The sequence below is a fragment of the Trachurus japonicus genome, chromosome 4, assembly GCF_045865225.1.
Source record: "Trachurus japonicus isolate A0001 chromosome 4, Traja_1.0".
NCBI classification, from domain to species: Eukaryota; Metazoa; Chordata; class Actinopteri; order Carangiformes; family Carangidae; genus Trachurus; species Trachurus japonicus.
The window spans coordinates 30873384-30933673 of record NC_140910.1 but is presented as its reverse complement, the minus strand read 5'-3'; the positions used below and the strand labels follow the sequence as shown (position 1 = coordinate 30933673).

Here is a 60290-nt window from a genome sequence, read left to right as displayed (position 1 = left end):
TCACAGACGTCAGACCTTTTTGTCCCTTACAGCAGTCCGTACAGTACCTGTAGTTTAAAGATGAATTTCTTAAAGACTTTGTAATCGAGCATCTAATAACTAATAAAACTGTAACAGCCACAAGGTCAAACACCAACAACGTGAACCCAGACAGACAGACAGACAGACAGACGAGCAGCGCATTATTCAGACGACGGTCCTGGAGAGTTTTGTCTCGTTCACACTGGGGTAGAAACTGAACGTTGACTGGCTGACTGACTGACTGACTGACTGACTGACTGACTGACTGACTGTGGATCAGTGTTCAGGTCTCAGCCTCCTGTGTGAACCGGGCCACAGACGTGTGTTGGTGTCATGTGACATAGGCGGAGCGAACAGAGAAGTGACTTCATAAATGTTTTCATCCAATAAAAGTGACGTGTTTCATTAAAGGGGTTGTGTCGTCTTCGTGACTCGCACACATGTTCATCTGAAGCTGAATGTACAGCTCTGGAAAAAAAACATTAGGAGACCTGGTTTTACTATTTATAGGCATGTGTTTGAGTAAAATGAACAGTTCTGTTTTATTCTATAAACTACTGACAACATTTTTCCCAAATTTGAAATAGAAATATTATCATTTGGAGCATTTATTTTCAGAAACTGCCAAAATTAGAAAAAAGATGCAGTGTTTTCAGACAATGCAAAAGAAAACATGTTCATATATTGTGCTGTTTTTCTTTGTGCGCTGCTGCAACAAATTAATTTCCCCCTTGGAATATTAAAGTTTAATCAATCAATTCATTTTTAAACAACACAACACTAATTTCTTTCTTTTTTTGTTAATTTAGGAAGAGTTCAGAAATTAACATTGGTGGAATAACCCCAATTTATAATTTCAGCAGTGGTTTTTATAATATTTTCTATAATGTCTATTAAAGGGACAAGGAGGAGTTTCTATTCGGTTATAAAAAAGACTCACGTTAATGTGGATGACTCTTCGCTACCCACACTTGTTAATGGGCCCATTTTCGATAAATATATCGTTCTGTCTTCGTGGCGAGTCATGAGAATAACGCCGCCAAATCACCGTTTATGGTCGGAACTACGACGGTATGTGAACCTCTTTGAACCTCTGACTTTAATTATTGATGAATGAAAACATGAGTCTGTCTTGCGCCCGGTCAAAGAAATGTACGGTGCGCGCGGAGGCTCATAAATGTAGTGTGAAAAAGCTTTGCTTTTCCAAAACTCCTCGTTGTCCCTTTAAATATGATTTGGTTCAGGTGATCACCTAATTAGCGCTGGAATCGGCTGCCAAACATGAAGAGAGAAGCTGATTTATTATTTGGGTCTGGTCTCTTAATGTTTTTTCCAGAGCTGTGATATAATAAATATGATATAAATTCACTATAGAGTCAACACAGCTCAGCCATATTGTGTATGTACGTTTTTTGCTTTATTTTGAAAAAATTCTCCTCTTTATCCGATGGCAAACAGACTTTTACTTTGGAACTACATTTTTCTACAAGTGCCACTGCCATGTGACTCAAACAGCTGATGTGTGAAGTGATGCAGCAGCACTGTTAACCTGTAACAGTGGCTGACTCCGCCCCCGGCAGCTGATTGGTGCAGACTGAGGTCCGTGAAGACGACGTCTGTTTTGTCTCTTGTAGTCATGTTTTCCTACGGTGCTTTGCAGTGTGTGTTACTACTTCATGTTTAAACTGGAGACATTTCAAATCCTGTAAAGGGACGAGCTTCGTGCTGCGTTCAGGGACCAAGTCAAAGGGATAGATCAACATTTAGGCAAATTGACCCATTGCCATAATCCCTATAGTTTTAGGAGTAGGTTTGTTACCTTTAATTGTCGGTGCAAGCTATTTTAACTACGGAGGCTAATGGGATTTCTTGGTTTCCTCATCAAACTCATCAAATACACAATCCAACAACTCCACAACGCTCTGCTGGACAAGTTGTGACCTGCACATTCACCACGCTATGAGATAATAACAGAACGTTACCAGACAGAGTTGTTTTAGAGGGAAATGCAGAGACTGCTTGCTGAAAAACTGTCCCCGAAGGCAACGCGCATCAGCGGTTTTCCATGAATTTACCTCGAAAACAACTCAAAAATGGGCCAATTTGCCAAAACGTTAAACTATCCCTTTAAGATGGAACAAGAAACAGTGAATTTCAAAATAAGAGCACACAAAGAACTTAACTTTGTGAAATTTCCGACACTTTAAATCAGTTTTTTACTTTAGATTTGTTGTTGAGACACACACACACACACACATAGAGTCCAGGTCCAGGCGTCTTCAGCAGGTTAGTCCTGATCCAGCTGGTCCATCCTGAACCGCGGCGTCTCACAGAGAAGAAGAAGAAGAAGAAGAGTCTGTGAGCGGAGGCGAGTCAGTCCAGAGTCAGAGTCAGAGTGGCTGACCTTTGACCTTGGCCAGGTCTCGGTCCAGCTCCTCCCCCGCCGCCCTCAGCTCCTCCCTCTGCCGCAGCAGCAGCCCTCGCGCCTCCTGCAGCCGCTCGTTCAGCTCCAGGTACCGGCGGCACTGCTGGAACTTCAGGTCCACGTCCGAGTCCGAGGACCGGGACGAGTCTGAGCAGAGACATGACACACACACACACACACACACACGGTCAACAGCTGGACTACAGTCAAAGTCAAAGTCAAAGATATCTTTATTATCCCCTGGTGGCAATTTGTTTTGCAGCAAGCAGCAAGAAACAGAAACAAATAACAAAAAAACAGCCCAACAGACCAAGATAACAACAATAACAACAAAAAAGACAACAACGGATAAAAGTGCAAGCAGGTGCAACAATCACTTCATAAAGTCATTCAGGGGTCCAGTGGCAACAGGAACAAATGAATTTTTCAGCCTGTTGGGACAACATATCTTCTGCCAGAGGGGAGCAGAGTGAACTCCTTGAAGAGTGGGTAGCACGGACTTTCTTCAAGGTCCTGATATTATACACTTCAGATTTAGGTAATTTATTAGGGTGAATTCCAATTCTCCCCTTGGCCCTAACCCTTCGTTTTGCGCGTTCACGTGAAGTGGTAGGGGTGTCCCAATTCTGGTTCAGACGAGGGTTAGGGTGAAGTGGTAGGGCTATCTCGCCCTCGAAACGGAGATTTTTCAGGGGCACACTATGGACCGAGGGCTATGGCAAGTTTCCCAGAATGCATCTTGCGGCAACCGGCAGCTGTTTGATTTCTCGCTGTAGCGCTGTTATTGTGTCATTTTGTTAAGTTTTAATATTTTTTCATGCAAGAAAGTAGCTGTTTAGATCCCCAATGTGCGGTCGGTTTATCCAAACGACGGCTGTTCAGACGTTTGCTCCGATGTTTTTCGGAGAAGTGAAGCTCCACGTTGGAGCCTCCACCTGTGGAGCAGATCAACGGCTCGTCACGGAGACACCACCCCGTCCGGAGAGCTTGTCAGCCGGCCAACCTCCCGACCTCATCCCGGTAGAAAAGACGATCGCTAATTAACTTACCCGCAGGGTTTTAAAGGTTTACCGCCGCGTAGTTACATTCTTTTTAGGAGATAAATGCTGGTCTCATTGATGAAATGTAACAATTGTGGCAGTCGCATTAATTTGTTTGAATTAAAAGTGAAGCTTCATGTGTTTTGGACACAGGAGCAGCACTGGCTGGGGGCTCTGCCGACATACAGAAATCACCACATTTACATGAATAAATAAATGTTTTACAATGAACCGATCAGTCTTCATTAAATTTTATTTAATTTTATTAATTTAACATGGTTTTGAATACAGGATTTGTGGCAAAAGCTCGTCACGTCTGCTTATGTGAAAGCCAGCAGAGACTACTGATGACGTATGTGATTGTTGAAGTGGTGTCCCACGTCGTAGGGGTTGACTTTCAACCCTACCCCTTGTAGCTCCGTTTCAGGGGCAAGGGTTAAGGGCTAGGGGTAGGGGTAGGGGTAGGGGTAGGGATGAAAAATAGAATTGGAATTGGGCATTAGACTCACGCCTGCAACCTTGCTGCATATTTTAGTGAGCCCTTGCAGTCGATTTTTATTCTTGATGCTGATTGAGCCATACCAGCAGATTAAAGAGAATGTAAGCACAGACTCAATAAAAAAAGAATAAAACATTTTCATAAAAGTGTTGTCCAGATTAAAAATTACTAAGTTTGCGATAAAAATACATAGCTGATGTACTTTCTTGCACACTGCGTCCACTTGAGGCTCAACAGTAAGCTTGTTGTCAACCAGAATGCCCAGGTATTTGTACTGGTTGACGACTTCCACTACCTGGTTATTTAAAACCACAGGTGAGGGGACTACAGGATTCTTCCCAAAAATCTATAGTCATCTCTTTGGTCTTAGCCACATTGATAGTTAAAAACGAGGACTCGCACCACTCTAAAAAGTCAGCCACCACAGGGCCATGATCAGGGCTGACATGTTTCACCAGTGACAGGGTAACAGAATCATCAGCAAACTTAATTATGCGATGCCCTGCATGACGACTCTGACAAGCATTTGTATGGAGAACAAATAAAAGTGGTGATAAAAACGCAGCCCTGTGGTGATTCAGTGGATGATAAAAGAGCATTTGATAAAACACCATTTACCTTCACACGCTGTGGCCTATTTGTTAAAAAGTCCATCAGCCAACATAAGAGACCATGGTCAATGTTATGTTGAGTTGTCAATCTAAGCTAGGGCAGATCTCTGTGTGTGTGTGTGTGTGTGGACTCACCTTGTCCGCTCTGCTCCAGGAGGCTGAAGACCGGGTCATTGGGAGCGGCTCGGTCGATGTCCTCCAGGATCTGGTCCACGGTGGGGGGGTCCGGCCGGCTCGGCAGCACCACCCTCTTCTTACTCTTGGAGCCGAGGTTCATGGTGCAGCATCAGACCCACGAGCAGCACTCTGAAACCAACAGCAACGTAGTTAACTGTTATTAATTCCTTAGAGGCAGTTGCAAGCAGTAGATGTGTCACTAACAAAATAAAAGAAGTTTCATTTAAGTTTATGCATTTAATTTACCCTATTAATAAGGAAATCTCCTATGTGAACTGTACTTTCTGTGAGCAGGACGTGTTATGTGAACTTGTTCTGGGTAGAAGTTGGACATTTAACTGGTATAAAGCTTAAACTTAGGGGAAAAAAGGTATAATTCCCCATTATTTGGAACAGTATATTTCAACAATTTCCCCTTCACAGAACAAAAAAGCGATCAAAATTCTGAGTGTATGCTGTACTTTTAAGGTATTTACGTGATCTGATAATTTATTCTCGCACCTCTTTATATTATTACTATTTATTTACTTTTATTGCTGCTAATATTTTTATTTTTCTCTCTCTCCTTTTTTTTTCTTCACCTCTCATCTCTTTGTTAATGTTTTGTTCTCTCGTGGTGTTGTGTTGATGTTTACACCAGCAACAACGTATTGTATGGTATTTGCATTTGTATGTGCCACTGGTCACCTTCAATAAAGTTTTTTGAGAAAACAAAAATGTATCAATCAATTCATTAAATGGAGATTAAACCACAGCGATGTGATTATACATGATTTACAGAGATGTTGTACTTGTACCCAACTCCTGTGTGCTAACGGTGCTAACTAACTAGCTACATGCAGCATCAGTTTGTTTGTTAGTTTTTTTTACCGTGGCTCCGTCGTCGTTTGTTCCGGACCCTTCCGCCGGTTCCGAGCTGCGGTTCGGCTGCTGTTCGGCTCCTTCCGCCGGACTGACCGACACGGAACCAGCTACTTCACCCGAAAAACACGGAGCCCCGTTGTTGTGGCCCTACTGGTTCCTAATTTAACTGGTTACGGTGCTGAACAGCTGCAGATGTTTTGCGCTCCCTCAGCAGATTCGTCACAAATTCACAAACATACACAACATATTACCAGCGAGTTTCAAGCCACAATTCACATCTACCGCGGCGAATATGCTGCTGTGAGTGAGCACTAACAGTTACGTACCAGCCACATGGAAAAAAAATAATAAAGTGGAGAAAAAATAATCTTCACATATTTGCGTGGAGCGGGACTCGATCTCGCTTCAGCAAAACCAATTACACCACTAACCACCTGTCTACCTCTGTGAGCCACTCAAGCTCACAGGTGTCAGCCGCTTCACTGGATATCAGTCAATTACGTCACTACAGGTAACGTTTTGACTCGAGCTGATCTGAAACAACTTGTTACCATCGGTTTGCCTTTGAAATACACGGACAATGCCTCAGTGTTTATTGTTCTCTTTCCTCCAGTCTAATCGACATATTCAGCGCTACACTTCTCTCCGCCCAACACTACACACTATGACAAAGCCTGTCGTGTTGAGAAAGTGATGAACTAGCTCGGAAATACTGTCAAAATACGCTGAACAATATGTAAACAAAAGCGAAACACTTGAGCCACTGCATGTGTACATGGTTGAAAAGTACGACTTGCATTTAATCACATTACTGTATTGCGAATGTTTTGTGTACTTACATTTCTTTACACTTCTCTACAGATCTTATAAAACGCACAACGTATTTATTGGCGTGCATTAAAAGAAATGTTCACTTCAAGTCGCCGTGGTTCGCGGAAGAGATGTTACCTGAGTCTACCTGTTTCGATCTGCCTGATGATGCGTTCAAGGGAACAGGGCAGCGTCGGACGTCGGCCATTTAGATCGCCATGGACCCAAAACTGTTTAGTTCGTCAGTTTTTTCTGTGAATGTCAAACTAGTTTTAATTAAAATGTATACCTTTACAAAGGGCAATGATAAAATATGTCGGCACACGAAATCTAAAGCATCAGACCATTCTATAAACACATTTCAAACAATCGACTCACGTCCGACGCTGCCCTGGTCCCTTGAACGCATCATATTCACCGCAGCCAGAAACAGCTAGACTCAGAGCTAACTTCACCTCTCTTCCTCGAACCACGGCGACTTTAAATGGACATTTCTTTTAATACACGCCAATAAATACGCTTTGCGTTTAATAAGATCTGTAGAGAAGTGTAAAGAAATGTAAGTACACAAAACATTCGCAATACAGTAATGTGATTAAATGCAAGTCGTACTTTTCAACCATGTACACATGCAGTGGCTCAAGTGTTTCGCGTTTGTTTACATATTGTTCAGCGTATTTTGACAGTATTTCCGAGCTAGTTCATCACTTTCTCAACACGACAGGCTTTGTCATAGTGTGTAGTGTTGGGCGGAGAGAAGTGTAGCGCTGAATATGTCGATTAGACTGGAGGAAAGAGAACAATAAACACTGAGGCATTGTCCGTGTATTTCAAAGGCAAACCGATGGTAACCAGTTGTTTCAGATCAGCTCGAGTCAAAACCTTACCTGTAGTGACGTAATTGACTGATATGCAGTGAAGCGGCTGGCACCTGAGAGCTTGAGTGGCTCACAGAGGTAGACAGGTGGTTAGTGGTGTAATTGGTTTTGCTGAAGCGAGATCGAGTCCCGACCCACGCAAATATGTGAAGATTATTTTTTCTCCACTTTATTTTTTTTTTCCATGTGGCTGGTACGTAACTGTTAGTGCTCACTCACAGCAGCATATTCGCCGCGGTAGATGTGAATTGTGGCTTGAAACTCGCTGGTAATATGTTGTGTATGTTTGTGAATTTGTGACGAATCTGCTGAGGGAGCGCAAAACATCTGCAGCTGTTCAGCACCGTAACCAGTTAAATTAGGAACCAGTAGGGCCACAACACCGTCAGTAAACACACCACAACACCACAACACAGCACAGCTGCTCAACGCTGGACCTGTGACGCGCTGCTGCTGCTGCACGGAGCGACAACGTGTCCTCTGTTACGTCAGTACGTCAGTGCGTCAACGCGGAAGTCCAGCCCCCATGAAACCATAATGAAACCAAAGATATTCAATAAATGGAAAGATACTCCATGAGCGGCTGCTCCAATGATATGAAATGGTATACACTTCCTGTCTCTCTAAATGGGCGTGGCCAACCGTCACCCCACCTCGTCTGTGAACGTGTGTGTGGATTTATACAATTTTTAGGTAGATGAAAGTGAGATATTTATATTTTCTTATGATAACATAAAATATTTACACTACTAACAGTAATATTTAGCATGCCAAAAATAATTTAAATCATTTTCACGGGAGTTCGCGGCCGTTTGTTTGACGTTGCCTAGGAGATCTGTGCCAAATCTCGCGAGAGTGTGTCGTAGAGACAGAAGGCTCGTTCGAGATGAACTGCGCCTCGCCTGGACGGTCGGCGAGAGCAGGCGGCAGCAGCAGGGGGTGGTGACAGAAAGCTGCAGTCAAGTCGGACAGTTTCCAGCCGCCGTCAATACAAACAGGAAGTCACCAAAGTATATATTTCTTATGCTGTACTGCAATTGTCCAATAAATAACCAATATATTTCCCAGGATATAAGTTTGATTCAGTGTGAATATTTTTTTAAGCAGTATAGGCCTACAACATGAAATTCATAATCTAGCATTATACAACAACACGTAGTGTTTGCAGTCCTAACTAAGAGCCAATCAGCTCGTGATCCGGTGCGTTTCCCATCATGCCCTGAGGCTTGCAGGCGGTAGCAGTCGGTGGAGAGCAACTGCGGCGCCTGGCTCTAAAAACTGCGGCCGCCTTGATCTCGTGAGGTTATCGTTGCAGGCGCGTGCATGACGTCAGAGCAAGTCGGGATCAAGTCGGACACAAATCTAACCGGCATGCATTGTGCGCTGGTCACCGGCGATCGATTCTGCGCACGCCTGGCTCATCTCGAACGCACCTAGAGACAGGTCTGGAACAAAGTGGATTTTCTCCGGATCTCTCCGTCTGAAAATTACCATTTTGGTGTCAAACTGTTCAGAAGAGATGTGGCTTGTGAAAAATGAGTCCAAAATTTGCTTCAGTGACCGTGGGGAGAAAGGCCCGATCATAATCGGTGTTCACATTAAATTGTCCCATAGGAATCAATACACTCCAAGCTGCCTCTGGTCTCTCTAAAGGGGCGTGGCCGTGCAGAAGCCCACGTGACATGCATACAGGAAGCTGACTCGTCATGAAAGGTCTTGGTTTATAAACCGTCTTTGATGAAACGTCCACCCTTTCTCAACTAAATTATGGGAAAATATTTGTAACCTGATTTGTTTTTCGATTGAACCTCTTTCTTCCCTGTGCTTTGAACATGTATTGTTTGGCTTCACTGACAATCCATCTTCTAAAGAAAAACAATACTATATCATCAATCTTATTATACAATTAGCCAAATGGCACATTCATAAATGTCGTTACACTAATCAAAAACCACTTTTTCTTATTTTTGAAAATGAAGCCAAACAATACATTAAGTCTATTAAAAAAATCCATCAACATGAAAGCTATAAAAACTTTGAATTTATGTACACTTTACAATGTTTTTGTATGAAAGCTTGTCTCTGCATTGTATTGTCTGTATTGAAACCCCCTGGCGATGTTCTGTTGGTGTATTGAATTGTATTGCATCATGCTGACTTGTAAAGTTAAACATAAAGTTTCTAAAAAAATTTTTAAAAAAACATATGAAACGTCCAAATGCTAATGCTATTTCTTCTTATTAATAACGGTGGCGATCATGATCATTATAAATATATTAATATTATTATTAAACAGTGAGTGAATAGAGTAGATAAAACTTTAAAACAAACAGTCAATATAAACTCATGTACATACCGGTAAGTTTAGCGCGACCTATATTCCTAACAAACACTGTGGTGCTGGTAGTTGAGGGAATTTTTTTTTATTTTTTTATGTGCATTGATGCATAAGACAATATCTATGATCAGCTATTGTTATATTCCCCATACTGTTGTACAGCAGGTGTTTGTGTATTTCATATAAGTCATATATACATATTCATGGAAATTCACAGATTTTTTTCTCATGTAAACATGAATTCACTATCCTTGTACAACAGTTTCCCTCTGTCTGACAAACTCTAATATGTATGTATATTTTTGAATTTACTATTCTTTTTTTTAATCATGCATATATTTTTATTCCAAAAAATAGTTTGTTTTATTTTTTAACTCTTATTTTTATACTGGTGTAATGCATGATATGACTGCTGGTATGACACAGTGATTTCCCTCTGTCTGAGATCAATAAAGCATCAATGTCTTATCACACATCAGTCTATACACATACAATAATAATAATAATAACTTTAATCGAAAGCACCTTTTCAAATCCCAAGGTTGCTTTACAGTGTACAAAAAAGGGGAAAAAACTTAGAAAAAATATATATTTCTGTGTAAATGTGTTTGTCAGACACACACCAGTCAGATATCAGCTTTATTCTCATTGATTAGTTCTTTTTATTTCTGATCATAATGTGATTTTTATGTGAAGGTCATGATTTCATTCATTAACAAATCAATAAATAGAGAATATGAGTAAATCAAATAACAGCAAAATATGATGAAAACAATGTGGAGCACCCAGAACCAGCCAGTACACACACACACACACACACACACACACACACACACACACACACACACACACACACACACACACACACACACACACACACACACACACACACACACACACAGTTGCAGGGAGGTGTCGCCCCCTGCTGGAGACAGTCGGTCGGTCACAGGCTGGTCTGGGTGCTCGTCATCTAAAAAACAAACATCCATAAATACAAACAAACCAAGAGACAGTGAGAGGATGATTCACACTGAACCTTTTACACAAATGTGATACAAAAGGAAACCAGTCTCTGACAGGAGGAGTTCTTCTTCTTCTTCTTCTGCTGCTGCTGCTGCTCATTCCTCACTGAGTCTCCTCCTCCTCCTCCTCTTCCTCTTCCTCCTCCTCCTCCTCTGCTGCTACCTGAAGGACTGAGGCCAGAGAGTCGATGCTTTATCAGACTGAAGTGTGTGAGTTTTTAACTCTAAATGGGTATCTGGGAATGCCCTCAAATTGAAATTTCGTTGTATGATATTATACAATGACAATAAAGCTTTTTAAATGAGGATTCCGGTCATTTTTGACCCCTAAATCGTTGTCCTGATGGTCACCCGGTGTTGGGGGGAGCATAAAACGCGACTAAAATTGATGCAGGCAAATCGGAGTTACACCATGGCTACCCGGCGCTAGGGATAGTGACAACGCTAAAGTATGAGGGCAATTTTTTCAACCACAACAAACACTCAAAAAACAATCAAATATCTATGGTACATGACTGGAATCCTTATGACACAACACTGAACTCATAAACTGTCTAGTATAAACCGGTATAAACAGTGTAAACTTTGTGTTTTTGCATGTAGCCTAATCACTCACCTCAGATAGCCGAACTCTGAAACATCCTGGAAAGACATTACTATCCGATCGCAGAGCGCCTTCTCCCCGCCACAGAAACGAACACTTTTTCCTTGTTGTGATGATTTCTTTACAAAAATAAACGGTCAGAGATATTTTGGACATTACCACTGCACTGCTCGACCGTTTATTTTTGTAAAGAAATCATTACAACAAGGAAAAAGTGTTAGTTTCTGTGGCGGGGAGAAGGCGTTCTGCGATCGGATAGTAATGTCTTTCCAGGATGTTTCAGAGTTCGGCTATCTGACGTGAGTGGCTACATGCAAAAACACAAAGTTTATACTGTTTATACTGTACACTATATGAGTTCAGTGGTGTCTCTAAGGATTCCAGTCATGTACCATAGATATTTGATTGTTTTTTGAGTGTTTGTTGTGGTTGAAAGAATTGCCACCATACTTTAGCGTTGTGGCTATCCCTAGCGCCGTCTAGTCATGATGTAGCCTAACTCCGGTTTGCCTGCATCAATTTTAGTCGCGTTTTTTGCTCCAACCAACACTGGGTGACCATCAGGACAACGATTTAGGGGTCAAAAATGACCGGAATTCTCCTTTAAACTCTTAAATTATTGGTCTGTTTCAGGTCACATGTTCACCATCACCAGGAAAACCGACTGTTCAAAGTCACAATCAGACAATAACAGAACAACAACACGTGTGTAATTATTTGGATTTATCACATTTTACTTTTAATTGGAGTAAATAAAAAAAAAGAAGCTCCCGACCCGCACACAGTCTCACTCTCAGATTATCGTTTTATTGCAGCAACGTTTCGGTCAATGTGACCTTCATCAGGCATATCAAAACATCTCAACAATAATACGTATTTACATTCCCAGTGGGAACAACTGGCCAATCATAGTTTTCATTTTAAACTTTTATAAAGATATCTTTTTTTTGGAGAACTATAGTCTCAAGCAACAAAGATTAGAAGTGTATAAATAGGGGCAATTATGCTAATTATAAAAAAAAAAAAAAACTATTTTAGTATATCAACAACAGTTCTAGGGGCTACGATATCAAGAGTAGCCTAAATAGCCAACATTTATACTAAAAAGGAGGGAGGGAAATCCAGAGCTGAAGCAAAGGAGCGTATTTATAGAATTTAAAATAGATAAATAGGGGTAATTATGCCAATTATTAAAAAATTCTATCAAATCTAGGGGCTACGATATCAAGAGTAAGTAGCCAACATTTGTATTATAAATGTTGGCTATTATTGGCTATATATACCAGGACTACAGATGGAAATTAGCGGCATCTTTTTATTGTCTCAATAATTAATGTCACTGCACACTGTCCTTTTAAAATAAATAAATAAATAATATTTACTCTTGATGTCGTAGCCCCTAGAACTGTTGTTGATATACTATAATAGATTTTTTTTTAAATAATTGGCATAGTTTCTCCTGTTTATATACTTCTAATCTTTGTTGCTTGAGACTATAGTTCTCCAAAAAAAAGATGTCTTTATAAAAATATATATATTCAAAATATTCTCATATCATGTAAGACTTTATGATGTGTTTATATGTTAACTGAGTGTTGTTGCCCTCCAACAGGTGATGCTCATCAAAAGTTGAGGCCTCCAGTCTCCTGATTGGCCAGTTGTTCCCACCGGGAGTATATATCTAGATGTATTATTGTTGAGATGTTTTGATATGCCTGATGAAGGTCACATTGACCGAAACGTTGCTGCAAAAAAACGATAATCTGAGAGTGAGACTGTGTGCGGGAGCTTCAGGTGAGCTGAGACTTGCCACTCAACTCTTAACTGGAGTCAAATGAAGCATCAACAAGCAAACAAACACATTATTTATGTTTGTCAGTCTCGGTGGTGGGCGGAGCCACAGTCGCTTTAACCTGAAGATGAATCATGTGACCTCCATCAGCTCCTGTATTGATCAGATCAATACACTGTTATTGGTTGATTATTGAGACACTGAGGGTGATCAGCGACTTACCGTCAGTCTATACTGACTTCATCCTGACGTCCAGACATAAACACACGAGTAGAAATAAAAACAACAACGTCACATCAACACGTCACTCACAACTGACAACAACTGACAACACACAACAACACACAGCAACAGATAGGATGGCAACAGACAAAAAAGAGAACAACAAACAAAGCAAACAACAAAACAACAACTGACAACAACAAACAGCAACTCTCAATTGCTGCTTCTGTTTCTTCTTTTGAAAACCAATCAGCTGATCAGTGGGTGTGTTGATGCTGTTAACAGCAGCAGGAGACGGGGAGTGTATTAATGTGTATTAATGTGTGTCTAAGTGATTCTAGGTGTGGTCAGGTGTGTTTTAAGGTCCGTGTTAGGTGTGTGTTCATGTGTGTCTCTGTTAGGACTGTCACTTTTTAGAAAAATTAGGTTCGAACGAATATCAAATGACCCGTAATTCGAAAAATAACCACTCACGAATAACCAAATAACTGAATATGGTGATGCTGCGATTGCACCACAATGTGGTAACTAGTTTTTTGCGGTGTTTTATTTTGAAAATTGACCGGATTCTCTCGTTGTTTCATGTTTGACTCAGCTTAACGCACAAAATAGACCAGGCCTCGAAACAATCGCTGCAGGGGTGCGTGCCGCAACCCGACACCAGTGGTTAAAGCAGAAGTAAGCGATCCGGTGGTTTTGGCTAACTTCTTGTCAGCCGATGGAGTTAGCAGTCCCCGCCCTCGTCCCTACGTCACCACATTCACGCGCATCCCTTGGCTGCACACACAGAGAGGACCGCCCCTTTATGCCGTTCTCTCTCCTCATTGGATAAAGGTTGTAGGATACAAGGAAAGTTTTCTCCTTGGCTTACAGTAGAGCAGAGCGACTGACAGACCCGTGTTTCAGACCAAACACTCTATATAAGTGATTGCTGTCGGAAGATATAACTATTTAAGACTTATATTAACACAAACATTCAGCTTACTTCTGCTTTAATATGGGCGCTGCCTCTCGAGCAGGTCATTACCGTTCGAATATGAACTTTTCACCCCACGTTCGGACGAATATTTGAATAAAGAATAAAAAGTGACAGCCCAAAAGTCTCTGTGTGTTCTTGGTGGAGGATCCTGCTGCTGCTTTAGCTTTAATTCTAACTCTCTTCACAGCACAGTGACCGTGACTCACGGCGCTAAAACTCACCACTGTTAACCCAGGAAAGGCTGGAACAGGTAAGAGACAGCTCGTTAGCACAGGTCCACCCCCCACCCCACCCTAACCCCTCAGTGTTACCCAGTGGTGTAGTCCATGTGATACTCAGGTATACTTAGTATACCCACTGAAAATGCATAAATATTTCAGTATACCCAGTACAACAAAACTTATTCTTCTTCTCGTTTTACTATATACTATTTTTACTTTTACCACTTTTTTAAAATTATTATTGTTTGACTTTTTCTTTTGAAATGTTACCACTTTTTCTTTGAGAAATTTTACCAGTTTCTTCTAAAATTTTTAAAACTTTTTTTTTTTTTTTTTTTAGAAATTTTACCAGATAAAAAAAAAAATTGTGAGAATTTTTACCACTTTTTCCTAGAAATGTTTCAACCTTTTTTTGAGAAATTGTACCACTTCTTTTCCAGAAATGTCTCTATAAAAGAAAATGCTATGTCAAAGCAAAAGAAAAGAAAAGATTATGATGCAGATTTTATTCTGTGGGTAATGGGGGCGGGACTAGATAAGCTTTAGCTTCTCCCGCTTTCCCTTTCGGCCATGTGTATTGTATTATTTGAACTAAGATGAAGTGTGACGATGATGATTTAATTGACATGCCCTAAATAAACAAATAAATAATCTTTCAAAAATGTACGCCTAATTTAAACGTACATTTATTGTTTGTGTATTTCTGGTGTTTGCTTCAAAATTTTGTCCAGTGGGGGTCTGTGGTCTAATTTTGGGGTCCTTGATATAAAAAAGTTTGAGAAGCACCGGTCTATGTGATACAAGAATGTACAGTTTACCACCTTAAAAAGCAGTTTACCCACTACAAAACACTAGACTACACCACTCTGTGTTACCGTAGCAACAGGTGACAGGTACGTACCGGACGCTCCTCGCTGGGCTCTGATGGAGCGGCTCTAGCTGCCGGCGCTTCTGTGGACGTGCTCGGTAAACTCTTGGGTTCGGACTGAGGTCCCGGCGCCGGCGACACCAGAGACTTGTTCTTGATCAGCGTGGACAGCACTGCAGAGAGACAGAGACAGAGAGAGAGGACGGGTCATCAGAGTGACGTCCAGCTGCTGCGTCTTCCTCCTCCTCCTCCTCCTCGCCCCTTAAAACTGTTAGCTCCTCCTACTTTCTTTTTAAGTCCTCAATAAAAAAAATGGTTGGCCAACCGATGAATTAAACCAAAAGAGCCGTGAAGCACTAGATTATTGTATTGTTTGTTTGTGTGTCTGTTTTATGCAGAGGTGGACAGAGTACTCGACCCCCAGTACTTGAGTAAGAGTACAAATACTACTGGTCAAAATTTACTTTAATTTAAGTAAAAGTGGCTCAGTCGACAAAAGTACTTAAGTATCCAAAAGTACATGCTTTTAAATTTACTTTAAGTAAAAGTAAGAGTAAGAGTAAATTTCTTATTTTTCACATCAATGAATTACTATAATTTTTTCTAAATGAATTTAAGGACCTTTTAACTTGTTTCTGAGAATGAACTCTTTGGAACCAGCTGCACTGATGTGTTTGCTGCAGACCTGAAAGTAACGAATACTTTTCAGCCTTCTTAGAAATTAACTCGAGTAAAAGTAAAAATATTTGTCTTGGAAATGTATTCAAGTAAGAGGAATAAGTACCAAAGAAATCTAATACTCAAGTCAAGTACAAATCCTCTGGATATGTACTTAAGTACAGTACTACTCAAGTAAATTTACTCCGTTACTGTCCACCACTGGTTTTATGTTTTGTTGTTTCTGTCTGGGACCTAATCTCTTGTTTTATCTATTTCATCTTGTTCTTTCTCTTTAATGTTGTAGAGTCTACGTGCCTTAGTGTCTCCCTTCCATGTTTTTAGTCCATGTGTTGTGTGTTTGTCTTCCTTGTTTTAAATCCATGTGTACTGTCTACCATCAAATAGGACCACAATGGAAATAAGCCTTTGGGCTTTATTGTGTTTTTAATCCTTTTGAACACCGTTTTCAATCAATCAATCAATCAATCAATCAATCAATCAATCAATCAATCAATCAATCAATCAATCAAACCTCCCACCTACTGTACCTTCTCTGGTCAGGTTCTCGGCGGCGCTCATGGCCTTCCCGCTCAGGTCGCTCACCATGTTGTCGACCGTGGCCTCGTGCTGCAGGAACACGGGCCGAACCACCTTGTTGTAGATGATCTGGGATCCGTTCCACGAGACCGGCGCCATGCACCACAACAGGAAGAGACACTGTGGACACAGAGGAGGACGGACGGACAGCTTTTAAACGAGCGATACGTAAGACTGTGGCCAAAACTGGTAAGGCAAGGCAATTTTATTTGTATAGCCAGTTTTTACAAACAGTTTTTCTCAAAGGGCTTTACGTGGCATCATAACAACATCCTCTACCCTTAGACCCTCACATCCACTGAGGAAAAACTCCATGGAAAACCCTGTTGCTGCAGTTAAATTCAAAATACTGCACCATGTTTCCATCCACACTTTCTTATTCATATTAAAGGGATAGTTCAACATTCTGGCAAATTGGCCCATTGCCATAATCCCTACAGCCATAGCAGTAGGTTCGTTACCTTTAATTGTCGGTGCAAGCTATTTTTAGAACGGCGGAGCAGAGCTGCAAGCTGTACTGCAAAAATTCAAAATCTTTCCAAGAATATTTGTCTTATTTCTTGTCAAAATGTCATTTCTAGTCAAAACTGATCTCTTTCCACTTGAAATAAGACTCATCACCTAAAAATGAACTTGTTTTTAGATAATTTTCATTTGTTTCAAACAAATTTTTACTTGAAATAAGTAGAAAAATCTGCCAGTGAAAGCAGGTTTTTTTGTGCTTGTATTCTACTTATTTCAAGTGAAAATCTGCTTGAAAGAAGTAAAAAGTGTCTAAAAACAAGCTGCTTTTAATGTGATGAGTCTTATTTTAAGTAGAATGAGATTTGTTTTGACTAGAAATAAGACAGATATGGGGCGGTGCGTGGCGCAGTGGTTAAAGTGGCCGCCCCATGTAGAGGCTACAGTCCTCAACGCAGGCGTCCCCGGTTCGAGTCCTGCGCCAGGCAGACCTTTCCTGCATGCCATTCCCCCTCTCTCTGCCTCCCCCTTTCCTGTCTATCTCACTGTACTATCAAATAAAGGCAAAAAAGCCTAAAAATATATACTTTAAAAAAAAAAGAAATAAGACAGATATTCTTGGTAAGATATTGAGTTTTTGCAGTGTGCTCAGAGCTATGCTATGGAGGCTCATGGGATTTCTTGGTTTCCCTCATCAAACTCATCAAATACACAATCCAACAACTTAACAACAAAACACTCTGGTGGACAAGTTGTGACCTGCACATTCACCACGCTATGAGATAATAACACAACGTTACCAGACAGAGTTGTTTTAGAGGGAAATTCATGCAAAACCGCTGATGCATGTTCCCGTCGAGGGCAGTTTTTCATCAAGCAGTCTCTGCATTTACCTCGAGTCAGTGTAAAGTCAGTGTAAAGCGCCTCACCTTGAAGGCGTAGTAGAAGGGAAACCAGTAGAGGAAGATGTCGGAGAAGAACTCGCCCAGGCTGAAGACGCCGTACACCACCCAGTATGTCAGCCATTTTGTGTCGTCCTCTTTGTTGGCACTCTCGATGGCTTTGATTCTGCACAGACAGACAACAGGTGACCTCTGACCTTTAACCTGCGACCTCTGATCAGTCGGAAAAAGACTTCATCATCATCATCATCATCATCACAGGAAAGGGACTAATGTTCGCATGTTACGAGATTTGACCCTTCAGAGCCACAATAGGCTAGAGGCTGATCTAAACCAAGACACCATGAAGACACAGAAGAAACATAAACACACTATTACAACGTGTGATTGTGATGAATAATAATGATTTTCTTATTGATTAATCCTCTGATTGTTGTCTCAATGAACTGATTCTGGAGGTTTTGTCCCTAAAACTTTAGAAAAGTGTAAAAATGAGGGTGATTCAAACTGAGACACACGCGATCCGACCACAGCCTGAAGGAAACGACCTGAAACATGGAGTCTGTGCTTCACGGGCATGTCAAAACACACTGATTTAATCCTCAGATTATTGTCTCAATGAACTGATTCTGATAGTTTTGGCCATAACATTTTAGAAAAGAGTGGGGGAGTCGTTTAGCTCCATTGGTAGAGCAGGCGCCCCGTGTGCAGAGGCTATGGTCCTTGCTGCAGCCGGTCCCAGGAACTCAGCCTCTCGTGTTTTCTCTGATATAATGTTTCTTGCATTACTATAGTGTGTGTTTTTGTTTTGCAATGTGCCACTCGCTCGTGTCGACTTATGTAACCTTAAGTGTAAACATTGTAAATATTGATTTCTGTGTATATTTATATATTGTAACCAATGAGCACTTCTGATTTGTTTGAGGGCTATGAGTGCTGTCACGGTATTGGTGCTGGCATCCTATCCTCCTCAACCAATTACGGTTTGTTCTCCAAAATGGGAGGATATTTAAATGCCTCGAACCGCACTAGTTCCATTTGACCCTGATGAAGACGCTACGTGTCGAAACATTGGTCCTCTACTGCACTTATTAAATATTCATCGCATCACCAGTGATTTGTGTGCTCCAGGCTTTTCTTTTTATTCTTCGACCCTTTTGCTGTATGTCAATCCCCCTCTCTCTCTCTGCCTCCCAATTTCCTGTCTCTCCTCACTATGCTATCGATTGAAGGCAAAAAGAAAAGAAAAAAGAAAGCACAATATCACAATACGCTAAGCCCCGCCCACCCAAAGCATCACTGTCGCATTAGTCTGGGGCCGTTGACTTGCTGTTTTGGTAAGGAAACGGATCCGGGGCGAGAGAGACAGACCTTTCTGTCAAAATAAAAGCACTAAGCTAATAAAAAACTCTTTAATTTAAGGAACATAATTTACAGGAAAGTCCCAGAGCCATTTGCTTCTATTGTATTACAAGTTAATGTCTATTTTATAAATTTTATGTTGGTGAACACTTTTACTTTGGTGAATTTTGTGATTTCTGGTTCCGCTAGAAGAAAATCGATGCCAACAGACACCAGGCTCTTTGCCTGTCTGAAGAGCCTGGTGATGCGAGGCTATTGTCACATCACATGGGACAGAAACACTCACGAGTAGTAGGCCGGATACACAAAGCCAATCAGGTTACAGAGCAGGGCCGCCCCATAACCATAGACCAGGTAGAGACCGGTCAGTGAGACAGCACCTGAGAGACACACACAGAGAGTGTTATAGGACACAGACACTGATGGACAAAACAGGAAGTTGTGTAAAAAGCCTCCTACCTCTGATCAGCTTATGTTGCTGTTCACTCATGGAGTCTCTCTCTCCTCTCTGTCTCTCTCTGTCTCTCTGAGGATAATCTGCTTTAACTTTCCTGCTCAGACTCAGCGACACTGTGCACCAGGCACTACACTGACATCATTCATGTCCTGTGTGTGTGTGTGTGTGTGTGTGTGTGTGTTACTGATCCACTGTATGAGCATGTGTGTGTGTGAATAGACTTCTGTTCACTGCTCTGCTGAACACACTGATGCTGGATCAGATCAGATCAGATCAGCGTCATGTCTCTGCTTTATTAATCATCGCACTGATCAGATATTTTAGGAAGAAGGATCAATATAGACTTATATATATACAGATGGCTGTCATTCATATCCATCTACTGAACCAACTTCACTGGTGATGCTAATTAGTTAACATTGCCTAAAAATAGAGCAACTGGACTGACATTAGTGTCCACAGCTAACATCTTTGTGATTTCAGATAAAGTAAGTAACATACTATTTTTTTGCATTTTAAAGCCGTAAATTGATGGATCCATGTGTCTTTGGATTATAAAACACAAAAAACAATACAAATGTTTAAGAAAAAGAAAAGAAATGGGATGCTAAGGAGTAGATGACAGCCAAATGTGTAGCCTATGTCCCAGAAATTGCAATTGCAAATTGTGAGATCGACATATGCTCAACCTCTCAACACCATTATATCGTATAAATAAATGATAGTTAACAACTGTTTAGGAAAAAACTAACAATCATAAAATATTATAATTTCATGAGTCATGTGATGCTACAATTGCGGCTAATTAGCCAAAATCTTCAACCCCCTAACAAACTCAAACAACACTCTGTGAGGTGAGTGAGTCATATTGTTACAAGCTGGTTGAAAGTTTTTTTGCAAAAATCACTCAACCCAAAGTCACTGAATTCAGAGAATCACCCGTTAGCTAACAGGCTAATAGGCTAAAAATAAACAAACCAACCAGAAACTGGTTCAAACCGGTTTGATCCACACGGTTTATTTCAGGGTAACGCCGACAATTTTGCTGTTGCTATGGAAAGTTGGATGGAAGTAGGCTAGGCTATGGAAGTTCAGCTCAAAAACCTTTTTATTTTTATTTTATTTTATTTTTTTTAGCAAAAAAGTGAGACTTCACAGAATAATTATGACAAACTTTATTAAAAATGATTGTTTGTTACGTGACGCTGGATAAACAGGAAGTGACCTGAGACTGAGGTCAGAAAGGGGGAGGGGCTTATATTCTGGACAGGAAATGTGTGGCAGCAAACCCCAAAACGAGGAGCTAAAAGAGGCTGAAAGTCTGGAGACCGTTCAACTGTTGAGTCAAATGAAGTCATTGATCCATCATCATCGTCGATATAAAATATCAATATTGATTGAGGCCCTAGAACATCCACAGGTTCATGTTTTGCTCAGCTCAGAGGAGGATTAACTGAATCCTCTTCACACGCTCCGGGTGCCATCACTGCACAGCGACTATAAACAGAAGCTGGAGAACGTGTTTCCATCCAGAATAGTCTAAAGATATATTTAGATATAAAGATATATTTTTCTAACTTAACTTTTTGTAATCCTTAAGGTGTCTAGTAAATAAATTTTGATGATCCCCGCGCCAATTATTGTCCCATGCATGTTTTTTTTGACCATCTTTTGTGGCCATCTTGGATTTCCAACTGTGAAAAATGAAAAATTTAAATCTATATAGCTCCTGAACTATACATCCTACAGAGACAACTGACCCCATTTTCTTTTCGGCTTGGCATGAGGAATTGGTAGAGATGAAGATTGCCATGATTAAATCATGTGTGGTACACAAAAAATAAAAAAAACACACAAAAAGTTAAAACAACAGCGGAATTCTATCACAGGAACTCCTCAACCAATGCGCCCCATTGACATTTTTTTCCCTAACCTTTATATTTTTACAATCCTCAAGATGTCTTGTGAACAAATGTTGATGCTCCCAACCTGAAATATTATCCCATGTATGTTTATTTTGGCTATAGGTTATTGGCTGCCACCACCTGGATTTCCTAACATGATTTTTGAACATTCCAAAATGTTTAGTTTGGCCTTAAGTAGCTTGTGAGGGGTCAAACTAGGGGTTTTTCACGATTCTGAGTTGGTTGCAAGCATTTTATATTAGTTTTTCAACCAAAACACTCCTTGGTGGTAGAACCTCACAGTGTGGAAAACCTGAAGGAATCAAACCTCACATAGGCCTACCTGCCGCGATGATCTTCTTCTTTATCCCAGATTTCTCTTCCAACTTCCCCAGGAAATCCGTCACCACATTTTTCTCGTTCAGAAACTTGTCGGCTCGGTCTCTGACAGAGGAGAGGATGTCAAGAAGACCCATGGTCCTCAGCCGGGTCCTGGTCCAGGTCCTGGTCCTGGTTCTGGTTCTGGTTCTGGTCCTGGTTCTGGTTCTGGTTCTGGTCTTGGTTCTGGTCTGGCAGCAGAGATGGGGGTCGGCCGGTGTCTGTTAGAGCAGAGGAGTGAGAGGGAAACCGGCGCCGTGGAAACACACAGACTTTAATCCTCTGACCTGCACCTGCTGTGCCGGGGACGGGGAGGGAGGAGGGGGACAGGAAGTAGGTGTCTCTGGCTCTGGACTTCCTGTTCCTACAAAATAAAAGAACCTGCCAATAATATTCAGTCTCTTCGCTGAGCCTGATAACAATACAATAAAACATGATTAATCAACGATAATAAAATCAATCAGTTCTGTCTGTCCTGTGTCTTCAGTCTGTCTACAGTCTGTCTACAGTCTGTCTACAGTCTGTCTTTAGTGTCTTCAGTCTGTCTACAGTCTGTCTACAGTCTGTCTTTAGTGTCTACAGTCTGTCTACAGTCTGTCTACAGTCTGTCTTTAGTGTCTTCAGTCTGTCTACAGTCTGTCTTTAGTGTCTTCAGTCTGTCTACAGTCTGTCTTTAGTGTCTTCAGTCTGTCTACAGTCTGTCTACAGTCTGTCTTTAGTGTCTTCAGTCTGTCTACAGTCTGTCTTTAGTGTCTTCAGTCTGTCTACAGTCTGTCTTTAGTGTCTACAGTCTGTCTACAGTCTGTCTACAGTCTGTCTTTAGTGTCTTCAGTCTGTCTACAGTCTGTCTACAGTCTGTCTTTAGTGTCTTCAGTCTGTCCTCGGTGTCTCCAGTCTGTCTTCAATCTGTCTTCATTCTGTCTTCAGTGTCTTCAGTTTGTCCTCAGTGTCTTCAGTCTGTCTTCAGTGTCTTCAGTCTGTCTTCATTCTGTGCTCCTGTGTCCTCAGTCTGTCTTCATCCTACCCTCAGTATTTACAGGCTGTCCTCAGTTTCTTCATTCTGTCCTCAGTGTCTTCAGTCTGTTTTCAATCTTCAGTCTGTCTTCAATCTGTCCTCAGTGTCTTCAGTCTGTCCTCTGACCTGGACCTCCTCTGACGAGGAGGAGGAGACAGGAAGTAGCCATGGTCATAGATTTAGTCTGGGCTCTGGACTTCCTGTACCGTCAAAATAAAATAATTTACCAATAATATTCAGTCAATGTCTCTTCACTGAGTCTGAGAAAATCCAATGCAATTTGATCACAAATCAATACCTCTAAAATTACATATATATTATCATTACAGTGATGTAATCCAGCAGATTAACACATGAAGCCTGCAGATTGTTATTAGTTATTACTGATTATGATTAATTTATTATTACCTGGGTGTGTTGTGTTGTGTTGTGTAAGTGAAGCTGCTCATGTGTAAAACATTTGGTTGCTATGATGTGATCTGACAGGGACGGTGAGGACAGGAGGACGAAGAGCCTCAGAGGAGGAATGTGTCCAACAGGCTGAGACACGTCCGAGAGAGAGGGGGGGAAAGACAGAGACGGAGAGGGAGAGGGAGAGAGGCTTGAACAGTGAATAAGAAAGCCAGATAGAGACGGAGACAGAGACAGACAGAGACAGAGAGAGAGAGAGAGAAGAGACAGTCCTAAGACCTCAGAGGACATGAGAGGATACAGAGCCATCAAGTTCACTTTGTTCTTCTGCTGCTACTTCTTCTGGGTGAGTCTCTGTCAGTCTGTCTTCAGTCTGTCCTCAGTCTCTCATCCGTTTATATCAACATTGATTGATATTGATTGACAGGTAGCTCAGGTCATGAGATGAGACGTGTGTGTGTGTGTCTGTGTGTGTGTGTCTCTGCAGGTTGTGAGTGCTGGGCTCATTGCAGTGGGTGTGTATGCCAAGGTCGCCAAGGAGAAAGGTCGGTCTATCTATCTATCTATCTATCTATCTATCTATCTATCTATCTATCTATCTATCTATCTATCTATCTATCTATCTATCTATCTATCTATCTATCTATCTATCTATCTATCTATCAATCAAATTGAGAGATATTATATTAGATCGAGATATTAAATTAGAGAGAGGGAGTAAAATAAAAATAGACTAAAGAAAGTAGGACAGAAAATTATAACATAAGAATGAAAAAATATATGAATGAATAAATAAAATCACTAAAATTGCCAGGAAGCTCAACTAAAAACCTTGTACCAGAAAGTTCCTGAATGTTATTTCAGGTAGGTGTGTGTGTGTGTGTGTGTGTGTGTGTGTTTCTAAAAACAATTCATCTTAGAATAACATTCATTCCTGAGCCACAAAAAATTCAGCAGACATGTTTGAACTTTCCCTGGCTTCTAATGAAACTGTGTGTGTGTGTGTAGATGTGGTTGACACTCTTACAGTCGATCCTGCTCTGCTGTTGATCATCGTTGGCTCTGTGATGTTCCTCATCACGTTCCTGGGATGTTTCGGGGCGCTGCGTAACGCCACCTGTCTGTTGAAGATGGTAAGATGCCTAACGCCGACCCTTAACCCTGACCCTGGCCCACCTCTATCACCTCAGTAACAACTTCTCATTATTATCAGATCACATTTTAAAGGAAACATATTATGCCCCCTTTTACACAAATTAAAATAGTTCCCAGGTGTCTTAAAGACATGTCTGTGACATGCTTCGGTCAAAATACCCCAAGGATCAAACATCACAGCTCTTTTCATCCTCTCAACGGGACGCCTGTCCCTTTAAATGCAAATGAACCACTGCTAGCCCCGCCCCCTTCTACTGGTACCAGGTAGGGGTGGGGTTATGCAAATTAGAAAACTAGTTACATCATTGCTAGAAAACTGAGGGAACAGCTTGTAAAACCACATGGATTTCAACCTAAGGAGCTTGCACATTACAGATTTCCTTGTTAATTCTCACATTTTGGGGGCCGAATGGCAAGTCAAACACTCAAATATATGTTAAAGAGCCTTCAAAGAGTGATATTACCATAATATGTCCGCTTTAAACATATTTAATCTCTGAATTGAGGTAAGTAGGCTAGTGAACTGAAACCATGTGAGAAAGTTCTGTAAACCGCAATCACTGCCAATGATCCATCACCATCTCAAAGCAGAACAACTGCTTGGCTCCGCCCCCTTCACGCTCACAGTCAGCTTGGCTAGGCCGCTAACAATTAGCTGGCTAGCAATAGCAACATTTGCTGAACACATTTTTTGAACAGGGAATAAAGAAGTATTGTGTTTTGGTATGTTAATTGGGAAAAGTCATGAAATTACCTTGGTTGGAACAAATAAATAAATAAAGACAGAAAGAAAACATTGGCAGCAGCAGGTTAGCTAACGTTCGCTAATGGAGGTGAGGTCTGTGGTGGAAACATCGTCCCAAACAGTAACTTTCAGCTGAATGCTGCAGGCTGCATTGTGTCTTCAATAATCACCTGGTCTGCTCCTGTAGTTCCTGGGGATCCTGGTGGTCGTCCTGCTCCTGCAGATCGCTGCTGCTGTGGTGGGATATCTCTTCACTGACATGGTAACGTCTCTCTGCTCTGATGAGACAGAAATCTACACAAACATCCAGAGTCCTGTTTCAAAACACGCACGTTTTAGCATCAAAATGGACGAAAAGTAAAAGCACATCTTCTCCAAAATGGTCCAATGGTTCAGCATTATGTACACAGTATCAATATCAGTGATAATAATCAATATGAATAATACCTAGCAATATCAATATCATGGGATATAATTAAAGGCATCAATGTGTATGTAGATGGGCAGGTGTTAAAAACCTTACCTCAGAACTGTGGAGCAGGAAACACTTAAGTGGAGTAGTTGAGTAAATGTAATCAGTTACTTTTCAAACCAGATGTGATGCTGCTGTTGTTCAGGTGATGGAGAGGACAGAGAAGCTGATGATGAAGGCCATCGTCCGGTACAGGGAGGACCAGGACTTGGAGAACGCCATTGACTTCGTCCAGAAGAAGGTGAAGAAGAACCACGGTCCAGGCTTTTAGAGTCCGAACTGTTAGAACCCACTTGACTCTGTTCTGTTAGTGTCCGAACTGTTAGAGACGGTTCTGTTAGTGTTGGTTCTGTTAGAGTCCGTTATGTTACTGTGCGTTCACACCAAAAGCTTCCAAAGCGTCAAAGGACATCTCTATTCTGACAGGTTGCCGTCAAACCGCATCAGAGCTAGTTACCATAAAGTTAACCAAGACTCAACTTCTCGTCTGGTGATGCTTTGGACGCTTTGGACGCTTTGGAAGCGTGGCTGACAGCTGTTGACGCTTTGGTCCCTCAGGTCGCAGAGCTCTCATTAAAAATGTATTAACTTCCGGCGTTTTTGACGCTTTGGAAGCTTTTGATGTGAACGCACAGTTAGACTTAGATCCGTTCTGTTAGTGTCTGTTCTGTTAGATCCATTTGTTAGGTCTGTTCTCTTAAGCTGCGTTCACACCGGACCTTTTGTTTTTCTCGCTGGCGACGAGTTTACATGTGCAATGATTGAGCATTTAATCGCTCAGGCGAAAAATCGTTGGGGATCCGAGCGACAGCGACCGAGCGATTTTTTTGGAGCGATACGAGCGACAGCGACAAAAATAGGTCCGATGTGAACGCACCTTTAGACTCTGTTCTATTAGATCCATTCTGTTATAGTCTGTTATGTTAGTGTCTGTTCTGTTAGATCCGTTTGTTAGGTCTGTTCTTAGAGTCTGATATGTTAGATGTTGCACTGAGCCCTTGTTCATGTTGCAGTTCCAGTGCTGTGGCGTGCGGAGCTACCAGGACTGGTCTCAGAACGCCTACTTCAAGTGTTTGGATACCAACCCCAGTCTGGAGTCCTGTGGAGTCCCGTTCTCCTGCTGCATTCACCTGCAGAACCAGGTGAGAACCAACACCTTGGTGCTCTCTGTTGGTCCCAGCAGGTTTTAACACAGCTTCTCCATCTCTGGCCTTTAGTCCCAGTCTCTTCACTGAACAGTTCTATAAACAACTCCTCAGTGATACACAGACACACAGTAGGATATCATCTGCAAATGTGTGGACATTAACCTTATGTTCCTTCGTGTGTGAGAACTGAATCAAGAGTTTTAAGCTTCTAGTGACTACTGGAGGCTGCAATGTTCACTACAGTTGAACAGAACAACATCCTGATGATTGATCCCAGGGTTTGAACAGCAAAAGAAATGAAATTGTTGGGGTTTTTTTATTTTGAGAAAAAAAAGGATCCCTTAAAGGGACAACGAGGAGTTTCTATTTGGTTATAAAAAGGTCTCAGGTTAATGTGGATGAATCTCCGCTACCCACACTTGTTAATGGGCCCATTTTCGATAAATATATCGTTTTGTCTCTATCGTTATTTTGTTATTATTAGTGGTGGCGGAAATGCTGGTCGAGCCGACCAGCGTTTCTTTACTTTCGGTTTCGTGGCGAGTCATGAGAATAACGCCGCAGAATCGCCGTTTATGGTCGGAACTACGACGGTATGTGATCGTCTTTGAACCTCTGACTTTAATTCTTGATGAATGAAAACATGAGTCTGTCTTGCGCCGGTCAAAGAATTTCACGGTGCGCGGAGGCTCATAAATGTAGTGTGAAAACGCTTCGCTTTTCCAAAACTCCTCATTGTCCCTTTAAAGGTAAGTCAGTGAGTGACCTGTGTTGTTGTCCCCCTGCAGACGGTGCTGAACACCATGTGTGGTTATGGGATGCAGCAGCTGGAGGACCGTTCGGCTGCTCAGGACGTCTTCACCGTCGGCTGCCTGGAGACAATCACATCGTGGGCCAAGAACAACCTGCTGCTGGTGGCCGGTCTGAGCGGAGGACTGCTGCTGCTCGAGGTGAAACCAGAACAGACCAGAGCAGACCAGACCAGACCAGACCAGACCAGACCAGACCAGAGGAGATTAGACCAGAGTAGAGCAGTCCAGACCAATCGAGACCAGTCCAGACCAGAACAGAGCAGACCAGACTAGAGCAGATTAGACTAGAGTAGACCAGTCAAGACCAGACCAGACCAGAGGAGATTAGACCAAAGTAGGGCAGTCCCAATCGAGACCAGTCCAGACCAGAACAGAGCAGAGCGAGCGGACCAATCCAGTCCAGACCAGACCAGACCAGACCAGAGAAGAGCAGATCAATCAAGACCAGTCCAGACCAGTCCAGACCAGACCAGACCAGAGAAGTTGTGATTAACATGTTCTGCTTCATCATTAGACACTGAACCCAACAGTTGGTCACAGTTAATGACCTGTAGACTCGTCTGTTACACCGTCTCTGACCTGTAGACTCGTCTGTTACACCGTCTCCCACAATCCATCACCGTCACCATCAGAAGGTGTGTGTCCATGTCCAACCCTGATCACGTCCCGTTTCACCCGGCAGGTGTGTATGATCGCTCTGGCCGCCGCCCAGATCTCCTGGATCAAGAAGGTCCGGCAACAGGAGAAGGAGAACGAGGCGCGAGGGAGGTCGGAGAGGAAGGACAGCTACTGGTATCCTGCTTTTGCCAACTTTGACGACGACGAATGAGATCAGGGCGTTGGCGTTGTTGGTTCCCTATAGATGTGAGGTTGTCATGGAGACGGATCAGGGATTTTGCACCTCTGACTCTGGGTCGGATGACGAGATGTGAAACGACGACACTGTGAATTTATAGACGTGTTGTGTTGTTGTGTGAATGAGTCGTGAATCTGACACCTCAGCTGTTGCCGGGTGAACAACTACCTCTGTCTAACCCTCTGACATCACTGTGCTTGTTATTATTAAGTTGATGAACAAGCTGTGTGAATGTGAGAAGTTATGTTTTTGTAGATGAATTCAGACGTTACACGTTTCCTCCTACAGACTTTGTGCAGTATGTATCAAAAGTATGTGTTTTCTATACTGATGTGTGTGTTACTACTGCTGAGAATAAAGCTTCATTCCCACTGTGATCATGAATATGATGATAATAATGATTAGGGCTGGGATGATATGCTTTTCTCCCGATTCGATTCTTCTACGATTTTTTGGATGGCGATTCGATTTAAATTGCGATTCTACGATATTGTCGATTCTCACGATTTTTAGTCTGCATTTTTAACATTTATCTGCACTCAAACACTGTAGGAGCCTATAAATTAACATACTCCATTATAAAGTGAACTTAAATCCTTTTCAAAACCTGTACTCTCTGCATGTAAAAAAGGCTAACAAATGCAATTGCACAATATTTAAAAAAAAAAAAACCCAAAAATTTCAAAAAATCCCCCCATTTTTTTTTTCAAAAAACAAAAAAAAAAATCGTCAAAGAAGATATCGCGATATTTATGTGAATCGATTTTTTCTCCCACCCCTAATAATGATCTGATTGTGTGTGTGTGCAACTTTAGTGAAAAGTTAAAGTGACACAGGAGTTTCCTCTGAGCTATTTTGAGGGGGCGGGGCCTCTCCTAAACCGTGGCTGTCACTCAGCCTTGTCGTTCCACTGGTGACCTCTAGTGGCCGCCGTGGGAACGACACAGCACTAATCCCTCTCAGCTGCATGTCAACATGTTATTGTGGCTTCTCCGTCACCGACCCTCGGCCCTGCTCACCACCACCAGGTCAAACCCTCCCTGACCTTCTGCCCTGGACTCTGAGGAGCTCCGTTAAGTGTCCTTAAGGAGAGAAACTCCCAGCATGCAAAGCCAGGAGACCCCAGAGGGGAAAAAAAAAAAAGAGAAGGTAATCCCTGTTGTTGCAGTTCCTCCTCCCTCGGTAAATCTTCATTGTGATTTTAATCTGCGGAGGATTAGCAGCGAGCCACCTGCAGCTGCACGCTTCAGTCTCGTGCGCCCTCACGTTCATATTATTGGATTAATGAGTGCAGCTCTGTGGAGGGTTAAAATTAGCAGCAGTCCTCCTGTAGCCTCCGGTCTTCTGACCCCTCCCCCCCATTCTGGTTTATTACAACTTGTTTTTGTCCCTCATACCTACCCATACCTCTGTCATGAACGTAGTGAAACGACAAAGTGTCTAAAAATCAACCATCAAGTCTGAGACCAGCAGCTGCAGTTCCTTTCCTGACCTCTAGAGTGAGTCTCCAACAGTGTGTTGGTCTCCATTGACTCCCATATTGAAGGATAATTCCAGGCAAATCCAACCTGGAGCTCTAGTTTCCTATTATTTGAGGTCTAAAAGAATGAATTTGCAGATTTTCTTTTTAATACCTCCTGTTCTGCAGTAGTTCTGTCTGTCCCCGCATCGCCACAGCAGCGTATAATGGGAGCGGACCGATATTAGTCTGTTTACATCCCACAAAACCACAATTTTTTCTCACAGACGTCAGATGTCTTCCAACATACACCGAGGGGTTTGTTTACTTAAAGAAAAAGGACATGTTTGTAGACGGAGCTGTAATACAAAGTCAGGCTCAGTATGTTTACAAGTCATCTGAGGCTCCCGTTTGATTTATCAACAATGGAAACGTACCTCTGAGTTGATATTCCTAGAGCAGGAGCAATTACAAAGAAAATCTTCAGACCTAAAATATTAGGAAACTAGAGCCCCAGGTTGAATTTGCCTGGAATTGTCCTTTAAAATGAAACCGACATGTTTACAGCCTGGTGCAGAAACAGCTTTGGTCTCCACTGATCACTTCCTGTTTGTAGAACTCACCTGTTTACACCTGTAACAGACCATAAACAGAGTCCAAAGATCCTATAGTACCTTTTTACTTATTGAACAGCTTATTAAACTCATCTTGAGCCACCAAGTCACCATCAGTAATGTTTCTGCATTTATTAAGTTTGTCAAATACAAACAAACATAAAACACACAAGGTCCAAAAACACAAGTTTCATATAAAAAACACAAAAAAAACATGAGTGATGTTTGTCCATGGCGCTGCTTGATGAGATCATGTGAGAGTTGAAGATGCTGCAGGTCGCTGTGCTCGGCGTTGGCAGAGGAACTTTGAGGTTTGACGAAGGGTCAAAGGTCAGATTAAGGCAGGTCTACGTCGTTTTTAGTTTCGTTTTACTTCACTACTCAACACTACAACACGACTACTGGAACAATGAGACGTTCAAGGAGCACTTTAAAAAAAAAACCTAAAATGCACACGACAGTTTTATAATGAGATTCAACCACCACACACACGCACACACACACGCACTCTCACACACTCACACAGCTCAGAAGTTAACTGACTACAACAGGACACACACTCCACACTACACTGAAGGTTTTTATGGTTACTGTTCAAACGGACAGGTAATTATAGTGTTATAGCATAACAAAGATGACTTGAGTTAAACTCAAGAAATAATGAAGTGAATGTGTTTAGTTAAAGAAGCTGAATCCTTCAAGTCCACAGAGATTTGACCCTTCAGAGCCACCGTAGGCTAATAAATGTCACAGAAGAAACTCAAGTAAACAAAGTATATCAACGTGTTATTGTAATTAATGATGATTTTCTTATTGATTAATTCTTTGATTATTGTCTCAATGAACTGATTCTGATTTAGAAAAGTGTAAAAAAAAAAAGAGAAAGAAAAGAAAAGCTCATGACAATATGAACACCTGAACGTGGTGTCGTCATAACAACAAAACTATAACTCACATGCGAACTTGGAAATGTCTAATACAAGACTGCAATTAAAAGAATCAATAAGTAAATTATCAAAATAATTACAAAATGTTCAAGTTATAACCAGATCATCTTCATTGTTTTTGTTTTTTTTAAACATTTTATATACACGTGTATTGTGCGTTTATATGATTTTGTGTGACGGCTCCAGAATCATCAGACTAAGGAACTGTGGGAACAGATCATCAATAACTAATCAATATCTTTATGAACGACTGTGTTTGTGGCTCTTTGGTTCTGTTCAAGTTTTAGCTGCAACTGAAACTCCATGATCCTACAGCACTTTGTTTACTGAGCAACACGTGAAGAAAACAACAACAACAACAACAACAACAACAACAACAACAACGAGAGGAGGAGAAAATAAAGCACGTTGACTTCACATGAAGCCAGATGGAGCGCATGCCAGCATGCTGTAGCAACAGGAAGTGGGGGAGGGGGGTGGGGGTGGGGTTCTGTGAGGTGAAGAGCACTTGATTCATTCAGCCGTGGGATTGGACGGATTACCTCTAACCCGTTAACCCTTCGGTTAGTCCGAGGCGGTGAGCGCCGGCCAATCACATTCACAGCTCAGTCAAACGTGTGTTTGAAAGAAGATGTTCATAAAATCCCAGAATCCTCCTCCTGGGTCGGATCCGGAGCCTTTTTCCGCCCATGGAGGGAAGGTGGATCTGAACTGAGAGCTGGTAACTGGTTTTGTTGAAGTTCTGATCCTGCAAAGACTGGACCAGAACCAGAACCAGAACCAAGACAAGGACTCAGTCTGTCTAGAGCATTAGCTTTAGCGTTAGCTGCAGGTGCTGATTTGATTACAGAAGTCCATCAACGATGATCTCCACCCCAGTAAATGCCATCATCATCATCATCATCATCATCATCATCATCATCATCATCATCATTATCATCATTATCATCATCATCATCATGTAGCTACTCCCAGGAGGCCGTCGTGTTCCCATGATCCTCTGGTGACCACCAGGCTCCTGTTCTTCAGGGGCACGGAGGCGATTGCACTTCCTCTTCGAGTCCGAAGCAATCTCAGATGTTGTTCTGCCAGAATCGGGCCTCAGGCCGTAGCTGATGTCGTAGGTTCTGCCAGGTCGTCTGGGCTGCAGCCGCACATTCCAGTAGGTGGGGCATTGTCCGCAGCGATCCACAGCTACATGTGTCCTCTGTTGTGTGGTCCTCCCCGTTTCCACGCGCAGCCTGTTCAGTCACTTCCATGTTGCCCAACCAAGGTCATGGCCACTATAGCGAGGCTTTCGGTGGGTGTGACTCCTCTGGCCAACCATGTAGGAGCTCTTGTGTTGCAGACGGTGGTCCTTGCCTCTGGTTGGGTGGTCTGGATCGGAGCCGCCGTTGGGGAGCAACGTGGACATGCAAGGGCTGATGCCTGATGTCTGTCTCCTGCGGCCATGACTGATCGTCTGATGTGCAGGGGGGAGATGCCGGCGAGTGCATAAAGGCACAGGATGGGTGTTGTCTTGATGCATCCCGTGATGATGCGGCAGATGTCACTTAGAGCCGTGTCGACCAGTTTGGTGTGGTGTGATCGGCTCCACGTTGAGCAGGCATAGAAGCACTTGGAGCTCACTAGTTTGCGCAGGATGTTACTGCAGGTGTTGATCTTGGCGTTGGTGTTCTCCAGATGAGTGTCCCGTCTAGTGTAACTCCAAGATACTTGAGGTATGACTGCGCTGACTGGCTGAGTATTCACACCTGACAGATGTTGTAGTAGACGGTGTGAGCGTGTCCCTCCCCCGAGTCGCCACCCGCTTCAAACATACAGTCTTTGTGCGTGTGGATCTCCGTCATGGGAACGTCCACGCTGGGGCCGTGATTGGTGTGTGTGCCGTAGGACGGGATGGGCTGCAGGGACACGGGAGGACACGTCAGCAAACATGTTAGTAAACACGTTAAGCAAACAGGTTAGCTGGGTTTTAGAGGAAAACTAATCACTTGATTGACCTCTGCTGCTGATAACCTGGGTAATTATGTTGCTAATGGATTTCCCTATCTCTTCCCTGAGCTTCAGTAGTTTCTATAGTAACACAGAGTTTTGCTCAAACACAGGTGAATCATTAACATGGCAGCATGAGTCAATAACAGTGAGGAGATCAGGTTCTTGTCTCCTGAGTCATCGGAAGTGGTTCGATCTGGATCAAACCACAGTGGCTGTAGAAGTCTGTGGAGACTAAAAGCAGCAACACGACCCATTCATTCTGAGAGTCAGAGAGAGAGAGAGAGAGCTGCAGAGCCACACTGAGACTCAACAGGATTGAGGCTGACAGATCTAATCTGAGGAGGTTCAATGATTTAATCTGCTGCTGACTGACGGAGCTGCTGCACTGAGCGTGGACGGTCGGACTACAGGCCAAACGTATGGAAGCAACCTCAAGTTTCTGTATGAGTTCTATGTATTTTTGGCATGTACTTATTATACAGTACAGCACGATCAGACTTTGCTTTCATTGATATGCACCATTTTCGTAAATGTTAACAAAAGAAGATTTGCAAGTGGAAAAGTTAAAAACAATCCACAGTTTGTATTATTCACTTGCACTGCACTGCAGTCTCTCTTTGGCTTTTGAGAGTTTGCCCTTTAGAAAAACCACATGAACTTCACATGTGAAAATTTTGCACATGGGAATCATGTCATTTGCACATGGGAAACATGTGGTTTTGGCCCAATTTTATGTGAGTCACATGTGAATTCCCATGTGCACCCATTTTCGACATGTGGAAAACATGTTACCACATGTGGAAAATGGGTTCACATGTAATTCACATAAAACTGGGCCAAAACCACATATTTCCCATGTGTAAAATTTTTCACATAAGAATAAGGGAAAACCCCAATAACTCTCAACTATGTGTTCATATCTCACTACCAGAAGGCGATGAATGAAGAAACAAGAACAGATTTGCACATTGAGGAAGAAAGGATACACTGAAAGAGAAATTGCAAAACGCTTAATGGTGACCAACAGAGGAGTTTAGCTACTACACCCTGAAGCGACTAGAAGAAACAGGAAGTTATGATGATAGAAAAAGAAGAGAATTGTGTTCTTGGAAAGACCTCTCTCTCCAGTTGAGCTTGTGTGGACGAGTTGGGGCGATCAATCAGAAAAGTGCATCCCACAAATCGTCAGTCTCTCGCTGATAAACTTCAGAAAGCTTGAAATGTATTTCTTGGCACATGCTTTAAAAAACTTAAAGAACAAATGCCTCGAGTCGGATGCCATAATGTTGTTAAAGCCAAAGCAGGTTACTATAAAGAGAGCAAGAAAAACCTAAATACCTGATAATTACAGTAAAAATGTATTCTGATGAGTGACTCATTAAGTAATAATCAGTAGCATACCGATGAAACAAATTTGATCTTGCTTCCAAACGTTTGGCCTGTGGTGAATCTAACAACTGTTGGAGTTGTTAGGCTCCGTGAAGAGACGACTCAGATCTCGATCTCTGATTTTCACTCTGATAAAAGCTCAGAGTTTCTCTCGTGTCCAAACCAGGACTGAGAGACGTCATGAAGCAAATGTTTGGCTTTTTACATAAAAATTCAGAGAATAAATCAAAAAGTTGAAGCTCTGACTGAACCTTCGACCTCTTGACCCCAACACCTGTCCATCATCTCTGACCTGTACAGGTGTGTTGCTGTCTGTCACATTCAGGTAGGAAGGTGTGACTGTTTTTACCTTTCCTGTTGCGCTCAGCGGGAAATCTTTCCGACAGAGGTGGGCGATGATTCCGGCCGCCAGCGCGTCACCGAGGACGTTGATCATCGTCCGAAACCTGTCTCTGCGGAGACAGAGGAGACGAGGAGACACTGAGAGACTCCTCACCGTCGGCTCAACACGACAACACAAACACGTCACTCTGCTATCACTTACAGGATCCAATCAATGGCCACGATGAGTGTGATGTCATCCGGCGGTAATCCCACCGATGTCAGTACGATCACCATGGTAACCAGGCCGGCCTGGGGAATCCCCGCTGCTCCGATGCTGGCCGCCGTCGCTGTGATGCTGCAGACGGACAGATTGACATTGAACTAGTGGTTAGCCGTTAGCCACTGGTTTGACCTCTGACCTTTAGAAAACATGCTGAACTATAAACCATGGTGAGTTTAGCTTCATCGCTCCATCAGACTGTTGGGAAGCAGCTCAGGGTCTGAAACAGGCCCTGTGTATAAATCACTGTATCGTCTGCATAGAGACGAACGTTACTGTGTGCGATACGTCGGTACCTGCTTTTTCGGTAACATGAGTACTGCATATACTCGACGCAGCCAGACCTCGAGCCTCCAACTGCTCGGTGTGCGCCACAAGTTTGAGCTCATGTAAACATGACGCACCACTTGCCTTTCTCAGTCAGTTATCATGGCAGTGTGCGATTTGTGAAAAAAACAGATGGATCAAGATGGGTCGCTGGTTAACTTACATTCATTTATAAGTTAACCAGCGATTAAACTTCTTCTAAATGAATGTGTTGCTCCAGCCACAGACTGTAGCCATACAGGCTCCAGTGCTCTCCTTGGGTCAATCCGAGTTCTCAAATTTTGTGCAGGTACAAGAAAGTTTGATTTGGAACAGTTTTTCTTATATATACGTATATATTTTTTGGGCTTTTTTCGCCGATAATGGATAGTATAGTCAAGAGAGAGACAGGACAAGGAAGGCAGAGAGAGGGGTCAACCACATGCAGCAAAGGGTCACCTGTGTCGGGATTGGATACAGGATAGCCTCTGAATATGGCGCACCTCCTCTACCAACTGAGCTAAACGACGCCCCGACAGTTGGAATTGAATTCGTATCATGGAAATACATTGTGGAAAGCCTAGTGGCAAACATGTCCGCCTTTCAACAGCTGTCGACAGCTGGAGCCGGGGAGAAATCCAAAGATGTTTCGGTTGAAATCGTATTATTTATCTAGAATTTCATCACTGACCCTTCATCATATCCTCAAACGTCTCAGAGTGCGTCCATGTTGATTTACCTGATGGTGACCAGCTGACCAAAGTCCAGCTCGTAGTCGTTGACCTGAGCGATAAAGATGGCCGCCACCGCCTCGTACAGCGCCGTGCCGTCCATGTTGATGGTGGCGCCCACAGGGAGGACGAAGCGGGCGATCTGCCGGTCCACGTGACAGTTCTCCAACAGACACTTCATGGTGATGGGCAGCGTGGCCGAGCTGAGGACACACACACGATACGATAAGCACCTGAACACATCGTCAGCCGGAGGAGATCTGGAGAGCTGCGCCTCGCACTCTGACCTGGAGGAGGTCGCCAGGGCGATGACCATGGCCTGCAGCAGCCCGCGGATGTAGCTGAAGGGGTTCTTCCTGGTGAGGAGGAAGTAGAAGAGAGGGAGGAGGATGAGGCCGTGGACGAAGAGGCCGGCGAGGACGGTGATGCCGTACCAGCCCAGCTTCTTCCCCAGCGTGCTCGGGTCCTGCATGTCCAGGATCTTCCCCGCCACCAGGAAGATGATCCCGAAAGGGAAGTACCTGAGAGGACAGAGGTCAGAGGTCAGAGGTCACGGAGGCAGTGAACTCTCAAGGGTTCAACCTCTGCAGCGGCAACTGCCTGTGAAACATTCGGACTATCACCAGCAAGTTCTCCTTTACTGGAACTTGACGTTGCAGCAGTAGGTTTCTCAGTATGTTTTTCTAATAGTTTAAGATCCTATTTGGACCAGTTTTCTAATGGTTTTGGCTCCTAATGGATCCAGTAGATTTCTAATGGTATTACATCCTAATGGTGTTCCAATTCCCATTAGACCATTAGGAACTAATGGTTCCCAATGGTCTAATGGGAATTGGAACACCATTAGGTTTTATTCCAAACGGTTCCTAATGGTTTTACATCCTAATGTTTTTTTCTAATGGTTCCAAATGGTGTTCCAATTCCCATTCTTATGGTATTTTACTGGAATGTTCAGCAGGGATCACAATTTTACTCCTCACAATCCACCCTTGTGGAATAATAGATATGTTCTGAGTCTGACCAATCGTAAATCATCGTTTTTGTGGACCTGGTGGACATAAACTGTAAACTGTTTTCTTGTCTGTAACAACATCTATTGCACGTCTGTCCGTCCTGGGTGAGGGATCCCTCCTCTGTTGCTCACCCTGAGGTTTCTCCAATTTTTCCCTGTTAAAAGGGTTTTCCATGGAGTTTTTCCTCAGTCGATGTGAGGGTCTGAGGACAGAGGATGTTGTTACGATGCCATGTAAAGCCCTTTGAGACAAACTGTTTGTAAAAACGGGCTATACAAATAAAGTTGCCTTGCTTTGCCTTGTTGGATAAAGGAATTTGGGCTGTATCACATCTAATGGATGATCATAGTAATCTCCTAACTCATGAGAACCTTCGTGTTAAATACAACCTTCAGTGCTCAACTAAAGAGTACGATAAAGTAAGTCAAGCCATTCCAACTCCCTTTAAAACAATGACTCAACAACTGGTGGTGCATTCAAATGTTTCGGAAATGAGATCGCTCTGTGTGGAAATATGCTATACGCGATTACAGTGTTGTGGAGGCAAGAAAGGAGGCGATATTAATCTTATCCAATCCCTCATAAAGAAAATAAAATAATAAAGATGTCACCTTTAAAATACTAAATTATATTTTTCCATCGAACCACTTCTTACATACAAGATTTAACTGGAACAATAATTTGTGTGGTTTTTGCGAGAGGAGCATTGAAACGGTGGAACATATTTTTCTTTGAATGTAAGCATGTTATAGAAATCTTTTCAAAGCTGGCTGTTAACCAAACAAATGCCCCATAATAACAGCAGTGAGACGAGTCGTCTTCAGTGACTCACCAAACAGCAGCGTTGATGATCTTCATGACGCATTCATTGATGCATTGACAAACGTTTACGAGCGGAGCTCCTCGTTCGCCCATCCTGCCCAGCAACAGACCTGCACACACACACACACACACACACACAAATTATTTAACACACATTTTTTTTCTACTCTATATTTAATTACTGTAAACTTTGTTGGTTATGGTCTTTTTCTGGTTTAGTTTCACTTTTGTTTGTTTTTTCCTATATTGTAAGAATGATGGGTAGCTTAAGGGTTATGCTTCTTCTTTTCAGTCACTATTGATTGATTGTTGATCATGTATTCATACTAATTTCTTCTTAATACAATGTCTTGGGGTCAAGTGACTGAGCACACCAATGAGACTGCTCAGCAGCTTCTGTATTCAAATGATTTGTTCATTGTTTTAGGATCATTAAAAAAAAAACAATTTAAAAAACACATCAAAGTGTTGGCAGACATTGCAATTTCCAGATGTTCCCTAAACATCTCACAGTGGGTTCACACACATTAACCAGAGGCCTCACTTCGTCTTTATGGGAGATGTAGGAAGCTTTATTTTGCTTTTATTCTTTTTCCTGCAAAATATGTCCCAGGGGCCCCGGGGTTTTGTCTGGTTTGCCTTTGTTGATGTGGCCCCAGATGTTTAAGATGCTGTGACTCAGATTGAATTCACAGCTGGAATCAAAGTAAATGTTTAATGTGAACTGACATGAGCCTGATTAAAGGGATAGTTCACCCAAAATTGAAATTTCACTCATTATCTACTCACCCTCATGTGGACTAAGGACTGGGAGAAGTTTCAGAGTCCTCTGTGGCTTCTCTGAGTTACAGGGGGTCTCGGCGTAGCAGTGCATGTCAATATAACGGTTGCAAATGGATACCAACTGTCTTCGTAACAAAAAGACACACCAAAAAACATCCAAATACCTCCATGCTGCTCGTATGTAATGTCTGTCTTGTATTGAAGCCCCGAAATGCGAAATTGTCCCGAAAAAAATTAAATAAGTCTATATTTCAAGCTTGTTTGTAGCGGTTCGTCAAATTTGGACGAACTGGGAAGAGGAGCTTTGAGAAGCTTCCGCTACAAAACAAGCTTGAAATATAATTAATTTTTTGTTGGGACAATTTCGCATTTTGGGGCTTCAATACAAGACGGACATTACATACGAGCAGCATGGAGGTATTTGGATGTTTTTTTGGTGTGTCTTTTTGTTACGAAGACAGTTGGTATCCATTTGCAACCGTTATATGGACATGCACTGCTACGCCGAGACCCCCTGTAACTCAGAGAAGCCACGGAGGACTCTGAAACTTCTCCCAGCCCCTAGTCGACATGAAGGTGAGTAGATAATGAGTGAAATTTCAATTTTGGGTGAACTATCCCTTTAATTTTTTTTTTTTTTTACTGAGTTGTGACTTCCTGCTCACCCATGGTGGCAGAGAAGATGACGATGCCGAGGACGTTCATCTGCTGGCTGCTGCCGGGACTCGTCTTGTACAGGATGTCTGGGGGCGGAGTCAGCTCCAGGTACACCGTCCGACCTTTGGGGTCGCTCTCGTCGGGGATGACGTAGACGAAGTTTGGCTGGATGGTTCTGGCTGGGACTTTGAGGATGGGGATCAGGTCTGTCTTGTACTGAACAGACATGGTGGGTTATATTAGTCAGGGTGGAGGTGGAGGTGTTGGGGGATGGGGGGGGTCAGTGTTTGGTTTCATCTCAGGTGTTCTCTTACCTGCTGGAACGTGGCCTCGATCAGATTGGACGGAACCATGTTCCTGTGGAGGAAACAGAATCAAAGACTGAAAAACAGGAATTTATAACACTTAAAGAGCATTTATAACACTTAATGGTAAAAAAGCATTTAAAACACATAACGTAATAAAGCATTTATAACACTTAGCCTAATGGTTATAGAGCATTTTTAACCCTTAATGATAATAAAGCATTTAATAAGCAACACTTAATGTAATTAAGCGTTTATATAGTAATTAAGTGTTTTATGATGTAATTAAAGCAGAAGTAAGCGATCCGGTGGTTTTGGCTAACTTCTTGTCAGCCGATGGAGTTAGCAGTCCCCGCCCTCGTCCCTACGTCACCACATTCACGCACATCCCTTGGCTGCACACACAGAGAGGACCGCCCCTTTATGCCGCTCTCTCTCCTCATTGGATAAAGGTTGTAGGATACAAGGAAAGTTTTCTCCTCGGCTTACAGCAGAGCAGAGTGACTGACAGACCCGTGTTTCGGACCAAACACTCTATATAAGTGATTGCTGTCGGAAGATATAAGTATTTAAGACTTATATTAACACAAACATTCCGCTTACTTCTCCTTTAAATGTGAAAAAGCATTTAAAACACATAACGTAATAAAGCATTTATAACACTTTATAATGGTTATAAAGCATTTTTAACCCTTAATGATAATAAAGCATTTAATAAGCAACACTTAATGTAATTGAGCATTTATAAGGTAATTAAGTGTTTTATGACGTAATTAAGCGTTTATAACACTGCACTGCACAGTCGGAGATGAACAGTGAAGTCGTCTATAAATCACATAATGTCATAAAGTGTTTATATCACTTTATGTAATAAAGCATTTTTAACACACAATAGTAATAAAGAATTGATAACACTTAATAGTACTAATACATAACATAATTAAGTGTTTATAACACTTAATGTAATTAAGCATTCGTAACACTTAACGTAATAACATGTTTATAACACTTAATGGGTTTTAATTATGGTAAGTGTTATAAACGCTTAATTACGTTATAAAACACTTATTTACCTTACAAACGCTTAATTACATTAAGTGTTGCTTATTAAATGTTTTATTATCGTTAAGGCCTAGTTAAAAATACTTTATAACCATCAGGCTAAGTGTTACAAATGGTTTCTTACAGTAATAAAGCATTTATAACACTTAATGTAATTAAGCGTTTATAAGGTAAATAAGTGTTTTATAACGTAATTAAGCGTTTATAACACTCAATGGTAATGAAGCATTTGTAACACTTAACAGAAACAAAGCATTTATAACACTAAATGTAATTAAACATTTATAACACTTAACGTAATTAAGCGTTTATAAGGTAAATATGTGTTTATAATGTAATTAAGTGTTTATAACACTTAATGGTAATGAAGCATTTGTAACACTTAACATAATTAAGCATTTATAAGGTAAATAGTTGTTCATAATGTAATTAAGTGTTAATAACACTGCACTGCACAGTCGTAGATGAACAGTGAGCAGTCGTCTATAAATCACAGCGTCAGTAAAACTCTGAGTCGACCTCGGTCTCGTCTGTTTCCAGATCAGCCGACCTTCAGGCAGAGGTCAGAGGTCAACGGGATGATTGACCCGCTCGTGAGACACCTTCGGTTGTGGGGGCGTGTCCTCTGGACGAGGCACGAGGGCGCGGTCTGCCAACGTGCCGCACTGAGATCATGACATCTGACGGAGTTAATCTGCAGGATTACTAAAAATACTCATCAGCCTCTAACGAGATCACGGTCATTTGTTCTCCGCCTTTTGTTGACCGCCGACGTTCACTCCACAGCTGTCAATCAAACCCGTAGACGCTACACATCCCTTACTGAGGCACAGTGGTGGACAGTAGACGGAGTAAATTTACTTGAGTACTGTACTTAAGTACATATCCAGAGGATTTGCACTTTACTTGAGTATTAGATTTCTTTGGTACTTATTACTCTTACTTGAATACATTTCCAAGACAAATATTTTTACTTTTACTCAAGTTAATTTCTAGGAAGGCTGAAAAGTACTCGTTACTTTCAGGTCTGCTCTTTTTTTTCTTTTTTTTCTAAAATCCTATTGGACACAAACTGTGTTTGTCAAAGAAGGAAACCCTCACCCCTAAAAGCAGCACATCAGTGCAGCTGGTTTCAAAGAGATAAAGCAGAAGTAAGCAGAATATTTGTGTTAATATAAGTCTTAAATAGTTCTATCTTCCAACAGTAATCACTTACATAGAGTGTTTGGTCTGAAACACGGGTCTGTCAGTCACTCTGCTCTGCTGTAAGCCGAGGAGAAAACTTTCCTTGTATCCTACAACCATTATCCAATGAGGAGAGAGAACGGCATAAAGGGGCAGTCCTCTCTGTGTGTGCAGCCAAGGGATGCGCGTGAATGTGGTGACGTAGGGACGAGGGCGGGGACTGCTAACTCCATCTGCTGACAGGAAGTTAGCCAAAACCACCGGATCGCTTACTTCTGCTTTAATTCTCAGAAACAAGAGTTAAAAGGTCCTTAAATTCATTTAGATACTATGATATAGTAATTCATTAATGTGAAAAATAAGAAATTTACTCTTAATAACCCTAACCCTTTTACTTACGTAAAGTACATTTAAAAGCATGTACTTTTGGATACTTAAGTACCTTTAAAAGCAAGTACTTTTTTACTCTTACTCGAGTAACATGTCGACTGAGCTACTTTTACTTGTAACGGAGTAAATTTTGACCAGTAGTATTTGTACTCTTACTCAAGTACTGGGGTCGAGTACTCTGTCTCACCTGATGAGGTCGAGCAGGGCGTCGGCCGAGGTCATGACGGGCCCGCCCCCCAGCCGGTTGCTCTCCATCTCCGTGCCGACGCCCGGCTTGATGATGAGGACGAGCAGGATGCCGACCACCACGGCGATGAAGGTGGTCCACAGGTAGTAGGTGACGGTGAGGACGCCCATGCGGCAGCACGCCTTCGACTCCATTGACGACAGCCCCGACATCAAACTGTGGAGGGGGGCGGAGTCAGACCAGGTTTAACCCTCTTCAGTATTTACATTAAAAAACAACAACAGGTTCTTCTGGGTGTCTGAGCACTGCAAAAACTCAAAATCTTACCAAGAATATTTGTTCTAATTTCTAGTCAAAATGTCATTTCTAGTCAAAACAAAGCTAATTCTACTTAAAATAAGACTCATCACATTGAAACATAGCTTGTTTTTAGACTTTTCCTCTCCTTCTCCCCTCTCTCTCCTCTTCAAGCATATTTTCACTTGGAATAAGTAGAAAAATCTGATAGTGGAGCAAGTTTTTCTTTCTTATTACAAACACAAAAATCTTGCTTTCACTGGCAGATTTTTCTACTTATTTCAAGTGAAAATACGTTTGAAACAAATGAAAATTATCTAAAAACAAGTAAATTTTTTAGGTAATGAGTCTTATTTTAAGTGAAACAAGTTTAGAGATTAGTTTTGACTAGAAATGAGACATTTTGACAATAAATAAGACAAATATTCTTGGAAAGATTTTGAGTTTTTGCAGTGAGGAAGTCATGATACTACTGTTTGTACCGGGCGCCACCGGCGTGGACGTTGACCTACCTGGACGTGATGAGAGGGAGGATCAGCATCTTCAACATCCTCATCAGCAGCTCCCCAGGGAACGAGAAGTAGATCTTCGCCTGACGAGAGAAGAGAAGGAACGTCTGAGTGATGACATCATCATCATCACCACCATCATCCATCGCTGTGAATTTTTATTTCAAACTAAAACAATCTGAGGTTCAGTTCATTTAGCCAGAGTCTTAATCACAAAGACCCAGGTTTGAATCCAACTCGTCCCACTTTGCTGCAGGTCTTCCTCGTCTCTCTCTCTCTTCTGATTCCCTGTCTCACACACTGTCCTGTCATGATGAAGGCTTAACGAGCCCCAAAAACTAAAAACTAAAGAATCTGAAAAAATCTCAACAAACACGTTCCCTTTGGACAGATGAGGACAGATGTCCAACATCCGTCTCTGAGGAGGAAGAAGAGGAGTAGATGAAGATGAGTAGAGATCAAGTGGTGATTGTAGAATCTGTAATAAATCACCAGTGAGGTTTCAGATTATTATGGTCTGGATTTATTCATCTGAACTCTGAACCTTTTGAACCTGATCATCGTGGACATACCTGAACCACCTGAGAACCTAAAAACCTGACGGACCTAAAAATACCCCGAAAGTACCCAAACCACCTGAGACCGTAAGAACTTGAACCACCTGAGAATCTAAAAAACATGAATGACCTGAAAAACTAAAAACATAAAGCACCCGAGAACCTAAGAACCTAAGAACCTGAACCACATAAGAGTCTAAAAAACCTGAATGAACTAAAGATCTAAGAACCCAAACCACCTGAGAACCTAAGAAGCTGAACCATCTGATAATCTAAGAACCTAAAACCTGAGAAGCTGGAGGTTCCTCTGGTGGACCAGTCTGTGTTCACACCAGTGGAACCTAAGAGGGAGGACGTTACTCTGCGTGACTCAGGCAGGTGGAAGTAAACTCAACAGCAGCAACATGTTTGCTGTTTTGCTGTCTCAGTAATCCCTCCTTCAGTTTTTATGTTCATAATTATTTGGTCTGGCGTTGGAGTGAACACAGTCTCGACCATCAAGTTCAAAGATAAGAATAACTTTACTTTATTAAGGAGATTCATACAAATTGTTCTTTCCTGTGCTGCTTTCTAGCTTTTCTTGAAATTCTGTATTTGCCCAAATCGCCACCAAACATTTAATTTTTTACTTATTTATTTGTTGTCATGTGTGTCTTGATGGTCTCTTTATGTGTCTATATGTACTGTATGTAAACCGGGATGGAAATTTAAAAGCTATGCTTCATCCATCCCCTTTTCAAGCCAGGTATTTTCTAACTGTACTGTTACTGTTTTTCAGTCTGAACGCGCCGACCGGTTCAAACTTGGGTTTGGGAACCAGCTCTGCTAGTGTGAAACCCCTCTGAGTGGAGCAGAGTGAGTTTCCTCCATGTTTGTGTTGATCTATATTCAGCTGCTGTTCAACTCAGTTCTCTGAGACGGATCAATTCTTCCTGGAAACACTGTCACTGAGAAACTGCTCTATTTATAACTATCTCTATCTTATATGTCTAATACACACTGTATGAAGACATACACTATATATATATGATACATATAAACTGATATGTTTAACATTTTAACAAGATTTAATTTGAAGACACTAAGACTGATAAATCTTTATCCAAACTTTGAATCCATCTCATTTCAGAGACACAGAAGAGAGTCGAACAGACAATCATCTGCCTCATGCTATACGCCGACATGGGACGTGTGACCACTTGACCACCCAGTTAGTAATCTAATTGATACCCAATTGATTGATCCACTTATTGATGAGCTTTTCCTCTTCTTCTTCACATCAGGACTGTACAGGGTGAACCACTGGAACGCATCCTTCACACACTTACATCTGGTTTAAAGGGTTAAGGCGGGGGGGGGGGTCAGGGGTCAGGGGTCAGTCACCCTCAGTGTTCGATTGGTTGAGTCTGAACTGATCCAAACTTCAATCATCTGCTAAATATAAAGAACCGACAGCGGCGTGCAGTGACTTTCACAGAGCTCCAGTCCCAGTCTTTGTCAACGAGACTTGATCGACCAGGTAAAGGACAAAAGACAAGCTGGCTTCCCAAGACTGTAGCAGCTAATAGAGGGCAGCAACTTATTAGAGGCAACGTCAGATCCTTATGGGACGAACGGCTGATTCAATCACATAGAAGTAGAACTATCACTTCCGAGTTGGAGTCGTAGCTATACAATGACATGCAAGTCTTGAAGAGTGTTTACTAATGTAGTTTGGTGGGCTAACTAGCCATGCTAGTTATGTTGACAAAAAAGGAGGCGTGGCCAAATGTAAACTCCATCAGAGGTTGTATAGTTTAACCCTGTCTGTCCAGTTTGAAGTGTCAACAGATGATTAATGAAAATAATCAACACAAAATTTAAAGAGAAAATATAAAGATACTGACATTAGATGGGAGTTAAGTAAAAAGTTAAAGCTGGGGTGCAGGATTTGTTTTGAAAACAAGCCTACAGCTCCCGCTATCTTTGACCTCAACCAATCAGGAACCACCAAACCAGAGTAGATTTGATTGTTCAAAGATAGTGGGAGCTTCCACAGAGACATAGAGAAACACTGTGATCCCTTCCTTACTGACAGCTGAATGGGAAAACACAATTTTAATATTTTGTTTTTGGGCCAAAAGAGTGCCATTTCTGTCCCCAGCATATTAAATGTATAAAAACATGTAATAATATAATATAAATTGCATTTAATTAATAAACAAAGCACCATACACATGAATCACTGTAGAAATTAAAGATATATAATTTTTAATTACTATAAAAAGGCTTTCAAAGCACTGAAACATAGCCTTTGTTGCATGTCCCCAGAGCCAAACGCTATAGTTTACCACAATGCATTATGAATAAAATCCTTCTAAAATCTCATTTTTTTTTGCATATTAGTGTGCCTTAATATTATATCTACACTTATATAACATTTTTTAAATTAAAACCTAATTATATTTTGGTTAAAATTCACATTTTAGTCCCGTCCCCAGGTTTTCACTCAGTGCTGTTACCGGAACACATTCTACACTCTAAAAGTTTTGGACCATTCCACCAGTGACATGTTCTGCTGGAAGTGACATCATTTGGGTCTTCTGAAAGTCATGGGAAGACCAACATTAAATTCTGTAATTTATTTTTCCTGAAATTGAATGATATTGTAGCTATGTCAGGGTCCGTCACTCTTAAAACTCATTCCTGTTACCTAAATTATCTCTAGACAGTGTTTGTTGATATCAAAAGTAAAATATTCAGTTAAATCCTAAGAATGTGCTCTGTGTGCTCAGGCTATTAGTATAGATGCTATTTGGCTAGATTTCACACAATTGCTGATTTTATGCTAAAAACTCATTGCTGTTACCCTCATTGCTGTTACCTTTTCTTCAAAAATGCAATGATAAAAGCAGCAATAAATTAAATAAAGTAGCCTGAGATTGACCAGTACTCATTTTGAATGAGTAAATGTGTATATTAAAAAATTCTATACTGAAATGGGATGAAAAATGAAGTTTAATTTTTAAGAGTTACAATGAGCAAATGGCACTCTTTTGGCGGAATGACCCTTTTAAAACAAATCATGCCTATACCCCAGCTTTAAGTAAAATATAGTTTGAGAACACAGATCAATTGAAAACTAGGAAGGAAACAAACAAGTGGGTAACACTTTATATTAAGTGCACACTACTAAGCATTAGTTAAGCATTAATAAATACTGAATTCATCGTTTATAACACATGAATACTCATTAGTATGTAGTTTATAAATACAGTTAAAATGTTTTACTCTTAGGGTTAGGGTTAAGCACTCACTGTATTTATAAACTACATGGGCTACTAGTGAGTATTCATACTTTAAAAATGAAGAATTCAGTATTTATTAATGCTTAACTAAGGCTTAATGGCAAGGCAAGGCAATTTTATTTGTATAGCCCGTTTTTACAAACAGTTTGTCTCAAAAGGCTTCACATGGCATCGTAACAACATCCTCTGTCCTCAGACCCTCACATCGACTGAGGAAAAACTCCATGGAAAAACCTTTTAACAGGGAAAAATCGGAGAAACCTCAGGGTGAGCAACAGAGGAGGGATCCCTCACCCAGGACGGACAGACGTGCAATAGATGTTGTTACAGACAAGAAAACAGTTTATAGTTTATGACACATAGTGTGTACTTATTATAAAGTGTTACCAACAAGTGTTGATGGGAAATTGAAACAATGGGGAAAATATGAAGTAGATGAAATGTAGAGAAAAGTAGCAACAGGAAAGTTGTAGAGGAGACTCAACAGGAGATTTCACAATAAAAGCATCAATGAGGTGCAGCAGCTGAAGAACTGAAGAGAAATCTACACTGCAAAAACTCAAAATCTTTCCAAGAATATTTGTCTTATTTCTTGTCAAAATGTCTCATTTCTAGTCAAAACTAATCTCTTTCCACTTAAAATAAGACTCATCACCTAAAAATTGTTTCAAACTAATTTTCAATTGAAATAAGTAGAAAAATCTGCCAGTGAAAGCAGGTTTTTTTTTGTGCTTGTAATAAGGAAGAAAAACTTTGCTTGAAAAAATTAAAAAGTGTCTAAAAACAAGCTGCTTTTTATGTGATGAATCTTATTTTAAGTAGATTTATTTTAACTAGAAATAAGACTAATATTCTTGGAAAGATTTTGAGTTTTTGCAGTGTAACCAGCATGGAGGTCCAGGTGAGCCCTGAACTACCATGGGGATCCAGGTGAGCCCCCTACCTTACCTGTGTGGACAGCTGTGTTCCTCTGAGCATGAAGCCCAGCGTGCAGCCGGTCAGCACGGCGATGACCGACAGCGTCAGCAGCCCGTTCCTCTTGCAGAAGTTGCGGATCGTCCTCCCCACGTCCTGCTTCAGCGTCACCTGCACGAAGCTCCGCAGCCGCTCCCCCATCGACCTGCTGCTGCCCCGCGCGGGCCCCGCCGGGGCCCCGCACGAGCTGCCGATGGAGCGCGCCTCCTCCTCGGGGCCTCCTCCGCCGCCGCCGCCGCTCGGTAACAGGAGCTCCTCCATGCCTCCTCCTCCGGTCTGGTTGTGTGTGTGCGGTGTCTGGCAGGATGACAAACCCCGGGGAGCCAGTTCCTCCTCCTCTGGGGGATTAATTAACTCCTCACGGTGCAGCAGCAGAGCAGAGCAGAGCCACCGGCGGCTGGAGGCTCGACGCTGCATGCGCGACTTACCGGCTCTAAGAGGCTTAGACAGGTGGAATAAACCTCACACGCCTCTGATGTGTGCATGGGACCGAGCTAGTCCTGGTTCTGGTCCTGACGGTGAGGACCGACTCGTCTAGGCCGAGCCGGGCTGGGCTAGGGGGGTCAGGGGTCAGGGACTCTGCAGATTCATCCCCCACCTGCACTTTCCATTTCTTGCACTTTCTGTATGTTGTTGGTTTTATTTATTGTTTTTACTATTTTACTATTTATTGATGTATACCCAGTGGAGTAGCAACATCATTCCGTTGTACTGATGTATAATGACAATAAGGCTTTCAATAACTCATCAATAATGTCACTAATCAATCACCTTTAGCTGATCATCATTCTGTCTTGTCTCGTCCTCCTGTTTTCCTTTTTGTTTGTTTGTTCCTTTTGTTTTGTTTTTGTGTTGTGTTGTGTCGTAGTCTGTTGAAGTTTATAACACATGCATCTTACACAGGTACTTTGTATAAATTATGTCACATTTTAACTTTCATACATTTTAAATACCATCCTATTCTTCAGTGAAATTTTGATGCTATAGTTGCACCTGTAGGCAAATTAGTTATTTGTAATAACTATAACAATGTTATGTGATGAGTGTGGGAATGTGTAGCCTATTCTGTTTTATGGACTACAGGTGGAAATTTGCCAAACCTGGTGCACCCATCTTTTCGTTGTTGTTGTTTTTTTTCTTTTTAAAAAAAAAAGGAAGAAAAAGATTAATGTAAGTGCACAAAACAGATGGAAAAAGTGAAGTTCAACCTGTGGTGTTTTTTATAATGAAGATCAGATGTGTGGAACATCACTGTTTAATATCCTTTTTTGTGCCTTTACCTTTTTATTCTTACATTTTATTGCCTAAAATATATTTTTTATACTAAAATTTGAATAAAACTCTATCATCCCTTGAATTTGCAGGTTTTTTCTCTTGTTCATACATGACATCGTTATTATCATGACATTTATGATCCTATGTGAGTCCTGCTGCAGTTCCTCTCTCCTCCACTAGATGCTGCTGTCTGTGCTGCAGCCAGTGACATCACAGTGACATCACAGTGACATCACAGTGACATCACAGTGACATCACAGTGACATCACCGGCTCGGGGTCGGAGCCAACCTTTTAGTCGATGCTGCGACGGAGCGGAGCCTCTGTTGTCTCCATTTATTCATTTATTTCTACAAACTAATTCAAAGGAACAAACCGCTCTAGGTTGAGCTGCTGTGTTGCATGCTGGGAAATGAAAGAGTTGATCCAATGACGATCAGGTGTTTAACCTCGTTAAGCTTCAGTCATTAATTAACCAGATTCAGCTCCGTCCTGCCAAGTTACAGGAAACACGGCCACAGCTCTGAGTAATGATGATGTCACACTGACCTAGAAACAGTAACCGGGTCACCAGGGTGTCGGCCGGCGTGGTGGCGCTTTGATGATCGCCATGACAACACACACACAACAACACACTGGTCTGGTGCATTGGTCAGCCAATCAAGTGTCTGCTCGGGACTAGGACCAGATCCAGGACCACTTCATGATGCGGTTTTAGGGATGGGCATTTAGAATAATTTTCTAACCGAGTATCCTAACCTTGTCGTGCTTTCGACACAGTCGACCACAATATCCTCCTGTCCCGCCTGGAGAGCTATGTTGGGATCAGGGGCACTGCTCTGAAATGGTTCAACTCCTGACAGACAGGACTTTTTCACTTCGCCTCGGAGATTACTCATCTGGACATGCCCCGCTCGTATGTGGTGTCCCCCAGGGTTCGGTTCTGGGCCCCACCCTATTTTCATTATATATGTTGCCCCTGGGTTCTATATTTAAAAAGCATAATGTCTCGTTCCATTGCTTTGCTGATGATGATGTTCAGATATACATGCTCGTTAAAATTAAAAGCAAAGGTGCATTGCAACCTCTGCTTGATTGTCTGAATGAAGTCAGTGTTGTGGCTGTCATCAAACTTTTTAAAATTAAATGAGAGCAAGACAGAATTTATTGTGTTTGGCTCCCCGCTGTCATTGGGGGATGAACCCATCCTCGGGCCAATCTCCTCAAATACGCCTAACTCTGTGAAAAGTCTGGGAGTGCACCTCGATAACTCTTTTAAATTTAGAAAACAAATTTCATCTGTGGTCAGCTCAAGCTTCTTCCAATTGAGATTAATAAGCAAAATAAAAGCCTACATTCCCCCGGGTGATTTAGAGAAAGTGGTGCATGCCTTTATTACCAACCGGCTGGACTACTGCAATGCTCTGTATGTGGGCCTAGACCAGTCCTCTATCCAGCGTCTCCAGCTAGTCCAAAATGCGGCCGCTCGCCTTTTAACAAGTACTAGAAAAACTGAGCATATAACCCCAGTGTTGAGGTCTCTCCACTGGCTTCCTGTTTGCCAGAGGATAAGTTTTCAAATTTTATTGTTGACCTTCAAAGCCATGAATGGCTTGGCTCCCCTTTATTTAAGTGACCTGCTTGTTCCCCACACTCTATGTAGAACATCACGGTCAGCTGACCAATTCCTCCTCAGCATACCGAAGTCAAGACTAAAAGCAAGAGGCGATCGAGCTTTTGCGGTCGCCGCTCCTAAACTTTGGAATAGCCTGCCATTCTCAATCAGAACAGCTCCAAACTTAGTACATTTTAAATCTCTATTGAAAACCCACCTCTTCTCCCTGGCTTTTAACCCTTGACCGATTGTTTTATCATTACAGTTTTATTGTATGTTGTGCTTTTATCCAATGTTTTATCCGATGTTTATTTTATTTATTGTGCTTTTATTATTGTGTTTTTATCTGATGTTTAAACTGTAATTGAAATTGTTTTAATTGTAAAGCACTTTGGTTCAAGGTGCTATATAAATAAACCTGACCTTGACCTTGACCTTGTTGTAACCGACCGGGTAACCGAATACTGTAATAAAAAGATAAAATGACGTCATGTCTGACGGACAGAGCGCAGCCGGGGCATAAATGCAGTCTGTCCGTCAGACAGTCCGCATTACTGACACACAGCGTCGTCAGACAAAATATCAGGTGGATAATAAGAGTAGAGACTGGAGTTTAAGATGCACATATGGGGCAGATGTGCATCTTTATGCTGGGGAATAAATGCGCTGCATGCGCTCTGAGCGCTGAGCGCAGCGCATTTATGCCGCGGGCGCGGCTGCCTCGGAGGAGAAAACTTTTTTTTCTTTTTTAAAAAATCATAAGCGGTGATAATGTAGTTTGATCCGACACTAGACTGTGCTCTATTGTGCCGTTTTTTTAATCTTAGGTTAACCGGATAATAAATTCATAACCGGATAGCAGATTGCCTACTCAGGTACTCGGGTACCCAGGTACTCGGGTAACCGTGCACATCCCTAGCGGTTTCAAGTGGTTCTCAAACTTTTTTTTTGCATCAAGGACCATAAACGGACACAAATTAGACCACGGACCCCCACCGCACAAAATTTTAAACACCAGAAATACACAAATATTTGTTCTGAGACTGAATAACATTACTTTTTTTAGTCAATGTAAGTTCAAATTACTGCCAGTGGCGTGACTTTTTGGAAAATTTTCAAGAAATTTCAGGGGAAAAAAAAGTGGTAAAATTTTGAGAAAAAGTTGCCCCTGAGGGCCCCCGGACCCCACTCTGACAACCACTGCTCTAAACTGTGTCAATAAACAAACAAAGCATGAGAGTTAATCCAATCACTGAGAGTCTGGATCTGTATCTGGATCAGGTGTGACGTCACAGGAAGTGGAGCGGCTGTTACATCAACCTGCAGGTCGACACAAACTGACAAACTGACAAACTGACGCAAAGGCTCATGGGAAATATTAAACTCCAGGACTCCTTCTCCACTCGACTTTAGTTCTTATAAACAGACTGAGGATGAACATCCATTGATCGACTACTAGAGCTGTCACAACCGTGAAACTTTAGTTGCCAAACAAATAATTGTAATTAAAGATTTAATTGTCTTTTTCTGATCATTTTATGCCACTATTGTAGTATAAGCCCGAACATAATATAATAATATAATTCAATAATCCACATCACTTTATAAAAAAAGAAGAGACATTTATTGGCTTTGCATTTAAATCCATGATTCTGATGTAAATAGATAATAATAATAATACATTTTATGTATAACACGCTTTTACAGGTGCTCAAAGATGCTCATCGAAGTGCGGTCGTCGAATATCAGAAATTAGACCCAAGTTAAAATGTGCCCAAGCTAATTTCCTATAATAGAAGAATACAGTACATAATATTTAATTAATTAATTAAATAATTTAATTAATTATTGAACGGCCCAATCACTAAACTTATGTATCGTGTCGTAGGCTGTAGTACAGTGTGGGAATAAAGGTTTAATTTAATTTGTACAAACTGTCACAACATTACTATTTATTGTACTGATGGAAATTTGCTTGGAGAGACTTTAAACAGTTTGTGGCTCCACTCATGTGTGTGATGATGACGTCATTAAAAGAGGACCAGTCAAACCTCCAACGGTGGAAAACGACGAGGAAACAGCGACGAAATCTGACATTTCTGTTAGTTTCATCCAGCTGTTTTTATACAGAACCTTTATGCAAAGTGCTTGTGATCAGTCGGTCGTGTAATAATCGTGACGGGCGGCCGGTCGAATATTGATCAGATCAGAAATGGAACTGAATCTGTTTTTATTTTACAGTAAATAAAGTGATAAAAACATTTTTTAAACTACCGGTAATTGATATTTTTAATGATTCTCTATTTGTCTGTTTCACTCTCACTTCGCCATTAATGTCGTTGTTAATAAATTATCTTTAACCAGCGGGTGTGTCACCTGGTGGCTCCGCCCCTCAGTGCTGCTGCGTTCAGGAACCAGGTCAAAAGGTCAAAGGTCACAGGGTGCAGGCAGCAGCTGAGGAGAAAGTAAGAAAGAAAGAAACAGACAAACCATCCAGACGTAGCTGCTCTGAGGTTTACTGACGATCATCAGCCGACATGAGACAGGAAGTAAACACATGACATCACTGTCAACACAATCAACGATAATAAAAATCAACATTTCATGGAAACAACAATCAAAGACGTTTTAAAGCCTCCAGTGTCTGAGTAGTGATGTGCGGATACGTCCGATACCAAAACGTGTCCATTTCAGGATCCATAACTGTTTGTTACTAGGAGCACAGTCGCCCCTAACTTAAAATTTTAGGAGCGCAAGTAGAAAACTTAGGGGCGCAAACCGTAAAAGGACTTGAAAAAAGCAAATCTTCAAACTTCTCTCATTATTCACCTTTTCATTCATGAGCCTTCAGAAAGAAAAACAGCAAATTTACTGGTTGCACAGGCACAAGATGAAAACTTTACTTGCACCGTCTCCAATTTTAGGGGCCAAAGTCTGGAACCCCGATAGACCTAATGAAAGCAGGAGAATTTAAAAATTTGGATGTTATTATAGAAAAAAAGTGTTTCTAATTCAAGAATAATAAAGATAATCTGTGATTTATTCACTGCTATCTGCTGAAATTGCAGATTATTCATTGAAATAGTCAATGAAGTCCGCAAAACCATGTTCTAAATGAGCTAATTTTGTGTTGTGGGAAATGCACAAAAAAATGTCTATACCATAGTTACGCCCTTGCATTTAATGTCTATTTTTCAGTGTTTTGTTTTTTTTAATGTTATACTGACAATTCAAATCAAACCACAGAAAGACCGTCTGTGTTTTAGTTTTAGTGTCATTGTATGTAACTATAATCTGCGACTTTTGTTTTCCCCCTTTTTGCACATGAAGCTTTTGTAAAATGCAACGTATCGGTATCGGCAACAAACTATCGGGTATCGGGTTGGAATGAAAATCGTTTTGGTGGAATCGCACATCACTAACTCTGAGCGCTTTATTAGGAACCTCAGGAGTCATTATTTATCGTTATAGTGAAACAACAAAGAGCTGGACAACAACACACAACTGAACTCTTCCTCTTTACTTCCTGTTGCCCGTCTCTTTAATTAAATCAATAAAAAGGCGTCGACTGCAGAGGTTCCTAATAAAATGAACAAATTAATCATCACAAACATGAATGAATTGATTCTTACAAATAGATTAATAAATTATTACTTCATGTACATTTTGTCACTGATTAACGTGGCCCCGCCCAGCTGTGATGTCATGAAGAACACCTGTGCATCGCTGCAGCAGGTTGAAGGTTAAACAGCCACACACACAAACACACACACGCACACACACACAAGCACACACGCACGCACACACACGATGAGTAGGATTGCACCGATAAAGCAGTTAAGAAGAAAATGTATGGAGGTACATTTGTGTCTTTATTATTCAATCAAAAATAACTAGTTGATTTAAACAAAAAAATACATTTTCAATCAAAACAAACTTCACTTCAATAAAAAAAAGAGGGCTTGAATGCAAAAAAAATATTTGAGAACAAAAAATTGCATTCACGCACTTTTTCTTCTTTGATTGAAAAGGTTTTTTTTTTTGATTGAAGAGATTATTATTTGATTGAAAATGTCTTTTTTATTTAAATCAGTTGTTGTTGTTTTTTTGATTGAATGATAAAGACACAAATATCCTACCCATATGGGGTCAAAAAAGATGACTTTAATTAAAAAAAAAATGTTTTCAATCAAATATTAACTCACTTCAATAAAAAAAACTAAACTTTTCAATCAAAGAAAAAAGGGTTCAAACGCAATTTTTTGGGTCTCAAATATTTTTTGCATTCAAACCCTTTTTTTTGATTGAAAATATCTTCTTTGTTTAACTCAAGATTTCTTTTGATTGAATAATAAAGACACAAATGTACCTCCATAGAAATGTGAATGTAAACGATGAAGGATTCAGAAAAGTTTAAATATAAATGTCCGTAACTTCCATTGTTTTTATTCTACAGTGGCCCCAGAGGCTCAAACACACAGAAACCAATGGAAACCGTGTGTTTGAGCCTCTGGGGCCACCATACACTGCAAAAACTCTAAATCTTTCCAAGAATATTTGTCGTATTTCTTGTGAAAATGTCTAATTTCTAGTCAAAACTAACCTCTTTCCACTTAAAATATGATTCATTACCTAAAAAATTAACTTGTTTTTAGATAATTTTCATTTGTTTCAAACAAATTCACAATTGAAATAAGTAGAAAAATCTGCCAGTGAAAGCCAGTTTTTTGTGCTTGTAATAAGAAACTTGCTCCACTATCAGATTTTTCTACTTATTTCAAGTGAAAATATGCTCGAACAAAGTAAAACGTGTCTAAAAACAAGCTACTTTTTTAAAAATGTGATGAGTCTTATTCTAAGTAGAATTAGATTTGTTTTGACTAGAAATAAGACAAATATTCTTGGTAAGATTTTGAGTTTTTGCAGTGTAGATCCAAGTTGTTTCCTTCGAGAAAAAGAGTTTTCCTTTGGTTCTGCTGAGTCGCTTCCTTCCTGTCACGTCACCACTTGATGAGGACGAGCGCGGCGAGCGTGGCGTAGCCCAGCACGAGGAAGAGCACCTTGAGGAGGCGGTCCCGCTTGTCGTCCAGCTCCGGCGTCAGGATCTCGAAGAAGGTGACGAAGAGGAAGGTGCCGGCGGCGAAGCCCTGCAGCACCACGGACACCACGCCGCCCGCCAGCGTCTGCGCCGACTCGATGCCGGCGCCGACCGCCACGCCCAGCGGGATCATGAGGCTGACCGTCACGCCCAGCTTCGCCGCGTCCCGCATGCCCAGCGACGCCTTGGCCACGCTCACGCCGAGCGCGACGGCGGCGAGCGTCTCGTGCACCGCCACGCCCAGGAAGAGCCCGCCCAGCTTGGCGCCGTCGTCCTGCAGGCCGAGCGCCAAACCCTCGAACACGGAATGAGCCGACAGCGCGAGGACGAGGCCGGCGAGACGCAGCGGCGCCGCTCCCGCCAGCTCGCCCACGCTCAGGTGGTGTCCGTGGTGGTGACCGTGGCGACCGCCGCCGCCGCTCGCCGAGCCGATGAACGGCGTGTCGTACTCGGAGTCGCTGCCGGCCTCGGAGCCGCCGCCGCCGCCGCCACCGCCGGCGTTGAAGGTTTCCAAGGTGATGAAGGCGGGCTTCTCCTTCCTGAAGGTCAGAACCAGCTGCTCCACGAACACCGTGAGGAAGAAGCCGACCATCATCATTGTCTCCGCCACCGGGTAGTCGCTGCTCACCGCCAGCTGCGCCAAGACCGCGCCCACCTGGAGGGAACACACACACACACGCCAGGGTTGCAAAATTCTGGGAATTTTCAAAGTTGGAAACTTTCCGTGGGAATTAACAGGAATAAATCATGTTTTTTAATTGTATTATTTTGCATGGATGTCTGCTTATGACAAAACAAAATATTTACATTTATGTTTAGATATGATACAGTTTGTTTAAATTACCCCCAATTTCCAGTTAATTCCCATAAATTCCCATAATTCCCATGGAAAGTTTCCAATTTGGAATATTTCCAAAATACCTCAGCTTGACTTCCCATGGAAAGTTTCTGGAAAGTTTCCGGAAATTTCCAGTAAATTTTCCGCCCCTTTGTAACCCTAGATATGATACAGTTTGTTTAAATTACCTCCAATTTCCAGTTAATTCCCAGAAATTCCCATAATTCCCAAAATTCCCATCGGAAGTTTCCAATTTGGAATATTTCCAAAATTCCCCAGTTTAACTTCCCATGGAAAGTTTCTGGAAATTTTCCGGAAATTTACTGGAAATTTTCCACCCCTTTGCAACCCTAGATATGATACAGTTTGTTTAAATTACCCCCAATTTCCAGTTAATTCCCAATAATTCCCATAATTCCCATTGAAAGTTTCCAATTTGGAATATTTCCAAAATTCCTCAGCTTAACTTCCCATGGAAAGTTTCTGGAAATTTACTGGAAATTTTCCGCCCCTTGCAACCCCTAGATATGATACAATTTGTTTAAATTACCCCCAATTTCCAGTTAATTCCCATAAATTCCTAATAATTCCCAATAATTCCCAACAAATTCCCATGGGAAGTTTCCAATTTGGAATATTTCCAAAATTCCCCAGTTTAACTTCCCATGGAAAGTTTCTGGAAATTTATCGGAAATTTACTGGAAATTTTCCGCCCCTTGCAACCCCTAGATATGATACAGTTTGTTTAAATTACCCCCAATTTCCAGTTAATTCCCATAAATTCCCAATAATTCCCATCGGAAGTTTCCAATTTGGAACATTTCCAAAATTCCCCAGTTTAACTTCCCATGGAAAGTTCCTGGAAATTTACTGGAAATTTTCCACCCCTTTGCAACCCTATGATACAATTTGTTTAAATTACCCCCAATTTCCAGTTAATTCCCAATAATTCCCATAATTCCCATGTGAAGTTTCCAATTTGGAATTTTTACAAAATTCCCCAGTTTAACTTCCCATGGAAAGTTTCTGGAAATTTCCCACCCCTTTGCAACCCTACACACGCCTGTTCGGTCACGTCAGTGACATCATCGTGTGTGTGTTTGTGTGTGTGTGACCTTGTCTCTGACGGCCGGCAGCAGAGCGTTGAAGCACGTTGCCAGGAACACGCCTCCTCCGAACGAGTTGCCTAGCGACAGCCCCTTCCGGTACCGGAGCGCCTTGTCGTGGTCGACCAGCAGGAGGCGCACGGGCACCAGCACGCCGGCCAGCATCAGGCCGAACAGTCCCAGCGTGCCGAGCAGCTTCGCCACCAGGATCTGCATCCTGACCGACTCAACGGGCACCACACGCTCCACGCCGCGCTAACGTGAACACGCCATCCTAACACACACACACACACACACACACAGACAGACATACAATTAATGTTTACAATACGTCCGACTCCCTCAAAGGTTTTTAGTGAATAATATGATAAAAAAAAAATATATATATATATTTATTTTTTTTTCTTTGTTATGGTTTACTTTGTCTTCTGTCATTTTCTTATACTACCTTACATGCTCCAAATAAAGGTGTAAATAAATATATAATAATAAAATAAAGCAGAAGAATTTTGACCCTGCTGGCTTGCCGTCCATGTTCATCATGTTCAATAATCGCTGATATCGATTAAAAAAACTACTCTATTGCGCTTTGAACCAATATTAACGTTAAACTCGTTCACACAGTTTAAATTAAAACTGTTGTTTAATTTCATTTTCAACATTTTTTATTGAATTTTAGCAGTGAATTAACAAACAGACACAGGAACAGCAACAACAACAAAACTTTACTCTTTTTTTTTTTTTTGCAACGTATTCCGGAAGTAAAACAAATAAATAAATAGAGAGCCTAAGCGGAAGCAGGAAGTAACGGTCACCATGGGACCTCAACCCTGAAAAACTCGCCATTCAAATGAACGGGACGGAAAATTTTATTTCGTGATCCGTTTGAATTGTGCCATGAGAAAAAAATATGTCCTCTACCTGTTTAAAACATCACGTTTCATCCCGAGAAATCAGCCGTTTGTTGTAAAGCTATTGTAGAATAAAATTCAGAAGAATCTGTAAGCAGAAAGACTACAAGTCGCGTAGGTGACCTCACACACCAATTGCCGCCCTTTCCCGTGTCAGTTGGTGACGTATTTTTTGTGGGACACAGATTTGTAGTCCGTAGAGCGGTCTTCACACAAAATACATTCTTCTGTTGCCGTTTTATGATAAACGGCTGATTTCTCTTCATGAAACGTGATGTTTTAAACAGGTAGAGGTCATATTTTTTTCTCATGGCGCAATTCAATCGGATCACGAAATAACATTTTCAGTCTCATTCATTTGAATGGCGAGTTTTTCAGAGTTGAGGTCCCATGGCGCCGTTACTTCCTGCTTCCGCTTAGGCTCTCTATAGTTTGCACACACAAAAAAAAATAGTGGCTGCATTGTACAAACATTGGTTGGAAAGCCCAGTCGTTTAATTTTCACTGTTTTGTTCGTTTTTATCTTATGCTCGCAGCCTGCAACGATTTTTATGGTTTACTTTGTCTTCTGTCAGCTTCTTTTGTACTACCTTACATGCTCCAAATAAAGGTAAATAAATGCATAAAAGCAGAAGAATTTTGACCCTGCTGGCTTGCCGTCCAT

The 60290-nt window shown here is 41.7% G+C and overlaps 5 protein-coding genes across 9 annotated transcripts in view; 1 reads left to right on the top strand and 4 right to left on the bottom strand.

Moving 5' to 3' along the window:
* Nucleotides 1–2223: 2223 nt before the first annotated feature.
* c4h19orf25 (chromosome 4 C19orf25 homolog) lies at nt 2224–7728 on the bottom strand. The gene is made up of 4 exons (XM_085775182.1): nt 7712–7728; nt 5644–5774; nt 4732–4902; nt 2224–2593 (listed from the first exon to the last, which is right to left on the bottom strand). Exons 3-4 carry the CDS (start codon nt 4871–4873, stop codon nt 2412–2414), a joined length of 324 nt encoding a protein of 107 aa, XP_085631308.1. The 5' UTR covers nt 4874–4902; nt 5644–5774; nt 7712–7728; the 3' UTR covers nt 2224–2411.
* Nucleotides 7729–10804: 3076 nt separating this feature from the next.
* On the bottom strand, nt 10805–22253 carry LOC146989187 (receptor expression-enhancing protein 6-like). Of its 4 annotated transcripts, none has more exons than XM_085775453.1 (7): nt 22059–22253; nt 19641–19734; nt 18020–18158; nt 16580–16748; nt 15405–15544; nt 13304–13326; nt 10809–10856 (listed from the first exon to the last, which is right to left on the bottom strand). In XM_085775453.1, exons 1-6 carry the CDS (start codon nt 22189–22191, stop codon nt 13306–13308), a joined length of 696 nt encoding a protein of 231 aa, XP_085631579.1. In that variant the 5' UTR covers nt 22192–22253; the 3' UTR covers nt 10809–10856; nt 13304–13305. The 4 variants fall into 4 exon arrangements, with proteins under 4 accessions (XP_085631581.1, XP_085631579.1, XP_085631583.1 ...); XM_085775457.1 differs by lacking the exon at nt 22059–22253 and adding an exon at nt 19814–20132; XM_085775455.1 differs by lacking the exon at nt 13304–13326 and having other exon boundaries at nt 10805–10856.
* A 1534-nt stretch (nt 22254–23787) lies between these two features.
* LOC146989186 (tetraspanin-33) lies at nt 23788–28857 on the top strand. Its single transcript, XM_085775452.1, has 8 exons — nt 23788–23865; nt 24007–24064; nt 24528–24652; nt 25607–25681; nt 26037–26132; nt 26905–27033; nt 27828–27989; nt 28534–28857. Exons 1-8 carry the CDS (start codon nt 23809–23811, stop codon nt 28678–28680), a joined length of 849 nt encoding a protein of 282 aa, XP_085631578.1. The 5' UTR covers nt 23788–23808; the 3' UTR covers nt 28681–28857.
* Nucleotides 28858–33448: 4591 nt separating this feature from the next.
* slc1a8a (solute carrier family 1 member 8a) lies at nt 33449–49045 on the bottom strand. Of its 2 annotated transcripts, XM_085775450.1 has the most exons (11): nt 48758–49045; nt 43969–44048; nt 43160–43375; nt 40345–40387; nt 40039–40246; nt 38601–38700; nt 37043–37276; nt 36764–36958; nt 35659–35793; nt 35464–35566; nt 33451–33631 (listed from the first exon to the last, which is right to left on the bottom strand). In XM_085775450.1, exons 1-11 carry the CDS (start codon nt 49043–49045, stop codon nt 33476–33478), a joined length of 1758 nt encoding a protein of 585 aa, XP_085631576.1. In that variant the 3' UTR covers nt 33451–33475. The 2 variants fall into 2 exon arrangements, with proteins under 2 accessions (XP_085631577.1, XP_085631576.1); XM_085775451.1 differs by lacking the exon at nt 43160–43375 and having other exon boundaries at nt 33449–33631; nt 48758–48942.
* Nucleotides 49046–54172: 5127 nt separating this feature from the next.
* The window catches only part of LOC146989184 (zinc transporter ZIP3-like), a 6923-nt gene continuing 805 nt past the window's right edge, over nt 54173–60290 (bottom strand). The window contains exons 2-3 of the mRNA XM_085775165.1: nt 58725–58989; nt 54173–57426 (exon numbers count right to left, since the gene is read on the bottom strand). Coding sequence (XP_085631291.1) covers nt 56674–57426; nt 58725–58931 — 960 coding nt within the window. The 5' untranslated portion in view covers nt 58932–58989 and the 3' untranslated portion in view covers nt 54173–56673. The remainder of the gene's footprint in view (nt 57427–58724; nt 58990–60290) is intronic.

Excerpts from the sequence above, each read along its gene's own strand:
- slc1a8a (XM_085775450.1), bottom strand. The coding sequence starts at position 49,045 with ATGGAGGAGCTCCTGTTACCGAGCGGCGGCGGCGGCGGAGGAGGCCCC. Across the intron at positions 40,247-40,344 it reads TCGAGGCCACGTTCCAGCAG|TACAAGACAGACCTGATCCC; the intron begins GTAAGAGAACAC and ends ATGTCTGTTCAG. Across the intron at positions 36,959-37,042 it reads GCCCTGGCGACCTCCTCCAG|CTCGGCCACGCTGCCCATCA; the intron begins GTCAGAGTGCGA and ends GTGTGTCCTCAG.
- LOC146989187 (XM_085775453.1), bottom strand. The coding sequence starts at position 22,191 with ATGGGTCTTCTTGACATCCTCTCCTCTGTCAGAGACCGAGCCGACAAG. Across the intron at positions 19,735-22,058 it reads GAAGAAGATCATCGCGGCAG|GTGCTGTCTCACTGACCGGT; the intron begins GTAGGCCTATGT and ends TGTGTCTCTCAG. Across the intron at positions 15,545-16,579 it reads CGAGAACCTGACCAGAGAAG|TGCTGTCCACGCTGATCAAG; the intron begins GTACAGTAGGTG and ends GTCTCTCTGCAG.
- c4h19orf25 (XM_085775182.1), bottom strand. The coding sequence starts at position 4,873 with ATGAACCTCGGCTCCAAGAGTAAGAAGAGGGTGGTGCTGCCGAGCCGG. Across the intron at positions 2,594-4,731 it reads CCTGGAGCAGAGCGGACAAG|ACTCGTCCCGGTCCTCGGAC; the intron begins GTGAGTCCACAC and ends GTCTCTGCTCAG.
- LOC146989186 (XM_085775452.1), top strand. The coding sequence starts at position 23,809 with ATGAGAGGATACAGAGCCATCAAGTTCACTTTGTTCTTCTGCTGCTAC. Across the intron at positions 23,866-24,006 it reads TCTGCTGCTACTTCTTCTGG|GTTGTGAGTGCTGGGCTCAT; the intron begins GTGAGTCTCTGT and ends GTGTCTCTGCAG. Across the intron at positions 27,034-27,827 it reads GCATTCACCTGCAGAACCAG|ACGGTGCTGAACACCATGTG; the intron begins GTGAGAACCAAC and ends GTCCCCCTGCAG.